The sequence below is a fragment of the Macaca nemestrina genome, chromosome 3 (genome assembly GCF_043159975.1).
Source record: "Macaca nemestrina isolate mMacNem1 chromosome 3, mMacNem.hap1, whole genome shotgun sequence".
Taxonomy (NCBI): domain Eukaryota; kingdom Metazoa; phylum Chordata; class Mammalia; order Primates; family Cercopithecidae; genus Macaca; species Macaca nemestrina.
The window spans coordinates 129,417,311-129,489,399 of record NC_092127.1 but is presented as its reverse complement, the minus strand read 5'-3'; positions in this window follow the sequence as shown (position 1 = coordinate 129,489,399).

Genomic DNA, 72,089 nt, shown 5'->3' with positions numbered 1-72,089 from the left:
GAAATGTGATACCACATGATCTGGTTTAACACAGAGCCTGTCATTTAAAGTTCAATAAATGGTGTTTTCTTTTTTACATTTTAAAGAATGTATTTCCTAAATTATTTGGACCTTCGGACACAACTTCTTTACCAGAGTTTTGTGAACATTTTTTTGTAATGTAAAAATGCTGTCTTATCAGTTAGAGCTATTTGGGTTATTATGAATGTTTATGTTGGTTTGGTCAAGGGCTCCGTATGGAAAGCTTTATTTCAGATGCCGGAAAATGAAAACCAAATACATGGCCTCTGGCAGACAGTGTGACACCTAGTGAGGGCTCAAAACTGCCAGTCAAATAGACAATTCAAATTTACACCACTGAGACAAATTATCCCAATCCAAAAATAAATAGCACATGGCATTCGCTCTTAAAATAATGATGATAACCAAATTTCCTAGCATATATTTCTTTTGTAAAAACACACAATGCTTTTAATTAAAAATTAAAAAGCTTTCACTACGTTTTCCTAACTTTTATCAGTAGCAACATTTTTGTTCATTATACCAATTATTTTCATTTTTAAATGCTTGCAGAACAGTTTTCTCTGAGTATGAAAAGAGAAAGATTGAGTCAGTTAGGACATTAAAAATAAAGCTTTTGGTGCTCCTTGAAATGTTTTCCTCAAATAGTGAAAATTTTCTCCATAGCACCTTTGTGAGGTGATAGTCTTCATTGATATGGTTTAATAATGTGAATTGTAACATTTAATGGCAAACTTTATGAAGAAAAGTATGTGGCATGAAATCGGGTGACATCAATTTGAAGGCAAAATATAAATATAAAGCCAAAAATTATATGTAGATGTTTGTTTCCTGTTGCGAATTTGGTCTATGATTATACTGCATTTTTGAGAAGATTGGAGCAACTACATCATATTTATAATTTCATGTAAAACTTCAAAAAATACATAATTATGACTTTCAAAGAGAATATATTTTGTATTAGGCCCCATTAGATAAGTGAAATTTGAATGATAAAATTTCAGTAACCTCTGATCAAACTGGATTAATTTCCATCACATAATTCCATTAGGTTAAATTCTACTAAAATTCTATTTTGTATATACTAGTTTTTTTTTTTTTTTTTCCCCCCACAAAGCCCAGATCTTTCTTCTACTAGTTATATCTCCAGTCAGCCTATGATAGGGAGTCTTTTTAGTGTTGGTAATTTTCCTTGTGGACACATCCGTTAACTGTCTCTGATAAATCTACTTAGAGGCAGTGAGACACTTTAAATCTCAAACTTCTTAAAGAGTTTGAGATATGCCCATTAATCACTATCAGCTAACAGATGTATTAAAATTTATCACTCTTCTAGAGCTCTTCTGTCAATTTGGACTCAGTCCAGGGCGGGCCCTTTTCACATAAAATGGAATGAAACAGACATGCACATAGACCCATTTCAATTCTGCCTGTCTCACCACGATGACTTGAAAAATGTATTCAATAAATTGTATTCACAGATTTATGACTACCGGACCTTTCCATTCTTGTCCAGAACTAAAACTAGATATTTTGCCAAGCCAGTCTTTTCTGATGCTTTCAGTGCTATATCTAAAGCACTATTTGAATGATGCATTCATGGGAAAAATAAATAAATAATAGCAAGTGAGCTTAATGTACTCCTTCATTTTTTTTTCATCTTAAAATGTCATGACTGCAAACTACATTATAGATGGCTTCAGGAATGTGACTAAATGATGAACTGGATAAAGAACTGAGCTTAAAAGAGACAAAAATAATTCATCTCAGAAGTCGTATTTTTGATGCTTCTTTGTTATTTTTATATTTAGATAATTGATAGTGTTTTATTTCCTGTGGTCTGCAGATCCAGCTTTTCCTACACTCACTTTCTCTGAGAAAGAAAGTATTGTCATATTTTTATGAGCAAGGAGTTTTATAGCTTATATCAATACATTTCTGCTTCCCTCTTCCCAAAGCAAACCACAGCTGAAATTTCCCTTGCACCCTTTTGCACTTTCTCAGATACAGTGAGAGCTGCTGTCTCATATTATTGAAAAAATGTACCTCTAATAGGATAGATACCAATTTTATTTAATACTTTAAATAAAAGAGTTTTATTATTAACAAATAATTGAAAGTGTTACTATTTGGTACTATTTGTTACTTTTACACCAGAAGTGAGCTAATTGGAAAGTAATGTAATATAGGATTATATATTTTTAAAAATTCAACTTTGCATAAAGACAAGGAGACATAATGTATACTGGTGATAAAGCTCTATATGAGGGTTTTGCCAGAGAAAATTATGTAAAACGAAAAACAAAAACTTGACAATAATCAATACGCTTGGATGACAAATAGGATTTTGTTCAATCTAAATAAATGTTTTAAAATTAACTTCTGGCTCATGCTTGTAATCCCAGCACTTTGGGAGGCTGAGGAGGGTGGATCATGAGGTCAAGAGATCGAGACCATCCTGGCCAACATGGTGAAACCGTATCTCTACTAAAAACACAAAACTTAGCTGGACATAGTGGTGCGTGCCTGTAGTCCCAGCTACTCGGGAGGCTGAGGAAGGAGAATCACTTGAACCCGAGAGGCGGAGGCTGCAGTGAGCTGAGATCGCACCACTGCACTTTAGCCTGGAGACAGAGAGGGACTCCATCTTAAAAAGAAAAAAAATATTATTTATTTGTAATTAAATCACTAGCTTGAGGATCTTGCAATGATCAGATAAATTATGACATCTTTTGTCCTAAATATTGTCAAGTATGCTAACAATTAAAACTTAGTTTAACTGGAGTTTTATATCAGTTGGATTATTCTTCTATTTAAATGAAATTGGCCCTCAAATAATTTTTTTACAAATATCTTGAACACTTAATACCTAATTTTTTATAAAGATGTTGAATACTTAACCATTAATATTTCAGTTATTTTCTTTCATAAGACAATTCTGTAATTAAAGACTAGTGTCTGTTTCCTGGTAATGGTAAGCATTTACTTGCTTTCTTTTCTTTTTTGGCTATAACTTGCAATAAACTATCACTATTGCTATTGTGCTACAGAAATATTCAATGAGAAAGAAAATTCAAATATCTAGGGCACATTTTTACTTTAATTTAAATTTTTTTTTTTCACTTTCTGTGTGTCCCCTATCAAATGTCTAAATTTGATCTAGCCCTCTGGATGCTAATCTGCTCTATATGGACTGGGCCTACCATAGAGTTTAGGCTGATTATTCTACTACAAGTTGTATTTACTTTATTATTTTGAAAGAGATTTAAATTACCACTAGTCCCAACTTCACAAGTGGATGGAAATTTAATAAGTTCCAGCACTTAATGGGTGGCTTCTTTTTAATCCAAGTCTGCAGAGTTCCCCCAAAAGGCAGGGATCAGAATTTCTCCATTGCCCCTGTACTCCTATGTCAAGGTGGCAACCCCGTGTTTTCCAATGCAAGACTTTTCCTGCCTTTATGAACCTTGCAATCAGTCACCTGAGTCTCTGTCACTCTGGGTTTTCACCACAATAAAGAATCATTTCCCACTATTCCAGGAACCAACAGACATCATCCCTTAACTCAGTGCTAGAGAAATTTCCCATGTCAGATTTTATTAAACTCTCTAACTCTAAAGACTCAGAGCTCCAAACCTTTTTCTTGGACTTAAATTGCTCTTTTTAAGAAGCATAAGCCTGCCATTTCTTGGTACAATAAGATCCCCAAGTCTCAAAGACCCAAAGCTCTGGTGGAGAATCCCACTATCACAGGGGCGAAAGGTAGAACAATGGAATAAATTGTGTCATTCTTTCTAATGTTTCTTTCTAAGGAATTTTTTTTTTAAAACCACAAATAAAAAACATAGTAAACGAATGTGTCTTATCATCAGGTTAATATTTTGGAAGTTGGTAGGATTCTTCCAGGGTTGTCCATTTTTGTCTTTTGAATAATCTTATTCACATTATCTGTTCTTGCCATATTTTCTCCTGCTCACAAATATTTCTTCCGGAGTTTGTAAGCTGTTGTCGGTAATCTCAGATAATGACATATAACAGGATTAACTTGAAATATTGTATGCTTGTTTGTTTGGCCCTTCCAAGAATGAAACTTTCATCTAGTTTGCCCCTTCTGCCTGAGGGATCACTTTGGCTGCTGTGTTGAAACAGTCTGAAGTGGTAGAAAATAGAAGCCTGGAAAGTGTCACGATGCTAAAATATTAATCACATAAGAATAATAGTAACCCAGACTAGGTTTGTGGCTATAGATTTGGTAGAAAATGTTTAGATTCTGTTTTGAAAATAGGTTCAACAGGATGGACTGATAATTTAGATGTAGCCTATGAAACAATAAACTAAATCAAGCATGGCTTCCAGGTTAGACTTAGCAACTATATTCTTAGAAGAATACAACTGTCCTCAATTGAGATGGGGAGAATCTAGGAGGGCCAGGTTTGAGGGTAAGACTAACTTTTTTTTTTTTTTGAGACAGTTTCACCCTTGTTGCCTAGGCTGGAGTGCAATAGTGTGATCTTGGCTCACTGCAACCTCTGCTTCACAGATTCAAGTGGTTCTCCTGTCTCAGCTACCTGAGTAGCTGGGATTACAGGCAGGTGCCATTACGCCAAGCTAATTTTGTATTTTTGGTAGAGACGAGGTTTCTCCATGTTGGTCAGGCTGGTCTCGAACTTCTGACCTCAGGTGATCTGCCTGCTTTGGCCTCCCAAAATGTGGGGATTGTAGGTGTGAGCCACCGCACCCAGCTAAGAATAATGTTTTAACTTTGGACATATGGAAATTGTAATGCTCATTAGGTTCAATTGAACATCTGAAAGTAAGAATTTTGGAAAAGTGTGTGCAGGAGAAATAAAGCTGGGACCGTCACCATATCAATGGTATGTGGAGATGTGAGACTGGATAAGATCACCAGAGAGTGTGTGTAGAAAGAAAAAGGAATCCCACAAGGAGAGTGAGTCATGAGGCACTTCAACATTTAAAGGTCCAGAAGAAAAGGAAGAAACAGCAGAGGAGATTTATTAGAAGCAGTCAAGAATATATAAAGGGGAAAAAGAAACAAGAGAAGGTTGTGTTGTAGAAGCCAATTGTAGAAAGTGTATCTGGGAGGAAGGAACAATCAACAGTGTCAAATGATGTTGAAAGGCCAGTTAAGATGAAAACTGAGAACTAAATTAAATGGGTTATTAATATTCCAGTAGATCATGCAAGACATGTTTAACATATACTTTCCTGTTGCTATTTTAATGTTATGCTTACTTTCCTTAAAATACACATTTAAGTAAATCTTCCTACGTATGATTTAAAAAGCTGCTCAAATATCTGTAACTTTTGTCAGCCCATCAGTCAAAACTAAAATATAAATCAATAAATCCTAAACAAAGACTATTTTTATACTAGCTTTTTATAGTATAAAAAAGGACACAGTTGGTGTGTCCTTTTACAAGGATAGTAGGGCCAGACACAGTGACTCACACTTGTAATAGCAGCACTTTGAGAAGTCAAGGCAGGAAGATTGCTTGAACCTAGGAGTTTGAGACCAGCCTAGGCAACTTGGTGAGACCCTGTCTCTGCAAAAAATTTTAAAAAAATAATAATAATTAGCAGAATATGGTGGCACACGCCTGCCATCCCAGCTATTCAGGAGGCTGAGGCAGGAGAATTGCTTGAGCCAAGATAGAGGCTGCAGTGAGCCATGATTGCAACACTGAACCCTAGCCTGAGTGACTGAGGGAGACTTCAAATCAAAAATAATAAGAATAAAAGGAGGTCTTCTCTTCTTAAATTGTCGGTGCATATATACATGGTACACATGTAAAATGTAAAGATATAGACATTTTGACAAGCATTCTTTATCTATCAATAAACAACAGGCTTTTTGTTTCTCCCCTCAACTTCAGAATAATTGTCATGGGAGATGTATTTTCTTTGGGCTACCAGCATCACATTCCTTTGAAGGTGGTAGATACTTGTTTCATGAGGAATGAATTGATTTTAGAGAACTGTTAAAATGCACTTAAATATTTTCTGCTTAATACACTGGTTAAATCAATTTAGTAACATTTTGAATTAAATAAGGCCAAGACTGGAGAGTTAAAGTATTTATTCTCCAAAAGTGATAATTTTATAGTATAAAAAACAATGTTCATTAATAAATGACCGATTTTCCTGTAGGACTTGTTACTGTTTGACTTTAGTAAGCATGCACGAAAGACATACTTTAAGCAAGATTATTTGCTTGCTGTGTGTAAACTTTAAAGGTAGAATTTCTGCAGAATTTTGACTGAATAAAATGACTAAATATTCTTAAAAAATCATATTCTTTTAGATATATAAATATTGGCATAATTGATTTGAAAACATGTATTTGGAAACTACTTACAATTTGTATTTTACAATGTTACTAATCACAGAAATACTGTTAACTAGTCACACAAATACTGTTGTATAATTCTTTTATCCTTTTTGCAGGTTAACTAGTCTCACAAATACTGTTGTATAATTCTTTTATCCTTTTTACACAAAATTACTTTTTTATTGTAATCTTTCTTATTTTAGATTTTTAAAAAATTGACATACAGAGGGTTCCAAAATGGCTGAATAGGAACTGCTCCAGTCTACAGCTCCCAGCGTGAGTGACTCAGAAGATGGGTGATTTCTGCATTTCCAACTGAGGTACGGGATTCATCTCACTGGGGCTTGACAAACAGTGGGTGCAGCCCAGGGAATGTGAGCCAAAGCAGGGTGGGGCATTGCCTCACTAGGAAGCACAAGGGGTCGGGGAATTCCCTTTCCTAGCCAAGGGAAACCATGACAGATGGTACATGGAAAATCGGGACACTCTCACCCTAATACTGTGCTTTTCCAATGGTCTTAGCAAACGGCACACCAGGACATTATATCTCACACCTGGCTCAGAGGGTCCCACACTCACGGAGCCTTGCTCACTGCTGGCACAGAAGTCTAAGATCGAACTGCAAGGCAGCAGCAAGGTTGGGGGAGGGGTGTCTGCCATTGCTGAGGCTTGAGTAAGTAAACAAAATAGCCAGGAAGCTCAAACTGGGTGGAGCCCACAGCAGCTCAAGGAGGCCTGTGTGCCTCTGTAGACTCCACTTCAAAGGGCAGGGCATAGGTGAACAAAAGACAGAAGAAACTTCTGCAGACTTAAATATCCCTGTCTGACAGCTTTGAAGAGAGTAGTGGTTCTCCCAGCACAGAGTTTGAGATCTGAGAACGGACAGACTGCCTCCTCAAGTGGTTCCCTGACCCCCGAGTAGCCTAACTGGGAGACACATCCCAGTAGGGGCCAACTGACACCTCATACAGCCAGGTGCCCCTCTGAGACAAAGCTTCCAGAAGAAGTATCAGGCAGCAACATTTGCTGTTATGCAATATTTGCTGTTCTGCAGCCTCTGGTGGTGATACCCAGGCAAACAGGGTCTGGAGTGGACCTCCAGCAAACTCCAACAGACCTGCAGCTGAGAGTCCTGACTGTTAGAAGGAAAACTAACAAACACAAAGGGCATCCACACCAAAACCCCATCTCTAGGTCACCATCATCATAGACCAAAGGTAGATAAAACCACAAAGATGGGGATAAAACAGAGCAGAAAAGCTGAAAATTCCAAAAATCAGAGCACCTCTTCTCCTCCAAAGGAATGCAGCTCCTTGGCAGCAATGGAACAAAGCTGGACAGAGAATGACTTTGATGAGTTGACAGAAGTAGGCCCCAGAAAATCAGTAATAACAAACTTCTCTGAGTTAAAGGAGGATGTTTGAACCCAATGTAAAGAAGCTAAAAACTTTGAAAAAAGATTAGAAGAATGAACAACTAGAAAAAACAGCATAGAGAAGACCTTAAATGACCTGATGGAGCTGAAAACCATGGCACAAGAACTGTGTGACACATGCATAAGCTTTTGTAGCTGATTCAGTCAAGTGGAACAAAGGGTATCAGTGATAGAAGACCAAATGAATGAAATGAAGTGAGAAGAGAAGTTCAGAGAAAAAAGAGTAAAAAGAAACAAAGCCTCCAAGAAATATGTGACTATGTGAAAAAAACCGAATCTATGTCTGATTGGTGTGCCTGAAAGTGAGGGGGAGAATGGAACCCAGTTGGAAAACACTCTGCAGGATATTATCCAGGAGAACTTCCTCAACCTAGCAAGGCAGGCCAACGTTCAAATTCAGGAAATACAGAGAATGCCACAAAGATGCTCCTTGAGAAGAGCAGCTCCAAGACACCTAATTGTCAGATTCTTCAAAGTTGAAATGAAGGAAAAAATGTTAAGGGCAGCCAGCCAGAGAGAAAGGTTGGGTTACCCACAAAGGGAAGCCCATCAGACTAACAGCGGGTCTCTCAGCAGGAACTCTACAAGCCAGAAGAGAGTGGGGGCCAATATTCAACATTCTTAAAGAAAAGAATTTTCAACCCAGAATTTCATATCCAGCCAAACTAAGCTTCATTAGTGAAGGATAAATAAAATCCTTTACAGAAAAGGAAATGCTGAGAGATTTTGTCACCATCAGGCCTGCCTTACAATAGCTCCTGAAGGAAGCACTAAACATAGAAAGGAAAAACTGGTACCAGCCACTGCAAAAACATGCCAAAGTGTAAAGACCATCAATGCTAGGAAGAAACTGCACCAACTAATGAACAAAATGAGCAACTAACATAATAATGACAGGATCAAATTCACACATAACAATATTAACCTTAAATGTAAATGGGCTAAATTCTCCAATTAAAAGACACAGACTGGCAAATTGGATAAAGAGTCAAGACCCAGCAGTGTGCTGTATTCAGGAGACCCATCTCTTGAGCAGAGACACACATAGGCTCAAAATAAAGGGATAGAGGAAGATCTATCAGCAAATGGAAAACAAAAAAAAGCAAGGGATGCCATCCGCATCTCTAATAAAATAGATTTTAAACTGACAAAGATCAAAAGAGATGAAGAAGGCCATTACATAATGGTAAAGGGATCAATTCAACAAGAAGAGCTAACTATCCTAAATATATGTGCACCCAGTGCAGGAGCACCCAGATTCATAAAGCAAGTCCTTAGAGTCCTACAAAGAGACTTAGACTCCCACACAATAATAATGGGAGACTTCAACACCCCATTGTCTACATTAGACAGATCAATGAGACAGAAAGTTAATGTGGATATCCAGGACTTGAACTCAGCTCTGCACCAAGCAGACCTAGTAGACATCTACAGAACTCTGCACCCGAAATCAATAGAATATACATTCTTTTCAGCACCACAGTGCACTTATTCCAAAACTGACCACATAGTTGGAAGTAAAGCACTCCTCAGCAAATGTAAAAGAACAGAAACTATAACAAACTGTCTCTCAGACCACAGTACAATCAAATTAGAACTCAGGATTAAGAAACTCACTCAAAACTGCACAACTACATGGAAACTGAACAACCTGCTCCTGAATGACTACTGGGTACACAACAAAATGAAGGTAGAAATAAAGATGTTCTTTGAAACCAGTGGGAACAAAGACATAATGTGCCAGAATCTCTGGGAGACATTTAAAGCAGCGTGTAGAAGGAAATTTATAGAACTAAATGCCCACAAGAGAAAGCAGGGAAGATCTAAAATTGACACCCTAACATCACATTGAAAAGAACTAGAGAAGCAAGAAGAGACACATTCAAAAGCTAGCAGAAGGCAAGAAATGACTAAGATCAGAGCAGAACTGAAGGAGATAAAGGCACAAAAAAACCCTTCAAAAATCAGTGAATCCAGGAGCAGTTTTTCTGAAAAGATCAACAAAATTCATAGACTGCTAGCAACAATAATAGGAAGAAAAGAGAGAAGAATCAAATAGACGCAATAAAAAATGATAAAGGGGATATCACCACTGATCCCACAGAAACACAAACTACCAGCAGAGAATACAATAAACACCTGTATGCAAATAAACTAGAAAATCTAGAAGAAATGGATACATTCCTGGACACACACACCATCCCAAGACTAAACCAGGAAGAAGTTGAATCTCTGAATAGACCAGTAACAGGCTCTGAAATTGAGGCAATAATTAATAGCCTATCAACCAAAAAACGTCCATGACCAGACAGATTAACAGCCAAATTCTACCAGAGGTACAAGGAGGAGGTGGTACCATTCCTTCTGAAACTATTCCAGTCAATAGAAAAAGAGGGAATCCTCCCTAACTCATTTTATGAGACCAACATCATCCTGATACCAAAGCCTGGCAGAAACATGATAACAACAAAAAAAGAATTTAGACCAATATCCCTGATGAACATCAATGCAAAAATCCTCAATAAAATACTGGCAAACCAAATCCAGCAGCACATCAAAAAGCTTATTCACCATGATCAAGTTGGTTTCATCCCTGGTATGCAAGACTGGTTCAACATATCCATATCAATAAACATAATCCATCATATGAACAGAACCAAAGACAAAAACCACATGATTATCTCAATAGACACAGAAAAGGCCTTCAACAAAATCCAACAGCCTTCATGCTAAAAACTCTCAATAAACTAGGTATTGATGGGATGTATCTCAAAATAATAAGAGCTATTTATGACAAACCCACAGCCAATATCATACTGAATGGGCAAAAGCTGCAAGCATTTCCACTGAAAAGTGGCACAAGACAGGGATGCCCTCTCTCACCCCTCCTATTCAACATAGTGTTGGAAGTTCTGGCCAGGACAATCAGGCAGGAGAAAGAAATAAAGGGCATTCAATTAGGAAAAGAGGAAATAAAATTGTCCCTGTTTGCAGATGACATGATTGTATATTTAGAAAACCCCATCATCTCAGCCCCAAATCTCCTTAAGCTGATAAGCAACTTCAGCAAAGTCTCAGGATACAAAATCAATGTGTAAAAATCACAAGCATTCCTATACACCAATAACAGACAGAGAGCCAAATCATGAGTGAACTCCCATTCACAATTGCTTCAAAGAGAATAAAATACTTAGGAATCCAACTTACAAGGGATATGAAAGACCTCTTCAAGGAGAGCTACAAACCGCTGCTCAATAAAATAAAAGAGGACACAAACAAATGGAAGAGCATTCCTTGCTCATGGATAGGAAGAATCAACATGGTGAAAAACGGCCATACTGCCCAAGGTTATTTATAGATTCAATGCCATCCCCATCAAACTACCAATGACTTTCTTCACAGAATTGGGAAAAACAAAAAACAAAAAACAAAAAACAAAAACTACTTTAAAGTTCATGTGGAACCAAAAAAGAGTGTGCATTGACAAGACAATCCTAAGTCAAAAGAACAAAGCTGGAAGCATCACGCTACCTGACTTCAAACTATACTACAAGGCTACAATAACTAAAGCAGCATGGTACTGGTACCAAAACAGAGATATAAACCAATGGAACAGAACAGAGCCCTTGAATTAATACCACACATCTACAATCATCTGATCTTTGACAAACCTGAGAAAAACAAGCAATGGGGAAATGATTCCCTATTTAATAATGATGCTGGGAAAACTGGCTAGCCATATGTAAAAAGCTGAAACTGGATCTTTTTCTTACACCATATACAAAAATTAGTTCAAGATGGATTAAAGACTTAAACGTTAGACCTAAAACCATAAAAAACCTAGAAGAAAACCTAGGCAGTTCCATTCAGGACATAGGCATGGGCAAAGACTTTATGACTAAAACACCAAAAGTGATGGCAACAAAAACCAAAATAGGCAAATAGGATCTAATTAAACTAAAGAGCTTCTGCAGAGCAAAAGAAACTACCATCAGAGTGAACAGGCAACCTACAGAATGGGAGAAAATTTTTGCAATCTACTCATCTGACAAAGGGCTAATATCCAGAATCTGCAAAGAACTTAAACAAATTTAGAAGAAAAAAATCAAACAACCCCATCAAAAAGTGGGCAAAGTATATGAACAGACACTTTTCAAAAGAAGACATATATGCAGCCAACAGACACATGAAAAAATGCTCATCATCACTGGCCATCAGATAAATGCAAATCAAAACCACAATGAGATACCATCTCACACCAGTCAGAATGGCGATCATTAAAAAGTCAGGAAACAACAGGTGCTGGAGAGGATGTGGAGAAATAGGAATGCTTTTCCACAGTTGGTGGGACTGTAAACTAGTTCAACCATTGTGGAAGACAGTGTGGCGATTCCTCAAGCATCTAGAACTATAAATACCATTTGACTCAGCCATTCCATTACTGGGTATATACCCAAAGGATTACAAATCATGCTGCTATAAAGACACATGCACACGTATGTTCATTGCAGCACTATTCACAATAGCAAAGACTTGGAACCAACCCAAATGTCCATCAATGATGGACTGGATTAAGAAAATGTGGCACATATACACCATGGAATACTATGTAGCCATAAAAAAAGATGAGTTCATGTCCTTTGTGGGGACATGGATGAAGCTTGGAACCATCATTCTGAGCAAACTATCGCAAGGACAGAAAACCAAACACAGCATATTTTCACTCATAGGTGGGAATTGAGCAATGAGAACACTTGGACACAAGGTGGGGAACATCACACACTGGGACACACTGGGGTCTGTCATGAGGTTGGGGGATGGGGAGGGATGACATTAGGAGAAATACCTCATGTAAATGACGAGTTAAAGGGTGCAGTACACCAACATGGCACTTGTATATACATGGAACAAACCTGCACATTGTGTACATGTACCCTAGAACATAAAATATAATAAAAAAATTTAAAAATGACATAAAATAATAGTGTATATTTTTGAAGTGCTTGCAATGATTTAATAAATGTATACATCACGTAAAAACCAAATCAGGATATTTAACATACCCATCACCTAATGCATTTATGATTTCTTCATGCTGAAAATATTAAAATCCTCTCTTCTGATTAATTTGAAATATATGATACCATGTTGTTAACTATAATCACCCTACTTTTCAATAGAACAGTAGAATTAATTCCTTCTATCTGACTGTAACTTTTTTCCCCATTGGCCAATCTCTCCCTTTACCGCCTTCCTCTTGTTCTCCTCAAGCTCTGATATTCCCTATTCTACTTTCTACTTCTGTGCGATCAGCTTTTTTAGATTAGACATATGAGTGAGATCATGTGTTATTTGTCTTTCTGTGCCTGACTTATTTCACTTAACATATGTCTTCAAGGTTTATTCATGTTGCTTCAAATGACAGAATTTCTTTTCTTTTATGGCTGAATAGTATTCCATGGTGTGTGTGTGTGTGTGTGTGTGTGTGTGTGTGTGTGTGTGTACAACAATTGTATTATTCATTCATCCACTAATTGACACTTAGCTTGATTGTAGATCTTGGCTATTAATTGTACTGCAATAAGCATGGGAGTGTAGATAGCTCTTTGACATACTGATTTCATTTTGTTTGGACATATAACTAGTAGTGTGATTGCAGGATCATGTGCAAATTCTACTTTTAATTTTTGAAGAACATTTTTACTATTTTTCATAATAGCTATGTTAATTTATATGCCCATCCACAGTTTATAAGAGCTCCTCTATCTCCACATCTGCACCAGCATTTCTTAATTTTTGTCTTTTAAAAGTAGTAATTATTGGGGTGAGTTGATACCTCATGGTGATTTTGATTTGCATTTCCTTCCTGAGTGATGTTGAACATTTTTTCATACACTTGTTGGCCATTTATTTGTCTTCTTTTGAAAAGTGTTGATTCAGGTCTTTTGCCTGTTTATTAATTGGATTATTTCAGTTTTTTGCTATTCAGTTGGAGTTTTTTTATATATTCTGGAAATAGGCCCCTTGTCATATGCACAGTTTGCAAATATTTTCTTCCATTCTGTGGTTGTCATTTCACTCTTGATTGCTTCCTTTGCTGTGCAGAAGATTGTAGTTTGTATATAATTTGTTTATTTTTGCTATTGTCTGTGCTTTTGGGTTCTTATCCAAAAAAAATCTTGTCCAGATCAATGTCATATAATGTTTTCCCTATGTTTTTTTCTAGTGGTTGTAATATTTGATATCTTACATTTAAGTCTTTAATTCATTTTAAGTTCAATTTTGTCTAGCTTTATTATTTTGCATATAAATGTAGAGATTACTGGCACCATTTATTGAAGAAATTTTCCTTTCTCCATGAGTTCTTGTCATCTTTGTGAGCAATCAGTTATCTCTGAGTACACAGATTTATTTGTGTTCTTTAACTCTTGCATTGGAGTGTGTGTTTATTTTTATACCAGTACCATCCTGATTTAGTTATCATAGATCTGTAACATATTTTATGGTCAGGTAGTGTTATTCTTCCAGCTTTGTTCTTTTCACTCAAGATTGCTTTGGCTATTTGGGGTCTTTTAGGTTTCCATATGAATTTTAGAATTGTTTTTCCTATTTCTATGAAAATGTCATTGCTATTTTAATAGAAATTGCTTGAATATCTAGATAACTTTGGGTAGTATGGACATTTTAATAATTTTAATTATTCACAGCCGTGGCCATGATATATATTTTCATTTAGTGTCTCTTCAATTTATTTCATCAATGTTTTATAGTTTTCAGTGCAGAGATTTTTTACTTCCTTTGTTAAATTTATTTCTAAATATATTTTATTAGCTGTAGGATTTTTTCCCTAATTTATTTTTCAGATAGTTTGCTACTAGTGTATAGAAGTGCTACTGATTTTTTGGTGTTAATTTTGAATCTTGCCACTTTACTGAATTCACTTGTTAGTTCTAAATGTTTTACTAATGTCTTTAGGGTTTTCCCTATATAAGTCCATGTCATCTGCAAACAGGGACAATTTAACTTCTTCCTTTCCAATTTTGGGTGTCTTTTATTCTTTTCTTTTGCCTAATTGCTTTGGCTAAGATTTCCAGTACTATGTTGAATATTAAGTGTCAGAAGTGAACATGTTTGTCTCATTCCAAATATTAAAGAAACTGCTTTCAACATTTCTTTGTTCAGTATAATGTTAGCTGTGCATTTGTATGTATGGCCTTTATTGTGTTGAGGTACATTCCTCCTACATCCAACTTGAAAGTTTTTATCATGAAAATATAAAACTTGAATTTTACTAGTGCCTTTTCTGTATCTATTGAGATTACCATACAGTTTTTGCACTTCATTATTTTAATGTGATGTATCAAGTTTATGGATTTTTTTATGCTGAACCATTCTTGCATCCCTAGTATGAATCCCCCTTGACCATGGTGAATCTTTTAAATGTTCTGTGAAATTCAGTTTGTCAGTATTTTGCTGAGGATTTTGCATTTATATTCATCAGGGGAATTGACCTGTTGTTTTCTTTCTATGTTCTGTTATTGTTTTCTGGTTTTGATATCAGAGTAATGCTGACCTTATAGATAGAATTTGGAAGAATTTTGTTCTCCTCAATTTTTCAGAATAGTTTCAGTAGAATTGGTATTAGTGCTTCATTAAATATTTGATATAATTCAGCAGTAAAGACATCAGGTCCTGGGTTTTTTTGTTTTTGTTTTTTTTGTTTGTTTGTTTTTTTGATGGGAAGATTTTTGTGACTGATTTAATCTTGTTACTCGTTATTGATCTGTTCAGATTTTCTATTTCTTCCTCATTCAGTTTTGTTAGGTTGCATGTATCTAGGAATGTATCTGTTTTCTTTAGGTCACCCAGTTTGTTGGCATGCAATTGTTCATAATAGTATCTTATGTTCATTTGTATTTCTGTGGTATCAGTTGTAATGTCCCCTCTTTATCTCCAATTTTATGTATTTGAATCTTCCTTTTTTAGCTAGTTTTGCTAAAACTGTGTCAACATTGTTTATTTTTTCAAAAAACTCCATTTTTATGTTGATCTTTTGTATTTGTTTAGTTTCTAATTTAATTTGTTCTAATTTTTATTATTTTCTTTCTTCTATTCGTTTTGGTTTAGGTACCTTAAGGTGCTAAGTTAGGTTGTTTATTTGAGATCTTTCTTCGTGGATGATATAGGCCTTTATTGCTAAAAATTATCCTCTTGGAACTTCTTTTGCTGTATCCCATTGGTTTTGATATAATGTGTTCCCATTTTCATTTGTCTCAAGAAAATTTTAAGCTTGCCTTTTATGTCTTCATTGACCCACTGGGTCTTAAACTGAGCCATCAAATAGCTCTCTCAGTGCTACCCAAAACATGATGTCTCAGTTTTCACTGTCACCCTTTGCCTGCCTAGATGTGGGTTCTGAGTTGGAGAACCCGGAAGAGGAGAGTGCAGAACACAAAGTGTCAATCAATGTAGGCTTTCAATGTTGCCACTTCTACTATATTCATCATTGTTACTTTTAAATACATAAATTACTACATTTTTAGGGTGAAATTGATTGTGTGTATCACAAAAGGCAGTTCAGAAAATCTGAATCATTTATATTTGTATATAGGGGCTGCATTGTAGTGTAACTTATTAGCACTACAAGTTCAAATAAAAAATAAATATTGCATGGAATCTTTCAGATGTTTGCCCTGAACTTGAAAATTTGGCATAAGTGACTGAATACTTAACTTTGCATCCAGATGTTTTGTTTTAAGCTGACAATAGCTAGTGTCATAAGTACTTACAACCTCCCAAGGTATCCACAGAATTATCTACTTCTAGATTTTTACTGCTTCACCATATTATTAGCATTATCAATCACTTTTTAAATTACTTCTACAAGATCTAAATTTATTAAACTCTTCAATTAAGCCCATTAAGATGCACGGTAAGCATGTATATTTCAAATGAGTGCTTTGGTAGTCCCAAGTGATAGAGTACTTTTCATATCATAAACAAATCTTCTTAAGGGATAAGTTTCTTCCAATTTACACTGCTGTACTCTGAAAATTTCACTGTACACTGAACTTCACATATACAGGAACTAGTATGTGCTTTCCAAACAATATCTCATTTACTTCATCTTCCTCAGAACCTCATTACCATTACCCATTTGTGTATGAATAGTCTTCAAATACAGGGTTATGTACTCTTTAAAAATGATTGAATTGTATTAGATGCTTATGCTCTGAAGCCAATATGTCTTAAACAACATTGCTCACTCCAAAGTAGAGCCTAATAATATTAAAATTGGCTTCTTGTATTAGACTTATTAAATGTTCTCATACCAACGTTTCTCTTCTGTATTGTAAAAATTCATTTTTTACGTGTACATAGTGGGTATATATATTTATGGGGTACATGAAATATTTTGATATAAGCATACAATGGGTAACAATCACCAAGGTTAAATGAGGTATCTGTCACTTCAAGCATTTTCATTTCTTTGTGTTATGAACATTCCAATTATACCATTTTAGTTATTTTAAAGTGCTATAAATTATTGCTGACTGTAGTCACCCTAGATTTTACTCATTCTAGCTATATTTTTGTACCCATTAACCGTCTCCATTTCTCCCCTCCACACATATACTACCCAATTATTTGAACTTTTTCTTCTTAAAAGAGGGCTCAGCAAACTACAGGCTAAATCCTGCCTACTGTCTGTTTTTGTACACTCTGTAAGCTAAGACTTCTTTTAACATTTTTAATTGTTTGAAAAAATCAGAGGAGGAATAACACTTTATGATTTGAAACTTACATGAAATTCAAACTCTGGTAATCAGAGATAGTCTTACTTGAACATAATTATGGTCATTTGTTTAGGTATTTTCTAGGGATGCTTTCACTGCTACAATTGTAACATCAGGTAGTTAAGATAAAAACCATATAACACAAAGCTTGCAGTACTTACCATCTGATCCTTTAAAGAAGTTTGTTGACTATTCTTCTAATGGGTGATTGCTTGAAACTTTGATGTATGACCTCAGTTCCATTTCTAGGCTGATATTCACCTTAAGCACAAATGTTTCAAATACAATAACCCAACTGTGCAACTTAATACCAAGTCATCTTTATGTTGACTCTGACTTTTGACCATGTGCTTAATTTATAAGCTACAGAAAGATTCCTCCAAACAGTTAGGTCTTCCTGCTACTTTTTCACGTACTCCAATCACAGTGGATATTGTAGCTTCAGATTCTTGTAATTTTCTATCTACTTCATGATATTCCATTTAACTGAGTCATGTTTTATATTATTTCTTAATACATGTTAGGATTTTTCTATGACAGCATTTCCCAGAGTGTGTTCCAAAAACACTAGGTTTCCTATTATGTTCAAATGTATTACAAAATGGATCCATGTGCAAATAAGTTTGAAAAGCTCTTGGCTGAACAAATTTAGACGAGAAACAGTTTCTCTTCTGAATGACTTCTTTGTCAACAGCTTTTATATGCAGAATTTCTCAGATATATTTGGCTGTCAAATACCTTTTATGTAGAGTACATCATGAGACTTCACTGTTCTCCAAGGTGTCATAAATGTTTTAGAATAAGATTGAAAATTGAGTTAATTGGATTCTGATATCAAAAACCAAGCTGCTTTTGTACATTCGGAACATCTATAAAGTAGTTTGCATGTCTCATTTCCTCATACAAGCCAATTATTTATTTATTTTTACTTAGTAACTAACAGCAAGTATTTTGTGCCAGGAATTACTCTACATATTTTTCAAATATTAACTATTTAACTTATATAAAAACTCTGTGACTTATTTGAATTCTAATCCATATGTTACAGATGAGAAAACTGATGCACCAGGAACTAAGGTGATTTTCCAAAGCAATTTAGCTAAAAGGTGCTAGAACTAGAATTCAAATATAGACAGATTGATTTCAGAGTCCATGCTTTTAACTAATAAACTGTGCTGGCTTTCCTGACCCAAAGTCAGAGCTACATGTAGCAAAATTCCTCTAAATACAAAGTGTACTTATCTATGATAGATTTTCTTTGGACAGAGAAAATTTCTAATCAAAGAATATAGTCTGCTTTATATCTGATTTCTAATATAGAGGACACTGTAAACTAAAACAATAATAACAACAACAATAATCACAAAACAAAATAAGGAGACAGACAACTTACCAAGTATTTATTTCTTTCCCTGTCTTTGTCTGTTCGGGCTGCCATACATAAACATCACAAATTGGGTTGTTTAAACAACAGAAATTTATTTCTCACAGTTTAGTACTGTGGGAAGTCTGGGACCAAGATGGTAGCAAGCTAGGTCTCATTTTGGGGCCTCTTCTCTTTGCTTCTCTTTGCTTGAAAGCAATTGCCATTTGACTCTGGACTCTGGACTCATTTGTCTTCTTTGTGCACTTGGGTGAGAGTGAGCTCTCTGGTGTCTCTTATAATGATACAGGGTCCTTCCCTTATAACCACATTTAACCGTAATTAACTAGCTTGTTTTTTAACATTCTGTCTCTAAATACAGTCACACAGAGAGTTAGGGCTTCAACATACGAATTTGGGAAAGAGCACAGTTCTGCCCATAGCAGCATCCTTACCATACTTAATAGGCACTTGTATAGTTAGATTGCAGTAATTTGACTAGTTCTTGTCAATATCCTGAGAGCAAAAATGATGTGTGGCCCAAGGTAAGGGCCATTGTTTCTCTGTCCTATCTATTTTTTCCTGATGTGTTAATCTTGGAGACCACATGATTCAAATGTTGGAGGAGGGCTGCCTTATCTCCAACCCATAGTAGTTTCATAAGAAATATATTGTCGATGAATTAAGCCACTAAAATTTCTGGGTTTCTCCATTTTGTCTGCTAGAATTACTGCTATTTTACAGTTGATCATTTTACAATGAAAACCCATCCCTTGGAGTAAGGGAGTGGATAAATGGCATACTATAATACAAAAGATTGTAACATAAAAATGTTACCAGCATTGATATTCCCAAATCATAAATATGGTTGTTGTTTATTAAAGTTTCCTAGAAGCCATCATTTTTGTGCATTTTTCAATACTACAGAAAACTTAACTCAGTTTCTTATTTCTTGCATGAAATACATTGTATAAGAAGGAAAGTATTTAAGAAGCATCAGAAAAGAATACTAATTGATTATATTAGACTGGTTATAATCTCATATTTGGTAGAACATAACCCTGCCCTTTAACAAATCACTTACCTTCTCTAGACTTTCTCTGATGATTTCAAATTTATTACTATAAAACAATAATATAAAGTTAGAGAAAACATGCTTTTACCTGGACATGGTAGAATATTAAAAATATTATAAGAATATTGTTTTAATATATACTGTACTTATTTGCAAGATATAGTTCATAATTATGAGCATAAAAGTCATTAATGAGTTAACAATTTGAATTATTTTACTAAAATTTGAAACCGTAAATTTATTTTCATTGAGTCTTTAAAAACCTTTAATAAAAATGTCAAAAGATGTGAAATATTGCAAAGTTGGTTTATTGTCTGTATTAGTCTACTCAGGCTGCTATAACAGAATATCACATACTGGAAGGCTTAAACAATAGAAATTTTTTTTCTATCAGTTCTGGAGACTAGAAGTCCAAAGTAAGATGCCATGGCTTGTTTTCTGGCGAGGCATCACTTCCTGGCTTTCGGACTCCTACTTTCTCACTGTGTGTCCTCTCATGGTCTTTTCTCTTTGTGCTCATACTCCTGTGTCTCTTTCTCCTATGTGGACTGCAGTCCTATCGGATTAGGGCCCCACTCTTACGACCTCAGTTAACCTTAAATACCTCCTTTATCTCTATCTCCTGATAAACACATTAGAATTTAGAGATTCAACATGAGAATTTAGGGAGGAAACAATTCAGTCCATAACATTGTCATATATTACATTCATCTTTCCAACTAAATTCAGCATTTCCAATTTGATGAAATATGCTAAATTCTTAATCATACATATTGACATCTGGTATTTGATATAGGAGTGTGAGACTTTTAAATTTCAGCATCATACAGTTTATCCCCAAATCATTTTCAGATAAATTATTATCAGATACATTAAAGTTATTTCATTTCAATGGCATTGATTTTCTTCTTTAAGCATCTCTAAGTCTCATTTTATTAATAAAAATAAAATGCCTATCTCATAGATTAAGACTTAAATTAGAAGTTCTTGAAAAGTAATGAGCCTACTAAACACTTAATAACAATTATTATTGTATTTATTCTACAGATTAAACATGAGTTTAAATGCAAACAATCCTTGTCTATACTAGACCAAGATTCTTCTCCCAAGCAACAAAATATTGGGATAAGAACTTAATCCTCTAAACCATACAAAACACATCTAAACATTTCAGTAGGAACATGATTGGAAGATGCATTATTGTATTTTTGTACCTAAAAATTACAAACAATAAGTTTAACATGTCATCGTTCACATTTATACATAGTCTTTGGAAGACTTGCATTTGTGACCATCATCAGTGAGGCCCAGTAACAGCTTCTGAAAGAGTTAGTGAAACCCAGTATTCATAGGAGGCAGGAAGAATAAAATCGGGTCAGGATTAGTGATGCAACCAGCATGAAATATGTTCAAGTAGAACACTTCAGAGGCAAGAAGATCTATATTGCTTCATTACAAACAGGTTCCAAAAAGCCATACTGCTGACGATAACATAGTATTGCTACCTTTTTCATATTAATGTAAAATTGTCCAGAAACAAGGTGTTTGACAATAAAAAATATGAGGCCTACAAACAAACTTTTGCTGAGAATCTTAGGTATCCTAAAGGTGACCCTAGTGTTGGACTTCCCACAAGACTTGAGAAGGAAATTGGAGTAATGTGGGGCTTAGGTCTAAGGAGGAAGAAAAGTTTCAATAGTTTAGAAGACTTGGCTCTATTTGGTTTATTCAAATAACCAACCTTCACTCTTTTTACCTGAGTTTACCCTCAAGATTTCTATGTCTTCCAACCAATTAATACCTGACAAATGTACATACCACAATTACAAAGCTAGTAAGAAGACATTTTTAAAAACTCAGGTATTTTTATTCCTACTTCTTTGCTCTTTACACTAAAATAAGTGATGTCTTGTTGGAAAGTTTAGCTTTGTCAACAGCAATAAATAGTCTGACAAGTTCTACTTATTTTTCTCTATCCCAAGCATAGATCATGTGGTCACAGGGTTATCTAACTTGTGCAATTCAATAAAATAGAGAGATACTTTAAAAAGGGTAATAAAGATAAACTTTTCACCCTGGGCTCACATGCACTGTGCTATCTAGGCTGTCTTTAGGATTATTAGCTCCTCGATTTTGACAGACCACAGTGAGATTCATACATCCTTTACCTAATACACTGCTTTAAAATTTAATAGCAGCACTTCCTGCATCAGCCTTGCATTAAATAAGGACACAAAAAGATTGAATAGCAGCTTTACTGGCTTGACAACAATCACTGAAATATCAGGCCCAGAAACATATGTCTAAATGTCTGAAGTTTTTGAGTGCTAATTCCAGATTCTCTACATTTACAGGGATATCCTTACCTTTCTCATTTGAAGCAAATATTAATAGATTAATTAATAAATGCACAGAAAATGTGTAATGAATATATTGTATACTATGTCAGGTCCCAATAGCTATACTTTCAGAAAACTATGAAAAGTCTGGATATACTCTATAGAAATACTATATATATACTATATATATATATACTATAGATATACTCTATAGAAATATAGAAGGCTGAAAGAGTTATTGGAGAAAAAGTCACTTTCTCTTGGTAATCATTGATAATAGCTAAATCTGCAGATAAAAGATATGATGTAACTTATTTCTCCTGAAGACCAGCAATAGCATATCTAAGTAAAAATAATTAAAAGAAACACCATAATACTGAGTCTACAGTTTCTGAATTTTTGTACATCTCCATTTTGGAACACCTTTTTGTTGGTATACATACAGAATATTTTTGAAAAAGAATACAATTTTAAAATGTAATTCTTTATTAATTTGGGTATAGGTTTTTAAAAAGTCTTATAGAAATGATTCCACAATACAGGAAATGTACAAAGAATTAGAGTTACATAAGGAGAAAGCTAAACGAGAGTGTAGAATTATAAAGAAAAATCAGCAGGTTAAGGAATGCTTAGCAGGTCAGCACAGTGGCTATCACAGAAGTAAATGCTGAGTAAAAGTTGGAAAAAAGAAAGAATAGATAGGTGATTCAGGTGAATAAGTGCAGATATAGATAGGACATAAATGAACAAAATGGAAAACTAGAGTAATTGAGTTTCTCTGTGAAAAGTGGAAAAGTAAATGATTGCTCCATTATGCATAAAATAATTCAACCTACATGCAATTCAGAATTGCTTAAATACTTTTAGCTGCCTTGAGCTTTTACTCTAAAATTTAAAACATACTAAATATGTCACCAAATTGATCACTGTAGACCTGTTATATCTCTAATAACATATAATACCGTCTGAAGTTTGCTATAAAACATTTTGAACCAGGTGCAGTGGTGTGTGCCTATGGTACCGGCTACTTGAGAGACTAAAGCAGGAGGACTGCTTAAGCCAAGGTGTTCAAGTCCAGGCTGGCAACACAGCAATACTCTCTCTGTAAAAAAGTAAAATAAAATTTAAGTAATAAAACCTTTTGAAAATATCTGAAATTTTGTTTGCATATAAAATATCTCTATGTTTGTATATAAAATACCATGACCTCTGGGGTCTTGGTTGTAGACCTCACAAAATTCCTGTCATCCCAGATGGTTATTTGTAGTCCATGAAATAAATCTCTTTTTTCTTGCCAGTGGCTGATGTAGGAATGGACTTGTAATCTAGTTATGTCCAAAGAGGAATAAATTAAAATATATTAGCACTTGGAGGCATTTTTTCATTCCTAATAGAAGATACAGAAAAGTATATTTTCTTGATCATTAGTGTATCTGTTGTTTGTGTCTGTCTGTTACCCACCAAAAAATGGCAGACACGAGCAACCATGAGGGAAATTACAAGTTTCAGCCATCTAATTCCTTACTTACAAAGCCTTAGGAAGAATGGGCTGATAATAAGAATGGTAGAATAGGAAGATGGAAATAATCGTGGGCTTTGATAATGTTATTGAATTGCTTATCAAATTATGTCTGAGATCTTTAGGTGAGAAAATAAATTTTCTCAATGTTTTAGTCATTTTAAAGTGGATTTTCTGATTATTCCAGTTTTGTATTAGTTAGGGCTTTCTAGAGAAACAGAACTTTGTAAATGTAGAATGTGTAAATGTAGAGTGAGAGTTGTTACAAGGAATTGGCTCATGCGATTATGGAAGCTAAGAAGTCTCAATCGCTGCAACCAGGAGACCCAGGAGAGCTAGTGGTATAAATTCCATTCCAGTCTAAACCTGAAAATCAGAAGTGCTGATGGTATAGATCACAGTCCACAGGAGAACAACTATGTCTCAGCATTCAGGCAACAAGAATTAAACCTTTTTCTGTATTTTTGTTCTATTTGGGTCTTCGATGGGTTGGATGAGGCCTACCCATATTGGACGTCTGCTTTACTCAGTCCACTAATTCAAATGCTAAACTTTTCTAGAAACACCCTCAAAGACATATCCAGAAGTAATATTAAAAAAAGTATCTTGTCATCCTGTGGCCCACTCAAGTTTATACATAAAATTAACCATCACAAGTTTTAAAACATTGTGTAATATATCAAGATCCATTTTAAATGTAAATTTCAGTCAACTAATTCCTTACTTATAGAAACAATTGGGAAATTAATGACTTAAATGCATTGTTTTAATCTAATCTATTTATTATATTTTTATTTTTCTTTGTTCAAAGATGTTTCTCACAATCAAACCTTAGCAAAGGTGATCCTACCTAAAACTATATAATTGGATATCCTCTGCTATCTGTTCTGTCAGATTGTATTTTGGGGGAAGGGGGATTGTTTGATTGACTATTTTTTAATCCTTTTATTGACAATGTCTATCTCCACACTGGAGACTAGGTCTCATTCATTTCAATAGATCTCTCCTTCTACCCTCATGCTGTCCTTGCAGATCAATCAGCTTTGTTAAGAGGACAAAAGGTTTCCTCAAATCCAGATAGATTATCATTAGTATGTTGTCCATTTTACTACTTCATTACTGTGGGAAAATAAATAATAAATACATTCAATTGAGTTTTTCTTGATGATATTGTAGTAGTCAAATATAAAAGCATTGTTCATCATTATGAGAGAACATGTTTCCTTAATCTAGCCAATTTTAGGAAATCGAAGACCTGTCTGAATATGGGAGGGAGTTTGTCTATTACAAGGGCACATTTTCCCAGGAGATCTCAGGATGATTCTGTGAAGCTAAGCACATTATTCCATTATTTAACTTTTCAATTGCCTCATGATACATAATAAAGATGCTATTGTTTGGGGAAATGTAATACTTGAAACAGTACTTTAAAAGGTTTTGTTGTTTTAGGATATTGAATCTATGATTTTAGATAGGCCTGTGTTCTTATTGAACCAATTAAGAAATGGGAACTATTAGAGTCTTTGTTAACATTATGTTAAATTTCCATACAGATTGTATTTGAATATATTTCCTTTAATCATCTGTAGTTGATAAAATAAATTAGGCTTTTTTCATCTAAAATGAGCTTCATTTGTATGTATATTTGTATAATACACACCAACTTATATATACACACATATAAATAGAATAGTTTGGATATATTGGAGTAATCCACCTTGATCAATAATGAAGAATGAAGAATTGACATTTAAAACATAATCTCTTCAGAATAAAAGTAATTAAAACCAAAGTAAAAAACTTTGAAGAAAAATGAAGAAAACAACAAAAAGATTGGTTAGTTGTACTTTTGTCTATTATCATGTTTAACTTAATGATTTCATTTCAATGTTTATGTCTTCTTTCCACTGACAAATTTATTTTAAAAGGATAGTATAATATCTATTTCCTCTGAGAGTCTTTATATTGCAGTAAAATTTGCATAACATAACACTTATCATTTGAACCATTTTAAAGTGTAAATCCAGTGACATTAACCACCTTCACACCTTCACATTATTGTTTATTTATCACCTTCATTCATCTCCATAAATTTTCCTCTTCCCAAACTAAAACTCCATACCCATTAAAAAATAACTCCCCGTTTCCCTCTTCCCCCATCCACTAGAAACCACCATTCTATTTTTTGTCTCTATGAGTTCGACTACTCTAGGTACTTTATATAAGTAGAATCACATGAAATTTGTTCTTTTCTGTCCACTTTATTTCAATTAGCATATTTTCTTCAAGGTTCATCGACCTAGTATGCATAAAAACTTCTTTTTAAGGCTGAAAAATATTTTATTGTAAAAAATATATCTTTTATGTAAATAACATTTTCCTAGATTTTTCCTTAGTGCTATGACAGTGCAAGAGACCTCTGTGGTGCCAAGTTATTAATGAATGTGATTGTGCTCTCAAAGTAACACAAATCAAAACCAAAAATGTATTAGTCACCAAGCGAGATATCGTATCTGTCCTAGTCTAAACCAACAACAAAACATCAGATAAGAGAATTAATTTCTCCAAAACATAATTCAAATTACTGAGAGTCAAGGGAATAAAATATGCATTTTATATTATTATTTTTATTATTTATTATATTTATATTTTATGATATGTAAATGCATTATATATGTACACACACAGTATTTATGGGCTAGGACAAAATAGTTGATTGGGAAGTCACAATTCAAGCTATTAAGTAAACTATTATGAAGAAGATGTTGACTTTTTTTTTTAACAAGGTGTTATGAACTGAATTTTACCCCCTGAAAACTCACATGTTGAAGCCCTAATCCTCATTGTAACTTAGCTGGAGATAGGGCCTCTAAGGGGCTAGTTCAGATGAAATGAGGCCATACTGGTGTCCTTATGAGAAGAGGAAGTGACACCAGGACTGTGTGCATACAGAGAAAAGGCCATGTAAGGATATAGTGAGAAGACAGTCATCTGTAAGCCAAAGGAAGAGTCCATACTAAAAACCAACTCTGCCAGCACCTTCATTTTGGACTTCCCATGTTCAAGAATTATGAGAAATAAATTTCTGTTGTTTAAGCTACTCAGTATATGGTACTTTCTTATGGCGGCCCTAGCAGACTCATAGAGGAGATTATTAAAAACTTCCAGGTGATTTTATTATCGGCTGTAAAAATTCTGTTATTTCACTTTAATAATCACATATTTGTTCATGCACACACACCAGCACACACACACTCAGTTGACACCCAAGATAAAATTTGCTTACTATATTAAATTTATGTCTTCATATTAATTTAATGAATTTCACTCATTAGTAGTTTTCAGCTGAATAAATAGTGGATTTCATATTTCTCAGAGTTATTTTTTATTTCAGCTTGAGTGTTGTATGAATACAGAGGCAAAGAAATACCAATATCAAGCTAATTAAATTGACATCTTTTGATCAAATTTTATTTTTTTGTAGGACTTGCATTTTCTTTTTTCTTTTTTTTTTTTTTTTTGAGACGGAGTCTCACGCTGTTGCCCAGGCTGGAGTGCAGTGGCGCGATCTCGGCTCACTGCAAGCTCCGCCTCCCGGGTTCCCGCCATTCTCCTGCCTCAGCCTCCTGAGTAGCTGGGACTACAGGCGCCCGCCACCGCGCCCGGCTAATTTTTTGTATTTTTAGTAGAGACGGGGTTTCACTGTGGTCTCGATCTCCTGACCTTGTGATCCGCCCGCCTCGGCCTCCCAAAGTGCTGGGATTACAGGCTTGAGCCACCGCGCCCGGCCAGGACTTGCATTTTCAAATCTCCCTGTGTCTGCTACATAGTTTTGTTCAATAGATCATTAATGATATTTTATAGATGTTTTATTTACATACTTACACCAACATTAAAAACACTTTGGAGTATCAAATTAAAATTCCACATTTAGCACAAACCGGAAGGGTTAAAAACTGGTGTGAGCTCAGATTTGAAGTAATTAATTTAGTAATTGTCAGAGACAAACAAGTAGAGCATGAGAAGGAATATTCATTATGTGCACAAAGGAAGACTCTGGATTCCTAATTAACATTAAAGCAGCATCAGCATAAAATGAGCATTAATATTCCACAGAATAATTGGCAACCTTTGTGGTACAATTTCTTGTTTTTTATTTTTTTTTTTCTCTAACTTTAGCTAGTTTCAAGAAGATGTGATTATTCCTGGTTAACAGAACAATTATGGTTTATGTTATGCTATGTCCTACTCCTCTTCCTACTGATAGTCACAGACAGTGTGCAGTTAGTACAAACCACACTAAAAAACTTTAATATGGATTCTCTCGTTTCATCCTCAGCACATTCTCTCGTTTCATCCTCAGCACAGCACTATGAAATAGATAGTAATTTAATATTCATTTTGTAGATTGGATGTTATATGGCTTTTGAAAGCTACTTGACAAATATCTGCCTACATGCTTACATGCCTACATGCTTAATTTCCATGTTATAAACTCTCTTGCAACACATATTTTGTATTTATATTACACATTATCATTTTCCAAACACCTTTATTAATATTGTCTCAATATAAATACACTAACCCTATGTAATAGCTATCCAGATTTCAGGCAAAGAAACTGAGATGCATAAAAATTAATCCAGTGGCCCAAGATGACAAAATAAGGAAGTAACTCACTTCCCAATTAAACCCACTTTTCCTTTTAGTACTTAATGCCTCAAGTATTATTTTACTAAAAGAAGATAAAAAATAAAGCAAACTTTGTGTAGCCTAGCAGTTGTTTATAGCCTCACTTATTTTTCTAACTTTGAATTAGTTATATATGGATGAAATTAAAAATTAAAATGTAAATCTGTATTCTAGTTTATTTTGGAAAATTAAAAATTTTGACAACATGACAGCAAGTATGTGAGCCTGAAAAAGGCTATCTTCTCAGAAATGGCATGAGCCGTGTAGTTTACATTCCCTATTATGCCATTCAGTTTACACTGGGCTACTTCATGCATTACCTTGCCTGCATTTGACTTTATGACCCTTATGTGGTTCAGTCGTTATGTTAGAAGAAACTTTCGGAACTAGATTATTCACTATTTCTTTTATCAGGGGTATGAATCTCTGTAATTCTCCATTTATACAGTATCTTACTAATCTTTGAACACAAATCAATCTTTTTTCTCCATGAAGATGTCTTCCCAGATAAGTTTAGCACATTGTTCATGCCTGCTTCCTCCAAATCCCTAGACAAAGGAAAAATTGCACGGGATGACGTTAAACAGGTAAACAAGACTTTTATGTAATGTTATTTCAATAGGAAAGAGAAGTCAGAGCTCAGCTCTGCTGAACAAAAGACAGGTAGGTTTTTTTAAGCACTAGGGTAAGCTACTGGGAAAGTACTGGAGGACATTAGTCAGGGGAAGTTGATCAGTGTGATGCGTAGAACACATTGAGTTATTTCTGAGTGTGCGTATGTTTTCTCTGTCATTAGGCCATATGTGTTTGCTAATTGGTACCCATCAAAATAAGGCTCCTATTCTCTCACAGAGATTTCATTTCAAAACCACAGCTCCCAGGTCTTAGAAACATTCCTGGTTGTAAAACTGGTAAGAGGCTTTTTAAAAAGATATTCATCTCAAATAGGCAGAGAGGCCCTGTACAAGTTTTCTAAATAAATGCTTTAAGGAAAGGGAGGTCAGGGCCCAAGAGTTAGGATGAAGACTCTTTAAAGATTCATCAGGCTGAGGGGGAGGTTAAGAGTCTTTTATTTACCCCATATAACTACTTGTAAAGACTGCCAATTATTCACCAGTGTCTGTTGTTCCTTTTTTTTTTTTTGTAATAGAATTCAAAGTTCAATGCTGGTCAGGTGGCTTGCTGGATAAAGATAACTTATTTCAGTTTCGTCTGCCAAAATATGCTGTTTGACTTACTTCTGGCTAGTGAGAAGAGACTGGGCATGAAATCTGTGACCAAAAAGCAAAGGGGGTTGGCCTTTTCTCAGCTTTTTTCCCTTGATCCTTCTGAATGAAATGTGGATAGAATAGTAGGAGCAGGAACAGACATCTTAGGTTAAGACATGGAAGATATCTGTTGTGCATGGTAGAGTAAAATAATAAAAGAAACATGAGCCTCATTAAGATATTTATTAAAAAGTTAAAATTTTGACTCTCTTACAGATATAAAAATGAGGACGTATTAAAGATTTTAACTCATGAATGAGGAAATTGGCAAGTGTTACAAGTTAGCAGGAAATCCTGATGAATAGGACATTTGTAGATGTATTGAAATAAATGTAGGGAGTCAAGGTTGTCTCTCAACACAGAATTAATTTTATGTTTATAGACAAGAACAATTTTATAATGTTATCGGTTATCTACAATTAACAGGATTGAAAAATAGCTCCCACGGTTTCAGAATCAGGTAATTCTAAAGGTCTGCTATATACAATGCATAGTTTTCCATTCAATACATTTTTACCCTAATTTTCCTTACTGTCTTCAACTCTATGCAACTGCCACATCATTTTTAGGATACTTGTATGCAGGATGGCATGTAAGAAAAAAGAATATATATATGGCATATATGGTATATCTTTATCTGCAAGCAGCTGTTTGCTTGTTTTTGTTTGTTTGTTTGTTTTTTGTTTTTTTAAATTTGTGTCCTTTGCTGTGGTAGATACATGTGAAGCTAACAACTATTCACTTGTTATTGAATATATTTTGTCTTGAAGTGTCTCATTGAAGTGTTATTTACCTCTTTAAAAAAAGTATGTGAGAGAAGTAAAATGTCTTATATCTTTTTAACTTTTTCTCATTCCAATTACTTTTACTCCTACTTCCATTCTGAAAATATTTATAAATTGATTGTTTAGAGTTAGCCTAATTTGACATTATTCTAGGAAAAAAAGCTGAGCAGAGAAATAGAGATATTTAAACCCACCTCTTATCTCTTGATAATAAAGCCATTTGGGAACACAGTTGAAAAACATGCTGGTCAATAAGCTACCACTGCTTACTCCAAGTCTTGAGAGACATAATAAAATTGAAGTGCAGATTTTTTTCAGAAATAAATATACATAAATTATAAAAATTACTTATAATAGTTGGGTACAATATACATATAGTTAATTGAAATCCTTGTGCTTAACTCCAAGCTATTATCTTTACTATAACATTTAATCTGCTATTTTACCTACAATTTTATCAGACAAGCTGATGAGAAGTCAACTCAATTCGTTTGAATTTTCTCTCATTTGATCCACTTCAACTAATCCTATAATTAGAGTAAATACACAAGAAGAAATTTTGTCAAAATACTATCAATTTTCCAGTAAATCCAAAATGTGTAAATTCTCTAATATGTAATAATGATAACAGTGATAATAGTAATAACATGCTTTATTAACAGATAACTTACTAGGCGACAGGTATTTTGCTAAGAAATCATGAGGTATATAACTCTCATGTATTTATTCATTTATTCAAAAATGTTTATTCATTTTCTGCATGCTCAGGCATTGTTCTCACCATCAGGAGTGCAGAAATAAATCAGTCTGAGAGTTCCTGAGCTAATGGAGAGTTTGACTTCATGGCCATGTGACTACGCCTCATTTTCAGAAGAACCCTCCTCTTGGTTTAATGCTCTATTTGTGCTATATTAACATTTTTATCTTTGAATTAGTGTTTTGTATGTCAAAGCTGAGGTGACAATGGAGCATAAGCAGAAGAGGAACATACAACACGCCTGTCTACCACTGTTCCTTCCTTTGCCATTTACATATGGCATATAGGATGCCCCATGATTGCAGAATTCTGGTGGACCCTTGATGCATGGAAATTTAACAGGACTCAAAGCAAGTACAAAATAAGTAATGTATGGAAGCTTCCAATCACTAATGCGGAAAATCATGACATAGAAGGTAAGGGAAAGATATCATAACCCAGAGTTCCTTTTCCTTTCAGTCCTTCCTTACTCATCAGTAAGTCAAAGGTAGAGCGTATAGGTGGAATGTGAACACATCGAGAAGTAGAATCAAAAGAGTGGAGTTACGTTTGTGTGGTGTGTCCCGTTTTGGTTAGATCAATATGTATGAAGTATGTAATTTCTGTGATGTTTTGCATGAGTTAAATGCACCCACATTTTCATGTAAAGTGTCATTGCATAAATACATGTGTAAGTAATCAAATTAAAATACTTCTTTACTTAAAATTACGTTAGATAGCAAATAACAACTCCATGACAAATTGAGCGAGCGAGAAAGATGGAGCACAGAAGGAGAAAGCTTTATATGTTACTACCATTTTTATTAAGCAAGGAGACTCACATTTTCATTTTTCAATGGGCTACATGAATTATGTAGCTTGCCCCATTTCGAACTTGCATTCTCATGAGGATACAGACAGTAAAAAAATCATTAGAATGGCAGATGTGGACATGTTAGAATACAGGAAGGGAATAGATATGGATGAGGAGTATTTGGACACGGATATCAGGTAAGGACTTTTGAAAAGTCGACATTATAATAGAAACCTGAGTGATGAGAAAAAGCCAGCTATAACAATACCTGGGGAATAGCTAGGAAGGAAATAGCATAAAGAAAAGTCTCAATGTGAGAAACAGCTTCATGAGTTCCAGAAATGAAGGGAAAAAATAAAAAAATAAAAAAGCCACAGTGACCTGAGCAGAATGAGAAGGGAGAAGAGAGGAGAAAGGGCAGGTCACAAGGGGTCCTAAGAATGTGTTTCAATTTTCCAGCAAGTGGAATGGGCGCTCCATAGTTTTTGCACAGGAAAGTGAGTGTTTGGATAAAAATACTTTACCGTTACTTCTTTAGTTATGTTGAAATGGAGGTTTTGAGGTGTTGATGAAAAAGCTAAACTCTGAAATATTGGAAGGGGTTTATTCTGAGTCAAATATGAGGACCATGACACAGCCTCAGGGGGTCCTGAGAACATGTGCCCAAGATGCTTGGGTTAAAGCTTGGTTTTACAGATTTTGGGGAGACAGAAGTTACAGGCGAAAACATAAATTGATACACATGAAGTATACATGGTTTGACCTGGAAACGAAGGGCAGGACATTTCAAATACAGGAAGGTGGGGGAAGAAGGAGTGGCTTGCAGGTCATAGGTGGATTAAAAGATGTCCTGATTGGCAATTGGTTGAAAGGGTCAAGCTTTGCCTGAAAAGTTGAAGTTAGCATAAATAAATACTTGATAATGGGAGATGTGGAAGTCAAGGTTCTTGTTTATGTAGATGAAGCTTATAAGTAACATGCATCAGAGAGAATAGATGGTAAATATCTCTTATCAGACTTTAAAAGGTTTCAGGCTGTCTGCAAAAGATCTAGTAAGGAAAGAAGATTCTTTACAGAATCCAAATCTCCCCTACAAGAGACAACTTTGCAGGGCCATTCCAAAATATGTAAAAGAAATATATTTGGAGGTAAAATACTTTTATTTCCTTTAGAATTTGTTATCTGTCATGTGATGATACATAGAATGAGGTTGGAATTTGGTTCCTTATTGCTACAAAGAGTCTGTTTTGTCAGTCTTTTGATCTCTACTTTAATGATAATGCTGGTCAGTTGTGTTTAAACTCTAAAGCAAACAGGATATAATGAGGCATGTCTGATATCTCTACCTGTCCTGGCCTCAACTAGCTTTTCAGATTTCTTTGGGATCTTCTTGGCCCAACAGGGGAGTCCATTCAGTAAGTTGGGGGGCTTAAAATTTCGTTTTTGGTTTACAGAAGTTTATGTAGTTTTAATCTCTTGTCCTAGCTAACATAAGCTAATGATCAGAAAAGACAGGTCTAAAAACTAATTAATCTGACTTTGGGGCCCACACATTTAATGACTATGATGTACTCTGAAAATAGATATTGCCTGCTGTGAATGGCAGTATGAAGTGAGCAATTAAGAAGATGATTTTATTCTGACTACTGTAATAGGGGAGAATATTCATTAATGAGGAAAACCTCTAAGTAAAGGAATATGGCCTGCAGTTCTACAGCACCAAGTAAACAAGGGAATGCTAAAGAAAACAGCAGACAGGGGTTTTTTTTTTTTTTTAATTTTTAAAAACTTTTAAATTTTACTTTAAGTTCTGGGATACATGTGCAGAATGTGCAGGTTTGTTACATAGGTATACATGTGCCATGGTGGTCTGGTGCACCTATCAACCTGTCATCTGGGTTTTAAGACCCGCATGCGTTAGATATTTGTCCTAATGCTCTCGCTCCCCTTGCTCCCTACCCACTGACAGGCCGTGATGTGTGATGTTCCCCTCCTGGTGTCCATGTGTTCTTATTGTTCTGCTCCCACTTATGAGTGAGAACACGCAGTGTTTGGTTTTCTGTTCCTGTGTTAGTTTGTTGAGAATGATGGTTTCCACCTTCATCCATGTCCTTGCAAAGAACATGAACTCATTCTTTTTTTATGGCTGCATAGTATTCCATGGTGTATATGTGCCTCATTTTCTTTATGCAGTCTATCATTGATGGGTATTTGGGTTGGTTCTAAGCCTTTGCTATTGTGAATAGTGCTGCATTAAACATACATGTTCATGTATCTTTATAGTAGAATGACTTATAATTCTTTGGGTGTATACCCAGTAATGGGACTGCTGGGTCAAATTGTATTTCTGGTTCTAGATACTTGAGGAATTGCCACACTGTCTTCCACAATGGTTGAACTAATTTACAGTCCCACCAACAGTGTAAAAGCATTCCTATTTCTCCACTTCCTTGCCAGCATCTGTTGTTTCCTGGTGTTTTAATGATCACCCTTCTAACTGGTGTGAGATGGTATCTCATTGTGGTTTTGATTTGCTTTTCTCTAATGACCAGTGATGATGAGCTTTTCTTTCATATGTTTGTTGGCCACATAAATGTCTTCTTTTGAGAAGTGTCTGTTCATATCCTTTGCCCACTTTTTGATGGAGTTTTGTTTTTTTTCTTGTAAATTTGTTCAAGTTCCTTGTAGATTCTTAATATTAGCCATTTGTCAGATGGATAGCTTGCAAAAATTGTCTGCCATTCTGTAGGTAGCCTGTTCACTCTGAGGATAGTGTTTTTTTTTTTTTTTTTTTTTTTTTTTTTTCTGTGCTGAAGCTCTTGGAGACAGGTTTTATACCAGGATATGTGAGGGCAGGGGGTCCTTTGTCATTAGCCTGTTTCCTAGAACACAAAATGATGCAGTTTTTTAACTATAACTGCTTTCAATGAGTGCAGGGTTCAGATGCAGTTCAACATTGCTATCCCATGAACATCTTTGGTCATATATTTTCAAACTTATCTTACTTCAGTTGAACCTGATACATTACTTGTACTATATGTGCCTAAAGTGACTTCATAAACAATAACCTCTGATTTAATATTGCAACAGAAGGTTATACATTGTAACTTTATACCCTGAAGGGCACAGAAACGGACCAATTTGTTTTAAGTGAAGCAAGTATTTGCCATTTGAAGTACGATATAATCCCATTTTTCCTTGGAAGCCTCAACTGAGTGTTTTGTTCCTTTTCTTCTCTGAGTTTGGTCCCAGCCAGCTGGGAACTTGTTAGAAATGCAGAACTTTAGGCTTCATTCCAAACCTTTTTAATTACATTTTATTTTGTAATAAGATCCCAGGTGATTTGTATGTTTAAACTGTGAGAATCACTGCTTTGAAGCTATATAGTACTTTATTCCTGAAACAAAGGCAAAAGGATTTCTTTTCATGGCCTTTTCATGGACAAAGCAATGCTACCATTAGCTGAAGAAATTAGCAAATGCTTTGAATATTTGAAAAAAAATTCAAAGCAAAAAAAGGCTGATGGGAGTGATTAACATGTTACTGAATGCCATTGCTGATATGTGGTAGAATAATTGAATTTGTCTTTTTGTTCTTTCTCTGTGGCATATAATGATGCATTTTTAAATAATAGTATATTCAACACATTGAAACACAGTATTGTCTCCAATATAGACAAAGATATTGACACAGAATAAGCTATTAGATGAATGCATTTTATCTATAATACAAGTTATGTAGGCATAGGATAATTAACAAGAGAGAAAGGATATGTTACTCTCCTGATATAGTTTGGCTGTGTCCCCACACAAATCTCATCTTGAATTCCCATGTGTTGTGGGAGGGACCTGGTGGGAGGTAATAGAGTCATGGGGGCAGGTATTTCCTGTGCTGTTCTCATGATAGTGAATAAGTCTCATGAGATCTGATGGTTGTAAAAAGGGGAGTTTCCCTGCCTAAGCTCTCTTCTCTTGCCTGATGCTATGTGAGATGTGCCTTTAACCATCTGCTATGATTGTTAGGCCTCCCCAACCACATGGAACTGTAAGTCCAATAAACCTCTTTATTTTACAAATTGCTCAGTCTTGGGTATGTCTTTATCAGCAGTATGAAAATGGACTAATACAGTAAATTGATACCAATAGAGTGGGGCGTTGCTGAAAAGATACCCAAAAATGTGGAAGTGACTTTGGAATGGGGTAACAGGCAGAGTTTGGAAAAGTTTGGAGGGTTCAGGAGAAGACAGGAAAATGTGGGAAAGTGTGGAACTCCTTAGAGACTTGTTGAATGGCTTTGACAAAAATGTTGATAATGATATGGAATGAAATCCAGGCTGAGGTGGTCTCAGATGGAGATGAGGAACTTGTTTGGAACTGGAGCAAAAGTGACTCTTGTTACGTTTTAGCAAAGAGATTGATGACATTTTGCCCCTGCCCTAGAGATTTGTGGAACTTTGAACCTGAGAGAGAGAATTTAGGGTATTTGGTGGAAAAAAATTGCTAGGCAGCAAAGCATTCAAGAGGTGACTTGGGTGCTGTTAAAGGAATTCAGTTTTAAAAGGGAAACAGAGGATAAACGTTTGGAAAATTTGCAGCATGACAATGTGATCAAAATGAAAATCCCATTTTCTGAGGAGAAGTTCAAGCAGGCTGCAGAAATTTGCATAAGTAATGAGGAGTTGAATATTAATCTCCAAGACAACGAGGAAATTGTCTCCAGAGCATGTCAGAGGTCTTCATGGCACTCACTCCCATCAGAGGCCTGGAGGCTCAGGAGGAAAAAGTGGTTTAATGGGCTTGGCCAGGGTCCCCATGCTTTGTGCAGTCTAGAGACTTGGGGCCCTACTTCCCATCTGCTCCAGCTATGGCTAAAAAGGGCCACAGTACAGCTTGGGCTATTGCTTCAGAGGGTGGAAGCCCCAAGCCTTGGCAGCTTCCATGTGGCTCTGAGCCTACAGTTGCACAGAAGTCAAGAATTTAGGTTTGGGAACCTCTGCCTAGATTTCACAGGATGTGTGGAAATACCTAGATGCCTAGGCAGAAATTTGCTGTGGGGGTGGGAACCTCATGGAGAACCTCTGCTAGGGAATTGCAGAAGGAAAATGTGGGTTGGAGCTCCCACACAGAGTCCCTACTGGGATACTGCCTAGTGGAGCGTTGAGAAGAGGACCACTCTCCTCCAGACCCCAGAACGGTAGATTCATCTACAGCTTGCATCATGCACCTGGAAAAGCCACAGATACTCAACACCAGCCATTGAAAGCAGCCATGATGAGGACTATAACCTGCCAAGCCATGAGGGCAGAGTTGCCCAAGGCCATGGCAGCCCACCTCTTGTATCACTGTGACCTGAATGTGAGACTTGGAGTCAAAGGAGATCATTTTGGAGCCTTAAGATTTGACTGCACCACTGGATTTCAGACTGACTTTGGGCCTGTAGTCCCTTTGTTTTCATCAATTTCTCCTATTTGGAATGGCTGTATTTACCCAATCCCTGTACCCCCATTGTATGTAGGAAGTCACTAATTCACTTTTGATTTTACAAACTAATGGGTGGAAGGGACTTCACTTGTCTCGGATGAGACTTTGGACTGTGGACTTTTGAGTTAATGCTGAAAGGAGTTAAGACATTGGGAGACTATTGGGAAGCCATGATTGGTTTGAAATGTGAGGACATGAGATTTGGGATGGCTCGGGAGTGAAATGATACGGTTGTCTGTGTCCCAACCCAAATCTCATCTTGAATTCCCATGTGTTACAGGAGGGACTCAGTGGGAGGTAATCGAATCATGGGAGCAGGTCTTTCTCATGTTGTTCTTGTGATAGTGAGTAAGTCTCATGTGATCTGATGGTTTTAAAAAAGGGAGATTCTTTGCACAAGCTCTCTTGTCTGCTGCCATGTGAGACATACCTGTCACCATCTGCTGTGATTGTGAAGCTTCTCCAGTCATGTGGAACTGTAAGTTTAAAAAATCTTTTTATTTTCTGCATTGCTCAGTCTTGGGTGTGTCTTTATCAGCAGCATGGAAACGGACTAATACAACTCCTAAAAATGTTGAATAATTTTATAGAAGAGGCAAAAATCTCCCACTTCTGCTCAGTAGGATAAGAGAAATTCATTCCTAGATGGGTTATTTTGTGGGACGTTTCACCTTCTGTCAAGTAAAGGTACAATAGCATTTTCTTATAGAAACATGTATAATACTACATAGGACAGAGAGCTACAGGACATAAAATACAAAAGAGCTGTAATAGGACACAACTCAGGAAGAAATATTTTTTGACTTCAGGAGAGAAGCAAACTCTCAATGTGTACAAATGATAATTCCTCTGCACATTAAATAAACTTTAAACATGGTCATATTCTAATATCAGATGGATCTGAAAAAAAGGTGAGCTTATAAGAAGGCAAATATCTTAGCAGGCCCTGGAGTGGCAAACAGATCCAAGGAATCTGTAACATAAGGTTTCTATCTGATTTCCCATATTTAACAAACAAACAAAAAGAGAGAGAGGTCTCAGTTAAGACTTTGCAAAGTCCTTAGTAGTAGTCATGAGAATTAATGAAACTATATATCAAAATTCCATACAGTTTTCTATACATAATTGTATAGAGGGAACTTCAGAAAATATACAGAGATCCTTACATAGTTTCTACTTCCTTGTTACTCAGACACTGCTAATAATTCTTAACCAGTAAAACCAAGGGAGTCTTTCTAGGTTCATCTTCCTCCAGTTTCTGAAGACATCAGAAGTGGAGACCTTTTATGTCATATGTTACCCCAACTTTACAAATGTTGCCTATTTTGTCTGCTTCTTGCATCAGGATTCTTATACCTGAAATTCTGCAATTTGATTTTTTTGAATTATATGAAGATCAACTGTTAAGAATTGGCTTAAAATGAATTTCTCTGGGAAGAATTGCTTTCCTCAAATTTGCTTTACCAAATTATGATTCTCTGCTTAATTATTCATCAAAAGTTTTTCATTGTATTTAATATTTTAAGTAGACAAGACTAAAATTACTAATAAGTTCATAAATTCAGGTTTTCTTTTATTCAAAATCCACTATACACATTATAACAAAAGGTCTAAAATATATTCGTATAACCAAAATCATACTAGACAAGTTTAGTTGAAAATCAGAACATAAACACATGTGAAATCTCTGAATGCACACATGATAAACAGTCAATATTCAGAGCTATGATGAGTCAATAAAGTAATAATTTACTTGTTTCTCAAAAAAATTCAAGAAATTATTTTATTATGTTTGGTTGAATTTTTAAAATTTATAACATTTTGTTGAAGAGGAAAGAGAAAAATGTTCAATATGCAATGTACATCTATAGAGGCTTCATTCTTCTTTCTTTTTTGGTATATGAAAATTTATTACTACTATATTTCACCATCAAATTCATAATCTTGGTCTTTCTTTCTTGCCTTTGTTTAGGACCAAAACAGAGACATTGGCTACTTTGACAACCTTAAAGTGGATTCCAGGAATATCAATAATAGCATGATCTTTTTAGCCAAAGTCCCGAACCAAAACTTAATTGTTTTCCTCAATAATGTTCAGGCAACCATCCATCACTGGGTTACAACAGATGTAGTTTTCTTGCTGTTCTTGGTCAGCTGGACCCTGAAACACTTCCTGAAGGCAGAGTTTGGTTGTTTGGCTTCAACTTCTACTTTTTCCAGCATAATCCCCTTTGCATTGGAAGCAACTTCAAAACTGTTGGCCTTCAAGGCTGTGCCCAAATGAACTTCCCTATACTATTTATGTCTTTACTTGTCTCATCAGTGACTACAGAGATTCCTGACAGTAAGAAGTCCAGGACCCTTACAATCCTGCCAGTGCCATGGGCCTGAACAAAAGAGCTCATTCCTCTCATTGACGTCCAGGAAATGTAGAAATAACTGGGTCCAGGTTTGCTTATCTGAGCCCACTGATAACAAGAAGTAACTTTCCAAATGCAAGTAGTTCACATAGTTCATAAATAACAACTTTGAAAACAACACCAATAGGTTCCAAGTTGATTGTGCTTCCACATAGAGAGACTGAGTTATCATCTAAAATATACTGATACATATTAGTCATTGGTATGTTGCAAACATTATCTTCTTCACACACACACACACACACACATATATATGGAAATCAATATGCATATATATGGAAATCAAGAAGTTATCTTATTCATATATATATATGAAGATAATATGTGTATATATATGTGTGTGTATGTGTGAGAACTTTTAGAGATTACAGTTTATTATTGTCCTGAAACTATTTTAGGTTTTTAGAGTTTATCAGCTGTAAGAACATTTTTTAAAGCTTGCAGAAGACAAATTCTTGGACATCAGGTATGTCTTAAAAATCATGTAATTAAAGTAGTAATGAAAAACATGTTTTTCCCCAAATTGCATGTATTCTAAGATACAGCTGAGTAAAATGTATTCATACAAACCTGGCCACAATACTTTGAGAATTCTCAATTATCAAAATATGCAATGTTTAAAAAATTATTTTGAACTTACTTTGGACAAAAAGAGACATGTAATGAGTGTTGAACTTGCAGTACACACTTTACCTGCATTATCTCACATAACCCAAACAATATCCTTCAACATATGTATCTGGTGAAACAGAAGACCAGAAAATGACTCAATTCCTTGACCTCACATGGATGGTTAATAATGAAATGGATTTTGAAATAATTGCTACTAGGTGCCAGATTTGAACAATTTTCTACAGATGGATAATCTAATATAAAAATGTTGATTACAGAAGGTAAATGATTGTATTTGATGTCAATAGAATGTACATGAGTTTCCTTTTTTAAGTAATGATGTACCATGTACCTTGTAAGTAGGAGATTAGAAGTTATCTAAATTTGTACAACAATAGCTATTCCTAGGTAAGAAATGTATAAGAAAAGTGAGGTCAAGGGAGGGAAAGAAAATCTATATAAGGATTTCAAAAGGAACAGTATTTATAAATTGGTTCTGCCTTCTAGCCTCTGTTATTAATATTTTTTCATTTCTCTTTTATACTGCTATTCCTTGATTCCTTAAACTCTTGTTTGTACTCAAACAATCTGTGGGCCAAGTGATCTGTGAAACAGTGGTATCAGTGTCACCTGGGAGCTGGCTAGAAATGTAGATTCTTAAACCCCACCCCAGAAGCAACCTAAATTAGAATCTGTATTTCTACCAGATCTGAGGTAACTCATATTAACCTCAATGTTTGAGAAATGCACTCTACAGCATATTGTTTTTCAGTGCATGATTACGCAAATAATAGGTCATAGTTTAGATAGGAGATCGCTTCTTTCTTTCTCCCTTCCACCAAAGGGTCCTTGAAACAATGTATGAATGGGGCAATAACTCAATTTTTTCCACAGTAAGAGTCAGTCCATACTTGATCTTTAGTGTCATATCCAGTTTATGTGGTTCACTGGTTAGTCTTTAAAAGCAAAGCCTCCATCATTCTCCAGATGAATGGTTCTTTCCAGGCTCATTTCCTGAGGACCTTTGGAAGATGCTGCCAAAATTCCATTTACAGCACATTTGTGCAGTTGCAGTTCAATCATTATTGATTCCAGCTGTTAGTGATGTGACTGAAATCAATGACTTAAATCTTCCAAAACCAGAGTGTATAATTTACCCCTCAAATTATTAATATGCCTTCTAAACAATAGTAGTTTTGACACAATGCTCACATTTTTCATTTTAACATTTTATCTCTCACATGAAAGAGTTATGTTTATCTCTGATGTTTTGATTTAAGGGTAATCATTTTTTATAAACTAAAATTATGTTAAATTTAAAAAATGACATATCTTAAACTGTAGATCAAATATATGCTTTACTTTACATTCTTGACATGAATACAATATTCAGCCAGGACAATTCTAACCATTTAAAGTGACTCTGTTTATTCTTTACATATATTATGAAATTTACATAGCCTTCTATTATAAAGCCAATAGGAAAACCTTAACATATATCTCCTAAACATATCTCAGTCATTAACATTATTTTGCATTTTCACTTCCAGTAGTAAATGAAATAAACCCTTCAAAGTTAAATATAAAACACAAAAGATGCTATTTTGAAGAAAGTGCCTGAGAATAGTACCAACAAAATGATGCTCATTGGGAAAAACTGATCATTCCATTATTTTAGACATGAAAACAAAAAAAAAAAACTTAGTTTCACAAATGAGTCAATTAAATTGGAAAAATATATACACAGAGATCAATAACAGAAAAATAAAGTTGATTTGGAGAAAGCAGCCCCTGAAATGCTCTGTTAACATACTATTGAATTAAAAAAAAAAAACAAAAAAACAAAAAAAAAAACATACTATTGAAGTTCGTGCAACATACAGAGTTATTTATAAAGAGTAGTAATAGGAAATAATTTGATTTGACAAATGGACATATAAGCAAATAATGTAATTATAAATATTACACATACTTTAAAAATTTAACATTTACCTTAACGAGTTGAAATCTGGAATTAAAATGACTACAGTACCATAAAAATAAAATATTAATATAATATTAATTGCATATACAAAAAGTTATCTAATTGGCATTTTAAATGAAATCAGAATAACTCACATCTGTTGTTAAATTAAAATCTCTTCAAATCTGCTTTTGAAAAAATGAGGAAAGGAAATTAACAAATGAGCCACTATAGTAGATTATTTAAATGCAGCCTCAAATAATTTTCTCACTTGTTCTTTGCACTGGATATTATTACAGTACTTAATAGAAAATAAAAGAGAAACTCAAGCAGTAGATCATGTGGATAAACTGAGTTGTACAGAAGTTTCAAGTTTTGAAGAGATATGTGATTTAGAAATGTATCTTCTGTGTCCTATGAAATGTGGCAATTCAAAAATACATAAACAAATGTTTTCCTTCAGAAGTTTTATTCTTTTTGCTCTGGATGGCTTTGGCTATCCTTGGTCTTTCGTGGTTCTATATAAATTTTAGAATTTTTTTCTATTTCTATGAAGAATGTCATTGATATTTTGATAATTGCACTGAATCTGTAGTTTTTTTTTAATTGTATGGATATTATAACAATACTAATTCTTCCAATCCATGAACATGGGATATCTTTCCATTTTTGGGTATCCTCTTCAATTTCTTGTATCAATGTTTTATAGTTTTTCTTGTAGAGATCTTTAACATCCTTGGTTAATTCCTAAGCATCTGATTTTATTTGTACTTATCATAAATGGGATTACTTTATTGATCTCTTTTTCAGATTGTTCACTGTTGGCATATAGAAATGCTACTAATTTTTGTATGTTGATTTTGTATCCTGTGACTTTACTGAATTTGTTCTTAAGTTTTAATAGTTTTCTTTGGTGAAGTCTTTAGGTTTTTCCAAACATAAGATTAATTTATCTGTGAACAAGGAAAATTTGACTTCTTCCTTTCCAATTTTGGAAGTCTTTTTTTTTTTTTTTTCTTTCTCTTGTTCAATTGCTCTGGCTAGGACTTCCAGTACTATGTTCAGTAACAGTAGTAAAATTGGGCATCCTTGTTGTGTTCCAGATCAAAGAGGAAAGAATGTCAATTTTTTTTTTTAGTATGATACTAGCTATGTATCTGTCATTATATAGCTTCTCTTGTGTTGACATATTTCATTCCATACCTAGTTTTTTGAGGATTTTTAATCATGAAAAGATGTTGAATTATATAAAATACTTTTCAACCTCAGGTGAAATGATCATATGATCTTTGTCCTTCATTTTATTGATATAACATATTACATTGATTGAGTTGCATATGTTGAATCATAATTGCATTCCTAGAATAAATCCCACTTGATAAGTATGGATGATCTTTTTAATGTGTTGTTAAATTTGGTTTGTTAGTATTTTATTGAGAACTTTTGTGTCAGTGTTCATCTGGGATATTGGCCTGTAGTTTTCCTTTTTTGATATGTCATGTCTAGTTTTGGTATCAGGGCAAGACTGACCTCAAAATAAATTTAGGAGCATTCCCATCTCCTCTATACTTCAGAATAATTTGGGTAGGATTACTATTAATTCTTTCTTCAAATGTTTCTTAAAATTTAATAATTAAGCCATCAGGTCCTTGGCTTTTTTTTTTTTTTTCTTGGAGAGGTGTTATTACTGCTTTGATCTCATTACTTGTTATTGGTCTATTCAGTTTTTGGATTTCTCATGGTTTAATTTTTGTAGGTTGTATGTGTCCAGAATTTTATTCATTTCTTCTAGGTTTTCCAATTTATTGGCATATAGGTGCACATAGTAGTTTCTAATGATCCTTTGGAAATGATCTGCAGCATCAGTTGTAAAGTATCCTTGTTCATCTCTGATTTTATTTTTGAGGATTTCTCTATTTTTTTCTTAGTCTGGATAAAAGTCTGTCCATTTTGTTTATCTTTTCAAAGCACCAATTTTTGTTTCATTAATCTTTTGTATTTTTTTCAGTTCAATTTCATTTACTTTTGCTCTGATTACTATTATTTCTTTTCTTCTACTAATTTGAGTTTTGATTTCTTCTTGCTTTTCTAGTTCTTTAAGGTTCACGGTTAAGTTGTTTATTTGAAAATTTTCTACTTTTTTGATGTAGGTGCTTATGGCTATAAATTTTGCCTTTAGAATTGCTTTCGCTGTATCCCATACGTTTTGTTTCCTTTTGCATTTATTTCAATTATTTTTTCAATTTATTTCTTAATTTCTTCATTGTTTCACTGGCTTTTTAGGAGCTTATTTTCTAATCTCCATGTGTTTGGATGGTTTCCAAATGTCCTCTTGTTACTGATTTTAGTTTTACTTCATTGTAGTCTGGGAGTAATGATGTGATTTATTTATTTCTTCAGTTTGAATTTTTTAAGACTTGTTTTGTGGTCTAACATATGATCTATCCTTGTTAGTGATCCATGTGCTGAGGAGAAGAATGAATGCAATGCTGTGAGATGGTGAAGTCTCCAGCTATTATTATATTAGTGTCTAACTCTCTCTTTAGTTCTGATAATTGTTTTAAATACCTGGACGCTCCATTTTTGAGTGCATATTTATTCTATTCACAATTGTTATATTCTCTTGATGAATCAATTCCTTTATTATTATATTATTATGTAACAATTTCTTTTTTTTTTTTTACAGTTTTTGTCTTAAAATCTCTTTTATCTGATATAAGCTATCAGTATTGCTATAAGGTTGAAGTAAATCTACTCCTGCTCCTTTTTTTTTTTTTTCTTTTCATTTTCATGGAATATTTTTTTTTCCCATTTCTTTAGTTTCATTCTCTGTATTTCTTTATAGGTGAAGTGTATTTGTTGTAGGCAACATATTATTCCATCTGTTTTTTAAATGCATTCAGTCACTCTATGTATTTTGATTAAAGAGCTTAGTTCATTTACATTCAATGTTATTATTGATTAGTAAGGAATTACTACTTCCATTTTGCTATTTGTTTTCTCGTTGTTCTGTGGTCTACTCTCCCTGCCTTCTTTCCTACTTGTTTTCCTTTTAGTGAAGGTGATGTTCTCTGGTGGTATGTTTTTCTTTCTTACTTTTGTTTTTACTGTTATCTGTTGTTATGTTTTCAGATGTGAGGCTACACAAAGCCTTGCAACTAACATCTTATATCCCATTATTTTAAACTGACGATAACTTAACTCTGATTGCTGAAAAAAAGAGAAAAATTAATAAAAGTTCTGAACTGTAATTTCATACCCCCTGCTTTTTAACTTTTTTATTTCAATTTACAACTTATACCGTTTATGACTTAAAATTGTGGTAGTTATTAATTTTGTAGGTTTTTCATTTAGTCTTCCTTCTCAAGATATGAGTAGTTTACACACTACATTACAGTGGTATAATATTCTGTATTTGTCTGTATGCTTACTGTTACTAGTGAGTTTTGTACCTTCAGATGATATCTTATTGCTCCTTAACATTTTTTTCTCCCAGATTAAATAACTCTCTTGAACATATCCTGTAGGATAGTTTTGGTGTTGACAAAATCCCTCAGCTTTTGTTTGACAAAGCCTTTATTTCTTTTTCATGTTTAAAGGATATTTTTGCTGGATATAATTTCATAGGATAAAAGCCTTTTTCCTTCAGTAATTTAAATGTATAACATCAGTCTTTCCTGGCTGTAAGGTTTACAATGAGAAATCTGCTGCCAGACAAATCGGAGCTCTCTTATATGTCATTTTTCTCTTTTCTTTTACTACTTTTAGGATTCCTTTTTAATCTTAGACCTTTGGGAATTTGATTATTAAATGTCTTGAGGTAGTCTTACTTGAGTTAAATCTGTTTGGTGTTTTATAACCTTCTTGTACTTGAATATTGATATCTTTTTAAAGTTTCAATAGTTCTCAGATATCTTTTTGAATAAACTTTCTACCCAATCTCTCTCTCTCTATTACCTCTTTTAGAACAATAATTCACATATTTACCTTTTTGAAGCTATTTTCTATTTTCTAGATTGTGTAGGCATGCTTCATTATTTTTTACTCTTTTTTTCTTTTGACTCTTCTGTGTATTTTCAACTAGCCTCACTTCAAGCACACTAATTCTTTTTTCTGTTTGGTAAGTTCTGCTGTTCATAGACTGATGCATTCTTCAGTTTGTCAATTCATTTTTTCAGCTCCAAAATTTCTGCTTGATTCTTTTTAATTGTTTTATCTTCTTTGTTAAATTTATGTGATAGAATTCCAAGTTCCTTTTTTTGTGTTGGTTTTATTTCGCTTCCTCAAAACAGCTATTTTGAATTCTTTATCTGAAAGGTCACATATCTCTATCACTCCAGAATTGGGCAGTGGTGCCTTGTTTACTGTTTGATGAGATGATTTTTTTCTGGGATGTTCTTGATGCCTGTGGATATTCACCAGTGTTTGGGCATTGAAGATTTATACATTTATTCTAATTTTTCACAGTCTGGGCTGGTGTGTACCCATCTTTCTTGAGAAAGCTTTCCAAGTATTCAAAGGGAATTGAGTGTTATGAAATAAGTTTTTGGTCGCTGCAGCCACATGTGCATTAGGGAACAGTCCAAGCTCAGTAACACTGTTACTTTGCAGATTTGTAGAAGTATCAGCCTTGGCAATCTTGGGTAATATCTGGGAGAATTGTCTGGATTGCCAGAGAGGAGTGTCTTGATTTTTTCCCCTACTTTCTCACAAACGAATGAAGTCTCACTCTCCATGCTAAGCTCCCTGGAGGTTGTGGAGGGGTGACAGAAGCAATCCTGTGGCCACCAGCTCTAGGACTGTGCTGGGTCACACCCGAGGGTAGCACAATACTAGGTCTTGCCCAAACCTGTGGTGGCTGCTGCCTGGCTACTGCCGATGTTTACTCAAGGACCAAGGGCTCTTTAGTCAGCATGTGGCAAATTCTGAAAGGACATGGACCTTCTCATCAGGGCAGCGGGTTCCCTTCTTGCCCAGGGCAGGTCTAGAAATGTCATCTGGGAGCTATAATACAAAATAGGGGCTTCAGGACTCTGCTTCATGCTTTATTTTACTGTGGATGAGCTGGTATCCATGTTATAGGACCATGCTCTTTACTCTTCCCTTTCCTTCCAGAGCTTCAAGCCTCGCTGCCTAGCACTGGGGAAGGTAATAAAAGCACTCCCTTGGCCCCAGTGCTGTCTCCCTTGGTCATGTGCACAAATCCACTGGATCTGAGCCCAACACATCACCAGGACTTGCTCAGGAATTGAAATCCTTGTGGTCTAGACTTTATTTTCTGTTTATTTAGGACCCAGGGCACTTTAGTTCACAGCAGTGGTGCTAGCTAGAACTTGGGTTCAGACCTCTGGGACAGAGGATAAACCTTTGACTAAGGATGGTCTAAATGATCCCTACGTAGGCACTGGCCAAATTCTGCCCTATCTTGCTTTCTGCTGTTACAGGACAGCAGTGAGTTCCAACGGAAAGACCCACAATCACTTTGCTCTCCCTTTTCCAAGTGCACAGAATTTCTGTCTCTGTCATTGTGCCATTGCCCAGGGATAATGGAGGTGTGGTGTCAGCAATTCAAGACTGCCTTTGCTACCCTCTTCAGTTTCTCTTTCCTTGATAAGATGTTAAAAGCAGGTACTGTGATTACTTATCTGAGTGTTGATTCTTATGAAGGTGCTTTTTGTGAGGAAAGTTGTTCAGTTTGGTGTTCAGTTTTGTGATCACTGGAAGGTTCTATTCAGCCATCTTGTTCTGTCTCCTTCCTAGTTTCTTCTTTAAAAACACTCTTTATTTGACTTCAAGGATACAATAATTTCCTTCTCCTCTGCCTGTTGCTCTTTCTCAGTCTCCTTGGCTGATTCCTTCACATCTTGCCAACTGCTGAACACGGAAACAACTAGAAATCTTCTCTATCTACATTCACTCCCTTAATAATTTATTCTGTTTCTTTCTTTTAAATAACATGTATAGTTGATGAATTACTTATGTATAACTTCGGCTTTGAAATTGTGAATAATATACCCAAGTACATATTTGTTATCTCTACTTAGAAACTGAATGGATGTTCTAAATTTAAAAGGTCTATAATAAAACCTGTTAGAATATTTCCCTCTGGAAACCTGCTCCTTCTGTAATCTTCTCTATTACAGGAAATGGAAACCCTACTATTCCCAGTGGCTTAAACTAAAAACCTTGAAGTCATCCTTAACTCTTTCCCTTCTTTCTCACCTCCACGTTCAATTTTTTTCAGCAAATTCTTTTTTTTTTTTTTTTTTTTTTTTTGCCTTCAAAGCCGTACACAGCATTACTTGTCATTACTTCCGGTTCTATGAAGTCCAATTCTAGACAAAATGATCACCAATTGTCTATTAACTGTTCTTCATTCTTTGGCATTTCTTTCCATCCTACAGCTTGTTTTCAAAACAAAAGCTAAACAATTTTTTTAATCAAATATTATTATGTTACTTCTTTGTTTGATTCTCTTCATTGTGTTTTTATCTCATTCAACCTTCAGAGTCTTCACAAGTGCCCTGAGGATGTATACAGTCAGCCTTAGTTGTTCTTTGAGCATACCAGGAATTTCCTTTCAACAGGACCATTTCCTAGCTTTTCCTTCTGCATTAAAAGGCCCTATACATATCCTTCATAAGTATGTTTAAATAGAATAAAGATGGGAGAGGGAAAATTTAAAGCAGCTGGACTAGGATTCATTCACTAATTTCATAAAGTGGGGACAGCACTAACTGAAATAAAAAATCGACTGTAGATACATTAATAATATTTGGTCATGAGCAGAATTTATTTATAAAATTTCTTAGGAAGATAACCCTGGCTAAAGGGTTATATATACTTAATAAACTGCAATACATGTATAGATGAGGCATGCCTTTCTGAAGCATGTCATGTGTTATAGCATTCGTTCATGTATAAAATGGAGATGGTTGAGGTTGATAACTTAAATGTTCTCTCCTGGGTGAAATGACCCACAAATCTCATTACAGACCTTATAATTTATCTATGTGATGAGTTCATGTCTTATCTGGGAAGGTAGGAGCTGCAGTCATCCTCAATGTACTCAATCTCTCTACTCCATATGAACTTCCTAATTACCTATATCCTTAAAATTATTAAAAAGCTTAATAGCTGATTTGTGTATGAGTTGACAAGCCAATCCCTTGTATTATAATAACTAAATAATATAATTTGTAGGGTGTTTTCTGAACACTTTATTTAAAATTTCATCCTGTCTTCATGCTTTCCTTATTATCAGCCTTATGCCTTATTGCACTTGTGACTCTTTCTTCTTTTGTACTTAACATCACTTTATTGATTTTTGTAGTTATTATTTTTGATGTCCCTATTATCCCAATGAAGTGTAAATTGAGAGGGCCGATTTTCTGTTTTGTTCAAAATTCTACCTCTGCTGCCTAGAATGGTGTTTTGCACATAATATGTGCTTAGATATTTTTTGCTTTCTTAAATGACTGAATGCAAATGTCACATGCCTCCTCAAGTTGCCTTGTGGTCTAAATTAACTATTGGTAATCTAATCATCATATCAATGTTCTAGGCCTGAAAAAGAACAACAAAAAAATGATAGAATAGGCTTTGTGCAATTCCTGTTTTCACTTGAAGGAACGTTCCCAAAAATTTTACAAAAAAAAAAAAAAAAAAGAAAAAGCAAAAGCACCCTCTTTCATAATATTGGTCACTCCTATCAATAAATGGCATCGATATTTTATGCAGACCAGACTTGTTTGTAGCAAAAGAAGTCCCAAGTAAATTCCACATCTGCTCACAACAGGCAACACAATGTCTTTCTAGCTCCTTTGGTACCTCCGCTCTTGTAGTCCAGTTACCATATTGTGAGGAAGCCCAAGCTGCATAGAGGTCATGTGTAGATTTCTGACAACAGTTTTTGCTGATATCTAAGTTGAAAGCTAGGGTAAAACACAAGATATGTCAGTGAAACTTCTACAGATGATAAGAACCTCAGCATTGGATCTTCCTACATATGGCACCAGAACCGTACAGAACAAAGGCAAGACACCCTCACTGTATCTTGTTTGAGTTAATGGCCCTCAGCATTCACAAACCTAATAAAATTGATGTTTCATGCAAGTAAGTTTTGGAGGGGTTTGCTACGGAGCAATAGGCATCTGAAACATGCATATTAAATTAGTATTTTGGCTTTCAAAAATAATCTAGGTTTTGTTATTAGTTACTTAACTAACATTGTGCCACAATTCCCTTTTCTTATTGCACTTTTAAGAATATGGTTATAGTTTCAGCTTTATAATAATAGGTATAGAAATAATAAAAGTATTAAGACCTTTCATATTAGAATTGTAATTATCTTATCTTTATGTATTTTGACTGGGCATAGAATTGTTTCTTAAAAATAATCTTTTTTCAGTATTCCATTCTCTGCTCTATCCTTAGCCATTAGTATTACATGCAGCCCAGGAGTCTAATGTCCCTAATTCTCAATATTTTTATGAAACATGTTTTTTTTTCTCCTCTGCAAATTTTCTAAAATATTTTCTTTACATCCTCAGTGCTACTAAATTTCATTACATTTTGTCTCAGCATGAGAATTTTTTAAATTTATTTAACTGAGCACTCAGCAGACACTGTTAATCTTGAAAACACGTTTTATTTCTGCACTTTGGAATAATGTACTTCTTTGGTAATTTCTCGCCTATGATTTTATTTGTTTTCTCTTTAAGGAGCTCTCATTATTAAAATGTTAGGCTGCTTAGGTTAATCTTCTAGTTTTTCTCTTTTATATCAACTTTCTGAAATGTGTTCTCAATTTTATTTTGAAATGTTCTTTTTCCTCTGTGTTTTTTTACTTCCTTTTTTCAAAATAAGTATGTGTGCATTTTCTGTAGTTTTTTCCTTTCATGATACATTTCTTTTTCTTTGAATGCCTCATAGTTTTGGCTGTGTCCTTATATAAAAGTTAGATAATTAAAGTAAAAGCACCTACTATACCGTGTAAATGGATTTTCTAGGGCAGCATTTTAGTTTCCTGGAGTTCCAAATAGTCTTTTTAATAGTCTTTCTTTTACTTTTAGTGAACAGACAATTATTGTATCTATATATGGGATACAATGTGATGTTTTGATATGTGTATACATTGTGGGATTATTAGATCAAGGTAATTAACATCTTCACCTTTTGTTATATTCTTAATAAGGCAGGATGCTTATGCTTTCTTTGAAATATCTCATAATTCTCTTACCTCCTTAATTATGAATTGTTTTTACTTATCCTCTGATTGATATAAAGTTTATAATGAAAAAATAACAGTTACTAGTCTTTTGCATGTATGGGACAGGAAGGAGAACACTTAGGAGCTTAAAATAGAAAAGTTCTATTCTTAGCTTCCCCTCTCAGTTTTTCATGTGGATTTTGCTCTTCCAGTTCCTTCTTCTACACTAGGATTCTGCAGATTCTAATTAGTATTAGTATTAGTATTAGTATTCCCTCCAAAATTCCTCTTAGAGATATGACTCCCACTTTTACTACTGCCTTCTCTGTGTATTCCCTTTTTTTTTTCAGATCCTTCATCAAGGATATCTGATCCATTTTCTCCTTTCCCCATATTTCGAAATATATTATCTACTAACATCCTAATTTTTTGACATCCTTAATATTCTTATGTATCAGTGAGGTTTACCAAAAATATATATATATATATCTGAGAAATGTTTGTGATCAGACATTTAGGACCTAGTGATAGGACCTCCCACCCTAGTAGGTCCAGTGGTCCTTTTATTTGCTCCTTTATTCTAGTCTTAGAATGGAGCAGCTTTCAGTAACAAGACCAAAGGCTGATGAGGGAAGAGTAGGTACTTATCCTATAGTTTTTTTATACAATTTGACATGGGACATAATTTTTATTAACTTTTGTATTGTTGTTTTTTCCTTTGTTTGGTTCGGTTTTGTTTTTGCTGTTTGGCAAGGGCGTAAAGTACTGATTGAGATGGACCAGATTTTTCTGCATTTAAACGTAGTTGAGAAATGACCATGTCCTACTAAAAACTCACCGAAAGATGAACCATACCTAGATAACTGGTAAAAGAAGTTTACAAAACTATCAAACAAGGCAACAACTCACACAAAAAAATTTATGAACAAAATGTGTTGAGATATTAGCATTTAAATGGATTAAGTACATCTGAGTACAATATAAAAAGGCATTAATGTGAAGAGGCAACATTTGTGTGGAAGATCAAGACTTGGTATGTGCAAGAGGGAAAGAAAGTGCAGTTAGTTTAGAAAACAAAAAGGACAAACATAAACAAGTCAGAGAAATTAGGAAATAGAATTGATATTAATTAATATGTATGTATGTATGTATTTATTTTGAGACAGAGTCTCGTTCTGTCACCCAGGCCGGAGTACTGTGGCCTGATCTCCGTTCACTGCAAGCTCGGCCTCCCGGGTTCAAGTGATTCTCCTGCCTCAGCCTCCCCTGTAGCTGAGATTACAAATGCGTGTCACCATGCCTGGCTAATTTTTTGTATTTTTAGTAGAGATGGGGTTTTACCATGTTAGCCAGGATGGTCTCGATTTCCCGACCTCGTGATCTGCCCGCCTTGGGCTCCCAAACTGCTGGAATTACAGACGTCAGCCACCGCACCTAGCAGATATCAACTGATATTGATTCAGGAGGTTCAGTGGATGGTGGAGTTTAGTTAGAGCAAAAAGTTATGAAAGGAAATAAAATGTCATAGACGGTGAAAGAATAGAGTGTGTGCTTTATCGGGCATCCTATTGTCAGATTCGGGTTTCAGGAAGATGATTTTCGGAACTCTCAGCAAAACTGACTGGAGGGAGAGGTTTTTAACACAGCTTAAGAGAGAGAAACCATTGTCAGAGTGGAAGGAAGGTAGAATTTCAACAGATATTGAATAAATCAAATTGACAGAATGTATCAAATCATTGAATTAACAAGTGAAGAGAGAAACAAATCAAGGTTTCAGTCAGCACGATAAGGAATGTGGTAAAGTCATTTGTGGATTATGTATGAGAAGAAAATAATAAATCTTATTTTAGACATATTACATTACAAATGTCAGAAATGTTACTGGTATTGACACGGGCAGCAAGATGTAGGTAAAATGTAAGTATAGAACTAAGAAAAGATGACTGGGCTGCATATTTTGCTACATATTATGAAACAACTACAAAGCATAGATAGTCAAGTCTTTCACAAACAAAAATACCTCCAGGAAAGTATAGAGGTAGAAACTGTAAATTAAATATAATAGAAGAGAAAGAGACCTTTAAAACTTGCCTTTATTGGGGGAGCTAAAGAAGATAGAAGCAACAGAGAAGACAAGCAGCTTTTCTTAAGGGGCAGGCAAAAGTCTAGGAGGTAATAGTGTCTTGGGAGTCATGGGAAGAGAAAGTTTCAAGAATCAAGGCCAAAGGGGATCAATACTGCAGAAGAAACAAACAAACAAAAGAATAAATCTAAAAAGAGGATCATTAGATTTGATTACTCTGAGTCGATTAACCTCTGGCATTACGTGATAAGAACAGGAAAGATTGGACAGAATTGTTTTATTTGACTGTCAAACATCAATCCTGTAAAATAGGGATTGCATTAGACATTGCTTGTCTCTAGGAAACAATCAGAAAACAACAAAAAAGTGCTAGAAGTTATTGAGAAACAGTTTTTTTTTTTTAACTCTTTCATGTATTTACAAATCAAGTAATACTCAAACATAATGCCTTGGAGGACGTTGAGTCTTAGGAAAGGGCAGAATGACTGTATAGTTTGTGGAGTGATTCCAGCATGAGCTGATACCGTAGTCAGATAAATTACTTGACTCTTATAATTGAGTACTAAAGTAGTGTGGCAGTTGACTATTACCTTCCTCAGTGCAGTGATAATGAAGGTCACTGGAGGGTCTGGACCAGAACTCTGCTTTCTGTCTCCTGTCCCCATCATTAGATAATCCATCCTCATGTCAGAAGGTTTTCACTTGCAGCATCATTCTCTCCATTTGCATTGTGTTTTTATGCAGCTGCTGACCTTATTTCCATTAAAATCATTGTTGTCCTAATCACAATCTATTCTGTTCAGCACTTTCATAATGTCTGTCACTTAGAAAATTAACATGGCCATAAAATTAGCATAGTCTGATGGTTTGAAATATATCACATAACTTTCTAAACTGTTAGGCTTGCAGACATATCCTGAGTTCTTGCCGTTGTACTAGTGAGTTTCTAAGAAAATGGAAGAAAAATCATAGTGTGATAATTTGAGAAGAAATATATTAATTTGCAAGAATCTTATTAATATCTGCAACTTAGACCTTTGATTGCCAAGTAATATGTATCTATTATTCAGGATGGCTTAAGTATAAGAAGAGAACGTGCAAGTTTGCCTAGAAAATCAGATTTAAACCCATCTGACAGGTTGCCCCTAAACGTCACACCTTCACAAGGGCCCCAGGCTATCACTGAAATATCATTAGTTCAGGTAAACTACAGTACTACCATAGCATAAAGCCTCTTCCATTCCTTTATGAGTCTCTCCTGTATCATTTGTGAAATGAAGATAATGATATTGCCTGCCATTTATTTCACAAGGTTGTAGGAATCAAATGAGATCATCCTTGTGAAAGTATTTTGTAAACCTTAAAGCATTATATAAATGTAACTTAAGATATAAAATTTGTGAATGTATATAGCCCTTGGAGACACATTTGTCTGTAATGAATTATCAATATCATATTATGAATCTAGTTCATGATTGTGAAATTTATAAGAAAACCTGACTTGAGGAGACCAGAGTTGATAAAAAAAAAAAAAAAAAAAAGAAAACTATTGCTTTGGACCCAGGTTGCTTGCCTAGGAAGAATAACCAGGATTTCCAGAGAAAATCTGGGCAGTCGAGGCTCTGAGTCGATGGTTCACTGTAGGAGTGGGAGAGGGAGAGTAGTCCCTGACAGGAGCATAAAACTCAAAGGGCATTGATTAAAAAGGACTTTAGAGTAGTTTTTCAGAAAGCATGCTTGGTACGATCAAGTTTTTACTGGTTCTTATAACATATTAAAATTGTTTTAAAAGGCTGATGCAGTGGGTGTTTATTAAAGACAAATTTATTTAAAGTAAAGGAAATATTTTATTTAGAGACTATGTATTGTCTACTTTTTCTCAAGGAGTGAGGAGTGGTATTATATTCTAACGCTGTTATTTTTTTCCTGTTCCGTTGTGGTATAATTTAAGTACAGTAGAATTTATACATTGAATTGTAACAGGTGATGAGTTTTTACAATTTTATACAGTAGTGAACCCACCACCACAGTAACGACAGGAAATATCCATCACTCAATAAATGTCCTTCGTACATTTTCAGTCAATCTCCTTCTACTACCACCTGCCTCTGGAAACCATTGATCTGCTTTCTGTCACAATCGTTTTGCCTTTTTGAGAATTTCATGTAAATACAATAATAAATAAAATACATAGTCATTTATGTCAGACCTCTTTCATTTAGACTAATGTTCTTCAAATTCATTCTTTGCATATATTTTCATTCACTTTTTACATATATTGCAAACTTGTTTCTTTTCATTGCTAAGTGACATTTCATTTTATAAAGAAACAATGTTTTCTTCATCCATTCTGTAGGTGAGGAACATTTGGGTTGTTTTCATGTTTGAGGTACAATAAATATGGTTGTAATTAAATTTCAAATACTAATTTTTCAATGGACATGCATTTTTATATCTCTTTGGTAAATAAGAGTGAAGTTGTTGAGTCATATTGTAAATATTTGCTTATAGTAAACAGCCAAGCTCTTTTTATTTTTTGTAATTATACTTTAAGTTCTGGGATACCTGTGCAGAACGTTCAGGTTTGTTACATAGGTATACATGTGCCATGGTGGTTTGCTGCACCCATCAACTCGTCATCTACACTAGGTATTTCTCCTAATGCTGTCCCTCCCCAGCCCCCAACCCCTGGACAAGCCCCAGCATATGATGTTCCCCTCCTAGTGACCATGTGTTCTCATTGCTCAACTCCCACTTATGAGTGACAACATGCAGTGTTTGGTTTTCTGGTGTTAGTTATTTGAGAATGATGGTTTCTAGCTTCATCCATGTCCTTACAAAAGACATGAACTCATCTTTTTTATGGCTGCATAGTATTCCATGGCATGTACATGCCACGTTTTCTTTATCCAGTCTATCATTGATGGGCATTTGGGTTGGTTCCAAGCCTTTGCTATTGTGAATAGTGCTGCAGTAAACATATGTGTGCCTGTGTCTTTATACTAGAACCATTTATAATCCTTTGGATATATACCCAGTAATGGGATTGCTGGGTCAAATGTTTTTTCTGGTTCTAGATCCTTGAGGAATAGCTACAGTGTCTTCCACAAAGGTTGAACTGATTTACACTCCCACCAGCAGTATAAAACTGTTCTTATTTCTTCATGTCCCCTCCAGCATCTGTGTTTCCTGACTTTTTAATGATCGCCCTTCTAACTGGCATGAGATGGTATCTCATTGTGGTTTTGAATTGCATTTCTTTAATGACCAGTGATGATGAACTTTTTTTTTTTTCCATGTTTGTTGGCAGCATAAATGTCTTCATTTGAGAAGTGTCTGTTCATATCCTTTGCCCACTTTTTGATGAGGTTGTTTTTTTGTTGTTGTAAATTTGCTTAAGTTTCTTGTAGATTCTGGATATTAGCCATTTGCCAGATGGATAGATTGCAATAATTTTCTTCCATGCTATAGGGTGCCTATTGACTCTGATGATAGTTTATTTTGCTGTGCAGAATCTCTTTAGTTTAATTAGATACAATTTGTTAATTTTGGTTTTTGTTGCCATTGTTTTTGGTGTATCAGTCATGAAGTCTTTGCTCATGACTATATCCGGAATGGTATTTCCTAGGTTTTCTTCTAGGGTTTTTATGGTTTTAGGTTTTACATTTAAGTCTTTAATCCTTCTTGAGATAATTTTTGTATAACGTGTAAGGAAGGGGTCCAGTTTCAGTATTCTGAATATGGCTAGCCAATTTTCCCAACACCATTTATTAAATAGGGAATCCTTTCCCCATTGCTTGTTTTTGTCAGGTTTGTCAAATATCAGGTGATTGTAGATGTGTGGCATTTTTTTCTGAGGACTCTATTCTGTTCCACTGGTCTATATATCTGTTTTGGTACCAGTTCCATGTGGTTTTGGTTACTATAGGCTTGTAGTATATTTTAAATTGTGGTAGCGTGATGCCTCCAGCTTTGTTCTTTTTGCTTAGGTTTGTCTTGACTAAATAATAAGAGCTATTTATGACAAACCCACAGTCAATATCATACTGAATGGGCAAAAGCTGAAAGCATTCCCTTTCATAACTGGTACAAGACAAGGATGCTTTCTCTTGACATTCCTGTTCAACATAACATTGGAATTTTTGGCCAGGGCAATCAGGCAAGAAAAAGAAATAAAGAGTATTCAAATAGGAAGAGAGGAAGTCAAATTGTCTCTGTTTGCAGATTTTGCAGATTACATGATTGTATATTTTGAAAACTTCATTGTCTCGGGCCAAAATCTCCTTAAGCTGATAAGCAACTTCAGCAAAGTCTAAGGATACAAATTTAATGTGCAAAAACTCGCAAGCATTCCTATAAACCGGTAATAGACAAACAGAGAACCAAAACATGAGTGAACTCCAATTCACAATTGCTACTAAAAGAATAAAATACCTAGGAACACAACTTACAAGGATGTAAAGGACCTCTTCAAGGAGAACTACAAACCAGTGCTCAAGGAAATAAGAGAGGACACAAACAAATGGAAAAACATTCCATGCTCATGGATAGGAAGAATCACTATCGTCAAAATGGCCATACTGCCCAAAGTAATTTACAGAATCAATGCTATCCCCATCAAGCTACCATTGACTTTCCTCACAGAATTAGAAAAACTACTTTAAATTTCATATGGAGCCAAACTTTTTTAATGTAGCTACGCTAATTCGTATTTCACTTCTATAATCAATCTTTGAGAGTTCTATTTACTCTATAACCTTGCCAACAATTTATGTCAGTCTTATTATTTTTTTTTCAGATTTTTTTTTAAAAAATTATTTATTATTATTATACTTTAAGTTCTAGGGTACATGTGCATAACGTGCAAGTTTGTTACATATGTATACTTGTGCCATGTTGCTGTGCTGCACCCATCAACTCGTCAGCACCCATCAACTCGTAGTCTTATTAATTTTAGTCATTCCAGTGGGTATGCTCTGGTATCTCTTTGAGGTTTTAATTTGCATTTCTCTAATGACTAAGGATATATAGTATCTTTTAATGTATTTCTTTAATGAAGGTTACGTTTAAGACTTTTTCTATGTTTAAATTGGTTTGCTCATTTTCTTATTTTGAGTTACAAAGTTTTAAACTTCAAAAAGTTCTTAACATATAAAGCTTTTTACATATTCTAGATATAAATTCTTTGTAAAATAGATGGTATCCAAATATTTCCTAAAAGTTTGTTTATTGCATTTTCATTTTCTTAAGTGTATTTTTAAAGAGGAATGTTTACTTTTTGGATGAAATCTAATTTTTAAAAATCTTTTTGGTTCATATATTTTGTGTTTTATCTAAGAATCATTTGCCTATCTCATGGTCATGCAGGATTTAAATCCTTTTTTGGTAAGATTTGTAGTTTAAACACTTACTTTAGGGTCTATATTTCATTTCATGTTAAATTTTGCATATAGTTTAATATAAAATTTGGATCCTTTTGAAAATATGAATGTTAAATTTCTTAGCTCTATTTGTTGAAAAGATTATTAATCCCCCATTTAACTACCTTGATTCATTTTTCAAAAATTAATTGACAAACCCTACACTCTGTTCTGTTCTATTGGTCTACATATGTATTTTAACATAAATATTTACTTGGTTGCTATAGTTGTATCCTAGGTCTCGGAATTGGCTAGTGTATTTCCTCCAATTTTTTTTTAAATTTCATTACTTATTTCGTATAATGTTTCATCTCCACAAACATTTTAGAAACACTTTGTCAATTTTTGCTATATCCTAACTGGATTTCGATTGGGATTGCATTGTATCTAAAGATTGGTTAGATGAGAATTGGCACCTTATTTATACGGTGTCTTCTGATCACAAATATAAAATCCCTTCCTTTATTTAGATCTTTTTAAACTTTTCCCAGGATATTTTGTTTCATACAAGTTTTGTACATTCTTTGTTCAATTTATCACTATTTTATTTTTTGAGATTATTGCAGAAGATATTTACAAATTGTAATTTCTAATTGTTCGCTGTTAACCTATAGAAAAACAGTAAACTCATATAATGATCTTGTATTCTGTGAGCTTACTCACATTGTAGAACCAGTAATTATTCTTGTGGATTCCTTAAGATTTTCTACATAGATGATTATGTGGTTTACAAATAAAGTCAATATTAATTCTTGCTTTCAGCCTGTGATTCTTTATGTATTTTTCTTGGGTTATTTCACTGATTTTGCTTTCTTGTACAATATTGAATATCAATATTTAAGGCAGACATACACACTTTATTTTAAATCTGAAGAAGAAAACATATAGTTTTTCACCACAGAGTAGAATATTAGTTGTTGGCATTTCTTATATTTCCTTTTGCAGACTGAAGAAATTCAGTTCTATACTTATTTTGTACCTCATTTAATAATGTATGGATGCCCATTATATTTTTTGTGAGATGTTTTATAAAAAAAAAAAGGGTATCGAATTTTATTTTTTTTCTGTTTGTGGAAATAATTATATTACTATTTTCTTTTTCTAAGACAGTGATTCACCTTGGTTAATTATTGAATAGTAAACCAAACCTGTGTCAATGAAACAAACCTCTCTTTTATGAATATTATTGTTTTTACATATTTGTGGATTTGATTTGTTGTACTGACGTATTGCCGGATTAATTTTACTAAATTTGATTTAGTCATAGTTAAGTGTTCTTATAACTGGGACTTGTCATATGATTTAAAAAGTAAGGAGGAGGCAATGTTTCATAAGACTATCTAAAACAAATGTCCACGTTTTCAATTTTGGATTATTTTCTGTATTTTCATCTGTGCATTTTCTTTATCATCATATTTTTTCTTAATTTATTTACATATAACATTTAAAATTTTGGAACTTAGTATTCCAGATAAGCTTTTCTATTATACTTGAGTTCTGGTAGATTAGACTCAGGAATAATGATTTTATTCTCTGAAATAAGTGTTTTTTTCTTAATACTGTGTGCATATAACTCAAGGCATTTTTGTAATATCTTACACTCACTTTTTACACTTTCCACTAATAATTTTACAAGAATTTCAGGCAAAAATATCTCTATCTACCTATGTATTTATTCATCTGTCTATCCATCATCTGTCTTCTGAACATAATTTGTCATGAAATTAACAGAATGGAAATTCACATGATTTGCATTTCTATATAATTCTCTTATTCTTGAAACATTAAAAAATACAAAGGGCATCCACACATTGAATAACGGACTATAAAATGGAAAATACACTGCATGCCATTTGTCCTTAAGATATTGAATCAAATAAATAGCTATTTTTTAAGTGTCTAAGCTCAGAAGTGAAGGTTAATGTATTGAAGAGGAATCTGTTGATTAAAAGCCAATGTTAGTCTTGTGAAAAAGTGTGACGTGTACTGAAAAAAAAATACAAGCCTATAACATCTCCTTTATTAAGCTGCTTTTATTTTCTCCTATATTTGTATGAAATGTGGTTGTGAGAAATATTTGTATTTTTATCAGTGGATGCTCAAAATTTATTTCATGAATAAATGATGTTAGGTTTGAAATTTGTTCTCTAATCCTCTGGACAACATATTCTTCAACCTTAAATTTTACATCAGGAAAATACTTTGGCACCAGTTGCAGTGGCTCGTGCCTTAATCCCACTACTTTTGGAGGTTGAGATGGGAAGATCACTTGAGCCCAGGAGTTTGAGACCAACCTGAGCAACATAGCAAGACTCATCTCTTTAAAAAAAAAAAAAAAGAAAATATTTTTGTTGCTACTAATTAGTAACTTAGTTTAATATAAACGACCACAACTTAGTTAAATACATAGAAAATTCAAGAGGTTGACAGCCCCGTTCAAATATATCATTTAAGTTTTAATGAGCTCCTGATACTGGAAACTTTTAGCGTAGCAACAACATTCAAATGTCCTGGGAATTTCCAATTACATTAATGGGCCTCCTTAGAGAAGTCTCAATATAGAATTATTCCCCTGGGATCTAAGGTCATGTTTTATTTTACAAAGAGTTTTAGATTAACATATCTGATCCCAGAAACCCCAGGCTACCTAACCTTTAATGGAATTGAACGTGAGAGCCTACTCAATTGTCTTTGAGCTTAGCATCTCCAATGTATTTGTTATGAAAGTAAACCTGTACCAAAATTATTCCTGAAAGAAAATGAAAATATCACATTTGAGATGCAGTTTATTAAAACTTAGAGTTCAAGACTTAAATCATACAGCTCTTTATTGTTGGAAAGCTAGATATTTCCCTTCTGTATTGCTGTGTCAGAATTGTATGTGTGCATATTTAGCTGCAATCCAGATAAGACTACTTTAGGAATATTCAATCAGGTAATTTCCGTTCACTTGATTAACTTTTCTTGATATTTCTATAGGTCACACTCTTCAAGAACAATGTTAAAAGGCATACTGAAATGTCATAAAGAAAAACAATATAGTCTGAATGAATCTTCTGAAACAGTTACAAAAATTAAAAAAAAAAAAGATATGATACTTAAGAGTTTTTGTAATAATGCCCAAAACTCTGCCTTTATTAAACCATACAGGAACATATGTAAAGACTTCTCATTTTAATTCAATGTCATCAGACATAGTATGGCCTGATAGCACATAATAGAATGAAGTTTTCCTTAAATGCTTGAAATTCACTCCTTGTCAATTGTCTGCATTCTAGCTCATTTTTATCTCTTCATTGCTCCAGTCCAACATTTTTAGTGATCATAAGCATGTCTAAGCCTGGGAAAAGTATACATGAACCACTGGGCAGGCAGAATTGGAGAAAAAGCATTGATGATTTAATTGTATAGTAACTATACTTCCTTCAATTCTGGAAAATTCATTTCAAAGCTCCCTTCTGTTCAAGAACCATGAGGGTAGAAAATATGTTAATGTACTTGGATTACATTAAAGTTTTAAGATTAACTAAAAGAAAGGAAGGGAAAAGGTGCTAATGGCAAGAGCACACAGAAAAGACATTATATTACTGCTAATGCACATAAAACATTGCCTATTAAAATAAGATGGCAGTTATACATGCTATTAAATATATCAAAGCTGTGCTTCAATTACAAATCCTTTTATATGCATGTTTTAACAAATATGTCTTTAATAATGGAATGTAGCTGCAACTTCTTAAAAGCTAGACACAAGCTCTGCTATATAACTCTATATTACCACTAGGAGGTAATCATATTTTGAGATTTTCATTTTTCCTCTTTATATCCTATGAATTTTCAAGTAACTAACTGGACAGCCACTCAATTTAAGAGCATGAGCCTCTAGGCTTGTGATGGTTAACAGTGATGTGTTGTGCTATTATTTTCACATGGTTATTTGTGGAAACAAATTATGTCCTTGAGATGGTATATGAACAGAAAGCACTTAATCATGTTTGTCTATGATTTTCTTTGTGAAATAACTGCAACAACTCTATTAGAAATCTAGATGGTGCATATATTTCCTTAGAAATTAATACATTTCTCATCTTGAATGGCATGGGCATTAGTTTCATGGAAACTTCAAAGACATTAGCTTTCAAATCTAGTCTATAATATCTAGCTGTATAGTTATTATTTTCTTGCCTGATTAAAAATTGCTGGACCCAAATACAAGCAGCAATACTGTTATTAATTAGACATTACTAGGGAATAAATTGGCATAAGAATGTAATACATGTTGAGAGAATGATGGTTTTTAAATCATTATTTGTCATGGATATAAATACTAATATATCGATCTCTAAAAAGACCTGCTTTCCAGCAAAATACACACTTTATTTTATTCATGATGTAACTTATGGACACAATTTTATAAAGGTCATCTATGCATAGAAACGTATTTTTTTTCACTAGAAATTGAAAACAATCTATTAAATCTAATTGTTTCCATTTAGTTTTAGAGTAATAAAATTCAGCCAAATCAAATACTCAATTAGTTCATCTTTTGTGAACTCTTTGGGTTATTTTCCATATGCTTGTCTCTTACTACTATGTGCCCTCAGTTTCTGACCTTTCCATGGTTGGAGTTGAAATGAGAGAGAGGCAATTATAGACATATCAATGTACTTTTTTGAATTATGTTTCAGAAACTAGTGTTGTACTTTCTCTTCTTAGAAGTTGTTGAAATCTGACTCTTTCTCTCGAGGGAGTTTTATAACTTCTTCTGAGAAAAGCCCCTCATTGCTACTTCTTGATATACGTGATGTGCTTTCCTTCCTGCATAAGACTTTTATCTTGGTCATCTCTAGTTCTTGAAGTCCAATTTCTAAAGCTCTCTTTCCTTCATTTTTAGGGTCCCATCAGTCAGCCATCCTGTATATAAGGTCTATATTTTGTCTATTGGACACTGATTCTTCATTCTTTGCCCTTAAAACCCCAAGTGTTCTGGGTAATTTGGTACAGTAGTAAACACTCCTTCACCTTCCTTTTAGAGTTAACTTTCCTTTAGAGTTTTCATAAAGGAGTCACATGCCAGTCCACTGAGCCCTCATAACTTCAAGAAATAGTAGTTAATCCTTCTGTACCTGTAGTGTTAAATTTCTTCTTGTTTTATTTGAGCTGAAAAAAGAATACATACCTACTTCTCCTCCTGACAGTGGACATCAATGGAAAATTCTTTAAGTTGTAACTATGAATCACATCTAGAAACTCAAGTTTCAAAAGTTATTATAACATAGAAGTTAGAATTTTTTTTTCTCCCAAATGAAAATATGACTGTTGACATTGGCAGGGTAATAAAATAATGACATTTTATTCTCACCCAGAGATATTATCTCCTATTTCCTATGAAAAAAAGGTCTTCATAGCTAGGACCAAGTTGAAAAGTGTGAGATGGAGAAATTATTTTGGATTATACATATGGGCCCTAAATGTGATCACAGGTATCCTTATAAGAGAGAGACAAAGGGAAAGTTGAAATGCACAGAGGAGAAGGCAATATGAAGATAGAAAAGAGCGGTATTTGAAGACCCTGACCTCTAAGTTTGAAATAATGTGGTCACAGGCTGACACGCTGAAGTCATCAGAAACTGAAAGAAACAAGGTGTGGATTCTCCCCTAGAGTCTCTAGAGGAAGTGTGGCTCTGTCAACACTTTGCTTTTGGCCCAGTGATTCTGATTTCAGACTTCTCACCTGCAGAACTGTGGAAGAATAAATTTATATTGGTTTAATACACCAAATCCATTGTAATTTGTTACAGGAACCATAGAAAACTAGTACAATCAGAAAAAATAAAAATGTTTCATGCTGTTTCCTTTGCATATATGGTCTTGATGTTTGATGCTTTGTATAATAATATATCATCATTCAATGCTTTTTACTCTATCATAGCCCTTGAAAAAAATAGTAACACTATAAGTCATCAACATTATCAGAAACAAGTCCGTGAATTACCATATTTTGAAAACAATTTTCAAGATATAGTAATAGAATGTGACATCTTCTATACCACACATAAAACTGTTGACTTTAGAAAGTCTGGAAGCATTTACTTAAACTAAAGGAAATCCAAACCTTACCTTTTATCTGAAAGAAAAAGAAAAACTCGGGCTGGGTGTTGGGGGCTCATGCCTATAGTCCCAGCATTTTGGGAGGCTGAGGCGGGTAGATCACCTGAGATCAGGAGTTTGAGAGCAGCCTGGCCAACATGGTGAAACCCTGTCTCAATTTAAAAAAATATGAAAAATTAGCTGGGGATGGTGGCAGACGCCTGTAATTCCAGCTACATGGGAGGCTGAGGCAGGAGATTGCTTGAACCCAGGAGGTGGAGGTTGCAGTGAGCCGAGACTGTGTCATTGCACTCCAGACTGAGTGACAGAGTGAGACTCTACCCCCCCCCCCAAAAAAAAAAGAAAAGAAAAGAAAACTCACTCTGGACATTTGAAAGAACAGGATTTCATTCATGGGTTAGCATATCTGAATATTTTTAAAATCATAAATATAAGATAAATGTTTATAATCAATGTCTTGGGGTCACCATCATGGAAGCTACTGAGCACTTGTAAATTGTATTAGTCAAAATACTCAAGAAATAGAATCAGTAGGAGATATATACACACACACACACACTCACATATACACACATAGAGAGAGAAAAATACAAAGGGGTTCATTGTAAGGGATTGGTTTATGTGATTATGGAGTTTGAGAGGTCCCACTGTCTTAGTTTTCTTGTTGTTGTTTTTACTGTAACAAAGTACCTGTGACTGGGTAATTTGAGAAGAAGAAAAATTTGTTTTCTCACCGTTCTGGAGAATGGCAAATCCACGACCAATGCACCAGCATCTGATTAGGGCCTTCTTGCTGCATTATCTCATGCTGGAAGGAAGAAGACAAAAGGGACAAATGCTGTGTCCTCACACAGTAGAAGAGCTGAAGCAAAGCTAGCCAAATGTTGCTTAAAGCCTCTTTTATAAAGGTTTTAATTCCATTCATGAGGGAGGGTCCCTCATGGTTTAATTACCTCTTGAAAGCTATACCTATTAGTACTATCACATTGGCAACACCAGCGGGACACATTCAAATCATGGCTCCAATGACCCGTCAGTTGCAAGCTGGAGGCCCACAAGAGCAAAAGTGTGGTTCCAGTTCAAATCTGAAAGTTTGAGAACCAGAGAACCAATGATGTCAGTCCCAGTCAAAGTCTAAAAGCCTATTAACCAGGAATGTGGATGCCAGAGGGCAGGAGGAGATGGATTTCCTATCTTAAGTTTTGAGAGCAAATTTACCCTTTCCCACTTCTTTCGTCTATTCGGACCTCAAGGGATTGGATGGGGCCCACCAGCGTTGGTGAGAGTGAATCTTCTTTATTCAGTCAAAAGATTCAAATGTTAACCTTTTCCACCGACACCCTCACAGATAAACACAGAAATTATATTTTACCAGCTCTCTGGACATCTCTTACCCCAGTGAAATTGGCACATAAACAAAGGCATCACATAATATTTCTTGGATAAATTGCTAATGTTGAAAAAAACAGTACAATCAGGTAGCCTTGTCAACTTTCCAAAGCTAAAACAAGTGTTTTACTAAGGAGTAAGACCCAAAATTCTTCAATATTTTAGAAAATAAAAATGTGAAAACACATCATAGTCATCTCAACATGGTATTCATCTTTTTGACAAGAGAATATACGTATTATATGAGTCACCTAAATTATTTGGTTTTTCTGATGGATAGCTATGTGTTAAAAAAGTCTGACTTTGCAAAGATGTGTTTCTGAAAATGGAGTTTACATTTCTTTAGTTCACTTTTTTCACATTTAATCAGTCTTCTCTCAGTAAACACCTGTATTTCCAAAGGTTTCTGAGTTTATCTCCAATTATAGTTTATTGTTTTTGGTTCCAAGTTTGATGAGTTTATTTTTTTGTGAGGTCATATTTCTGATGTAGTTTTTAAAATCAAAAATAAAACAGCAGTAGACCTAAAGTTTCAAGTGTGACCCACACATTCACAGCTGTGATGGCTATGAGGAGAGACTCCTTCTGCTTGAGAAAAGTAGAGGGAAGGGGAAAGGAGACTTTGTCTTACAGCTTATGTACCAGCTCAGCCACAGTGAAATGGAGCACCAACCAGTCCGTAGGGGTCCCCAAATTCAGGCCTTGGCTCCTAGAAGACATTTCTGGTCCTGCTTTGGGACAGAGGGAAGCCCACTGCCTTCTGTCTTGAAGTGTGAGTCTAAGGCCTGGAAGCATTCACCATAAGCTGACGGAAGAGACCCTGGACTTCAAGTGAATATCTGCAGTTTCCTGGCAACATTCCACCTGGGCTGGTGATGGTAGTGGACATGGGGAGAAACTTCTCTGCTTGGGAAAAGGGGAGAGAAGCATGGGAAGGACTTTGTCTCTGGGTTTGGGTGGCAGCTCAGCCACAGTAGAATAGCGCGTCAAGTAGTTTTCTAAGGTTTCCAGACCCTGGCTCCCAGATGGCACCTCTGAACTCACTAGGGACTGGGGGAAATCGCTGTCCTTAAGGGAAGGACACAAGCCTGGCTGGGTTCATCAACTGTAATTGTAGAGAACTCGGGTCTTGAGAAAACATAGATGGTAGCCAGGCAGTGGTTACAGAGAGCCTTGGGCAAGACCCAGTGCTGTGCTAACTTCAGATCTCACCCAGTACAGTTCCAGTAGTGGTATCCACAGAGGTGCTTATGTCACTTCTCCTCTAGCTTCAGGCAGCTCAGCCCAAAGAAAGAGACTGTGTTTGTTTGCAAGAAATTAAGGCAAGAGAAAAAAGAGTGTGCCGAGTAATCCAGAGTATTCTTCTGGATCTTGTCTAACACCACCAAGGTGGTACCTCTGCAAATCTGCAAGAACAATAGTGTTACTGAGCTTAGAGTATCCCCTAATGCAGATTGGACTTCAGTGACCACAAACTTAGACCACAGCACCCAAGTTCTTTTAAACACCTGGAAAGCCTTCCCTAGAAGGATGGGTACAAAGAAGCCCAGACTGCAAGGATTCCAATAGATACCTAATTCTTCAATGCTCAGACATCAACAAACATCTGCAAGCCTTAAGACCACCCGTAGAAACATGACCTCACCAAGCTAAATAATGCACTATAGAATAATCCTGGAGAGACAGAGATATGTGACCTGTTAGGCAGAGAATTCAAAACAGCTGTTTTGAGGAAATTCAAAGAAAGTGCTAAAGGAAAAAACCCTTCTTTTATCCTAGAGTAATATATACAGCAAAAATATCTTTCAGATATGAGGGTGAAATAAAGACTTTCTCATACAAACAAAAGCTGAGAAATTTTGTCAATGCCAGACCTTTCCTACAAAAAATGCTGAGAGGAATTCCTCAATCTGAAAGAAAAGCATGTTAATAAACAAGAATAAATCATCTGAATATACAGAACTCACTGGGAACAGTAAGTACCCTGAAAAGCACTGTAATTGTGGTGTGTAAAATACTCATATCTTTTGTAGAAAGATAAAGAGATGAACTGACCAAAAAAAATAATTACAACAACTATTCAAGACATACATAGTACAAAAATAAATATAAATAGAAAAAAAAGAGTGAGGGGATGAAGTTAAAATATAGAGTGTTCATTAGTTTTATTTTTGGCTGTTCGTTATTTTGTTTAAGTAATTAGTGTTAATTTGTCATTGGTTTAAAATAATGGGTTATAAGATGTTATTTGCAAGCCTCATGATTAAAAATATATAATATATACACCAAAAACAAAACGCAGGAAACTAAAGCACACTACCAGAGTAAATCTCCTCCACTAAAAGGAAGACAACAAGAAAGAAGAGAAGGAAGACAAGACCACAAAACAACCAGAAAACAGATAACAAAATGGCAGAAGTAAGCCTTTACTTATTAATAATAACATTGAATGTAAATGGACTAAACTCACCAATCAAAGACATAGAGTAGTTGAATGAGTTAAAACACACACAGAGTGAAAATTAAGGAATGGAAAAGTATATTCCATGCAAATGAAAACCAAAAAAAGTAGTAGCTGTACTTGTATCACACAAAATAACATTTAAGACAAAAACTACAAAAAGAGGCAAAAAATATAATTATATAATGATAAAGCGGTGAATTCAGCAAGAAGTTGTAACAACTGGTAAATATATATGCATCTAACACTGGAACACCCAGATATACAATGCACATATTATTAGAGCTAAAAAGAGAGATAGAACTCAACACAACACTAGCTGAAGGTGTATCACCTCATTATCAGCATGAAAAGATCATTCAGAGAGAAAATCAACAAAGAAACATTGGACTTAATCTGCACTATAGACCAAATGGACATGATAGACATTTAAAGAACATTTCATCCCATGGCTGAATAATAAACATTCTTCTCCTCAGCACATGTATAATTTTCAAGGAGAGACCATATGTTAGACTACAAGCTAAGTCTTAAAACATTCAAAAAATTGACATAATATCAAGCATATTTTCTGACCACAATGGAATAAAATAAGAAATCAATACCAAGAGGAATTTTGGAAACTATACAAACACATGGAAATTAAACAATACGCTTCTGAATAACAAGTGTGTCAATGAAGAAATTAAGAAGAAATCTAAAAAAATTATTGAAAAAATATAATGGAAGCACAACGCAACAAAACCTGTGGGATTAAAAAAAAAAAAAAAAAAGCAACATTAACATACCTACACTATAAATACCTACATAAAAAAGTAGAAAACCATCCAATATACAACCTAAAGATGCATCTTAAAGAACTAGAAAACCAAAAGCAAATCAAACCCATAGTAGAAAAGGCATCTTAAAGCTAACAGCAGAAATAAATGAAGTTGAAACAAAGAGAACAATATAAAAAGTCAAATAAATTAAAAGTTGACTTTTAGAAAAGATAAACAAAATTGGCAAACCTTTAGTCAGACTAACTATGAAAATAAATAAATAAATAAAACAGATGAAAAAGGAGGCATTACAACAAATACCACAGAAGTTCAAATAATCATTGGAGACTACTGTGAGAAACTGCATGCCCATAAATTAGAAAAACAAAAAGAAATGAATAAAATCCTAGACACATACAATCTACTAAGACTGAACAATGAAGAAATCTAAAATCTGAATAAACCAATAACAAGCCAAAACTATTCTAAGCAAGATGAATAAAACTGGAGGAATCACATTACCTAACTTCAAATTATGCTATAGGTATATTAGCCAAAACAGCATGACATAATGACAGACACATAGACCAAGATAACAGAATAGAGAACATAGAAACAAATCCACACACATACAGTAAACTCATTTTAGACAAAGGTGCCAAGAACATATATGGGGCCTAGGCAGTCTCTTCAATAAATGGATCTGGGAAAACCGAATATCCATAAGCAGAAGAATGTAACTAGACCCCTATCTCTTGTCATATACAAAACTCAAATTAAAAGGAATTAAAGACTTAAATCTAAGACTTAAAAACTATGAAACTACCACATGAAAACACTGGAGAAACTCTCCAGCACATGGGTCTTGATAAAAACTTCTTGAGCAATACTCCACAAGCACAGGCAACTAAAGCAAAACTGGTAAAATGGGATGACATCAAGTTTAAAAGCTTTTGCACAGCAAAGAAAACAATCAACCAAGTAAAGAGAAAACCCACGGAATGGGAGAAAATATTTGCAAACTACCCATCTGACAAGTGATTAACAATCAGAATATATAAGGCACTCAAATAACTTCACAAGAAAAACATCTAAAACTCCGGTTAAATATGGGCAAATGATCTGAATAGACATTTCTCAAAAAAAGCCCTACAAAAGGCAAACAGGTTTATGAAAAGATGCTCAACATCCCTGTTCATCAGATAAATGAAAATCAAAATTACTCAACATCACTTATCATCAGATAAATGCAAATTAAAACTACAATTAGATATCATCTCACCCCAGTTAAAATGGCTTTTATTTAAAAGGCAGACAATAACAAATACTGACAAGAATGTGGAGAAAAGGGAACTTTCTACACTGTTGGTGGGAATATAAATTAATGCAACTACTACGGAGAACAGAGTGGAGGTTCCTCAAGAAACTAAAAATATAGCTATCATATGATTCAGTAATCTCACTGCTAGGTATGTACCCAAAAGAAAGGAAATCTGTGTATCGAAGAGATATCTGCACTCCCATGTTTATTGCAGTGGTATTCACAATGGCAAGATTTGGAAGCAACCTGTGTTCATTAACAGATTAATGGATAAAGAAAATGTGGTACACATACACAATGGATTACTCTTCAGCTGTAAAAGAGAATGAGATTCCACCATTTGTAACAACATGAATGGAATGGCATGTGATTGTTAAGTGAAAGAAGCCAGGCACAGAAAGAAAAAACTTCACACGTTCTCATTTATTTGTGGGAGCTAAAAATTATAACAATTATACTCGTGAAAATAGTAGAGTGATGGTTACCAGGCACCAGGAAGGGTAGTAGGGGGTTTGGGTAGGGTAGTGTGGATGATTAATGGATATAAAAAATAGAAAGAATGAATAGGGTCTCATATTTGATAGCACAATAGAGTGACTGTAGTCAATAATAATTTAGTTGTAGATTTAAAAATAACTAGATATAATTGAATTGTTTGTGACAT